At 38.1% G+C, this 72,089-nt stretch overlaps 1 protein-coding gene and 1 non-coding gene across 2 annotated transcripts; both read right to left on the reverse strand.

Annotated features, from left to right (window-relative positions):
- Positions 1 to 7,308: 7,308 nt before the first annotated feature.
- Positions 7,309 to 19,131, reverse strand: LOC141592367 (uncharacterized). Its single transcript, XM_074412996.1, has 18 exons — positions 18,459 to 19,131; positions 17,804 to 17,914; positions 17,599 to 17,655; positions 17,434 to 17,510; positions 17,215 to 17,314; positions 16,246 to 16,319; positions 14,126 to 14,226; positions 13,941 to 14,044; positions 13,801 to 13,854; positions 13,660 to 13,715; positions 13,526 to 13,564; positions 13,096 to 13,237; positions 12,509 to 12,693; positions 12,009 to 12,076; positions 11,834 to 11,906; positions 11,324 to 11,385; positions 9,709 to 10,960; positions 7,309 to 8,266 (listed from the first exon to the last, which is right to left on the reverse strand). The coding sequence occupies exons 1-18, from the start codon at positions 18,537 to 18,539 to the stop codon at positions 8,002 to 8,004; spliced, it is 2,901 nt and encodes a 966-aa protein (XP_074269097.1). The 5' UTR covers positions 18,540 to 19,131; the 3' UTR covers positions 7,309 to 8,001.
- Positions 19,132 to 66,832: 47,701 nt separating this feature from the next.
- On the reverse strand, positions 66,833 to 66,939 carry LOC141593490 (small nucleolar RNA R71). The gene has a single exon (XR_012521570.1). It is a non-coding gene; the product is annotated as a small nucleolar RNA R71 (small nucleolar RNA).
- Between the last annotated feature and the right edge of the window lie 5,150 nt (positions 66,940 to 72,089).

The raw sequence follows: 72,089 nt of genomic DNA on the forward strand, positions 1-72,089 counted from the left end.
GGGTAAGTTGGAACTGATTGACCTATTTTATCTCAACACTATGGTCACTCGTATGATCCTGTGATTATGGTGGACTATAGATAGGATTTACGGAAATCTATCGACCAAGAGTTCTAACGATAGAACTAGCTAAACAGTTGGCTTATCAATTTACGGAAATTGAGTCTTGGGATCACTTGTATTATTCTTGAGGGAGATCAATTATGCAAGTGCAATGAGTCTATACGATTAAAATGAATTTTAAATAGACTTAAATCACCTCGATGAGTTGCTTATTTCGTTTTGTTTTTCCTTTCTTTTTCAGTGTAGATCACGATCACTTAAACTCGCTAATAACAAAATGGTGGCGTCTTGACGACCCAATGCCAAGTGCCACATTGGACCGTGAGTCCTGGCTTCGGATCTTCATGAATCGGATGAATCGGTCTACTCGATCAAGAATGATGGATCAAACTTCATGGACCGGGAGGCGGCATTACGGAATGCTGCCGCTGGCCGACGGAAGCTCAAATATTTGTGAGCCCATCCCGTCAAACCCCGGCCCCACGGCCGAGCTAACGAGATCGCCAAGTATAACGATTTCGTCATGGAAGCGGGTGCGATTAAAAACGTACTCATATTTGCAATGGAATCAAATTTGCAGAAACGCTTCATAGCCCAAGGTGCAAACAAGATTTTCACCACGCTCACCAAGGAATTCTCGAAAGCACCGAGAATCGTGACCTATGAGCATACCACTCGCTTCTTTGATGCGAAACTCCGGAAGGGCCAACCGGTTAGCCCACACATTCTCAGCATGATTGAGAATGTCGAGAGACTGGAAGCGCTTGATTGTAAAATCAGCGAGAACATCGTGATTGACCGCATGCTTCATTCACTCCACGATGGTTTTGCGCTCTTTAGAGCGAATTACTATATGAATGATTTGAAGAAAAGTCCTCATGAACTACACTCCCTACTCGCATGCACCGAGAAAGATATGAAGTTTAGTGGGAGCTTGAAACAGGATGTTCTCGTTGTGTCAAACAAGGGCAAGGGTAAGGGCAAAGCTCGGCGGACCTAGCGAGAGGTAAACCGAAATTTAAGAAGTCGGGATCGGGTAAGAGTGGGCCAGTGAGTCGAGCATCTCATCAGGCGCGACAAATAGCAAGACCGAAAACATGGAATGCCATCACTGCCACAAGACTGGGCATTGGAGGCGTACATGTCCTGTTTACCATGAGGACATAAAAGCAGGTCGTGTTAAACCTGTTGGTATGTCTTCTTCCTCTTCTACTTTTATTCATATGATTGAGATTAACCACGCAAGTTACGGAACTTGGGTACTAGATACTGGTTGTGGTTCTCATCTGTGTAATCATGTGCGGGGGCTCCGAAACATCGAACCCCTCGTAAAGGGTGAGGTGGACTGCGTGTCGGGAATGGAGCACGAGTGGTCGCGTCTCTCGAGGGGAACATACGTGATCCGCTTCCTAGCGGATTTGAGTTATTTTTATATAACTGCTATTATGTACCCGGGGCCTTTCTAAAAACATTATTTCGGTTTACGCACTTGACAAACTTGGTTTTTCATTTGTAATAGAGAATAATACTTGCATTTTCTCATTACACGATATGATTTATGGCAAGGCGGTCTCCATGAATGGAATTTATGTTTTAGATCAGACCACCGAAATATTACACGTAATGAATAAGAAGTTAAAGGTTGGTGACAAAGATCAAACGTATCTATGGCACTCGCCGTATGGGACACATTAATGAGAAACGCGTAAAACAAATTTCATACGAATGGAGCTATCTCGGCCTTTGATTTTCAATCATTTGGCACGTGTGAATCATGTCTCATTGGTAAGATGACTCGAATTTCCTTCAAAGGTGTTGGAATGCGCACTGCCGACCTATTAGGACTCATACATACGGATGTGTGTGGACCTATGTCAATCACCGCACGAGAAGGCTATAGGTATTTCATCACTTTCACGGATGATTTAAGTAGATATGGCTATGTCTACTTAATGAAGCACAAAAGTGAATCCTTTGAGAAATTCAAGGAATACGGAGATCGAGTACGTAACCTCTCTTGGGTAGAAAGATTAAAACACTGCGATCGGGGCCGTGGTGGCGAGTATCTTTCTCACGAGTTTGATCAACACCTCAAAGACTCGTGGGATTGCCTTGCGCTTAACTCCACCGGAACACCTCGGTTGAATGGTGTGTCCGAACGGAGAAATCGAACACTACTTGATATGGTTCGATCCATGATGAGTCACACCGTGTTGCGACTCATTGTGGGGTTATGCTCTTCCATCCATTTGCTCTAATACTTAACCAAGTCCGTCTAAAGTCATTGACAAGACTCCATATGAACTATGGAAGGGAACGGTCCCTAACTTGTCCTTTATACGGGTTTGGGGCTGCGAGGCTTATGTCAGTGGAGACACGAGGGATAAGCTCGGCCCGCGATCGGTCAAGACATACTTTATAGGTTATCCTAAAGGAACACTTGGTCATTACTTCTACTCGCCAACCGAACAACGTGTATTTGTTGCGGCTAGTGCGACATTCTTAGAGAAGGAATTTCTCGAGAATGCGAAGAGTAATAGAACCTTCGAGCTATCGAAGATTCCAGAACCAAATACCGAGCAACCATTGGAGGAACCAGTTCCTTCAATCCCGTACTGGTTAATATTCTGAGGAACCTAGGAGGTCGGGAAGAGTCTCTATTCCTCCGGACGGATACATTGGTATGGTCGAGGAACATGACATAGATGACATTCTACTCTTAACAAGTAGTGAACCCGCAACCTATAAAGGTGCCATGACTAGTTCTGACTCAAAGCTATGGCTTGAGGCCATGCAATCCGAGATGGACTCCATGTATGAGAACAACGTATGGGATCTTGTTGACTTACCTGCTAAGGTTCGTCCCCTTCAATGCAAATGGCTTTACAAGATAAAGCATTCTTCGGAAGGTCAACAAGATATCTATAAAGCACGACTAGTTGCTAAAGGTTTCACCCAAGTGCCAGTGCCGCATTACGATGAAATTTTTGCACCCGTAGTCATGCTGCGTTCCATTCGGATTATCTTAGCGATTGCCGCTTTTCATGACTATGAAATTTGGCGGATGGATGTGAAAACCGCCTTCTTAAACGGTTTTGGAGGAAGAGTTGTACATGGTACAACCAGAAGGTTTCATCGATCCCAAACATCCTAAGAAAGTATGCAAGCTTAAGCGTTCCATTTATGGACTTAAGCAAGCTTCTAGGAGTTGGAATCATCGTTTCGACCAAGTGATAAAAGAAAATGGATTTACTCGATCGGTCGAGGAACCATGTCTATATATCAAGTCGAGTGGGAGCAAGATTGTCTTCCTAATATTGTATGTCGATGACATACTCCTGATTGGGAATGACATACCTCTCTTAACTTCGGTAAAAGTATGGTTGAAGAACCATTTCCAGATGAAAGATTTGGGTGAGGCACAAAGAATTTTGGGCATCCGTATCTATCGAGATAGATCACGTCGGATGTTATCTCTCAGTCAGGAGTCTTATATAGACAAGATACTAGAGAGATTCAGCATGACTAACTCCAAAAAGGGTTTCTTCCTATGGCTCCGGGGTGCATTTGAGCAAGTCTCGGGCACCGGAGACACCTAAAGAGAAAGAGCGCATGACACGGATTCCTTATGCCTCGGCTATAGGATCAATCATGTATGCCATGATATGCACACGTCCGGACGTGGCATATGCATTAGTATGACAAGTCGATTCCAACAAAGATCCAGGTGAATCACATTGGATGGTCGTCTAGAACATTCTTAAGTACCTACGGAGGACTAAAGATTGGGCATTGACTTATGGAGGCGAACAAAAGCTATGCGCAACCAGTTCTGGATGTCGACTTCCAAACGGATCGAGATGACTCGAAATCTCGATCTGGATTCGTTTTACTCTTAATGGCGGCTGCGATCACCGGAAGAGTTCCAAACAAAGTGTTACAAAGAGATTCTACGACCGAGTCCGAGTACTATGCCGCGTCACGAAGGCTGCAAAGGAAGCGATATGGATGCGTCAATTCTTACAAGGACTATTCGTAGTGCCTAGTTCGAATGACCCGATCACCATCTATTGCGACAATAGAGGTGCCATCTTCCAAGCTAAGGAGCCTAAGTCTAGCAACAAGTCTAGACATGTACAACGGAAAGCTCATCTAATCCGAGATTACGTGGAGCAAAAGGAGGTAGTGATAGAAAAGATTGCTACAGATGATAACATAGCAGATCCTCTCACTAAACCATTACGACAAGATAAACATGAAGGGCATGTTAATTCCATGGGAATTAAACGTGTTCCTGAGTTGTAGTACTCTTTTATGGATTAGATTCATTCTCTTTTGTACTCTATACGACATCATCGTGTTGATATTTATATATTTTGTTTTTCATGTGGATTTGTACGACAATTTTTGAACACCACAAAGTGAACTGAACAAACATTATATTTTTGGTCCTTAATTGCCCACGTGAGATGATAACTCTGGCAATTATTTTGTGACGTTGGCTGATGGTGGGTTCAACGAGCCATAAGTCAAACGGTTGACTGACCAATCACAAAGGCGAGTTATACGGATATCTCGTAGGACACAATTGTGACAACGACGTGGAGTCCTAAATGTTTTATAACATTCGGTGCTCGGTCGTGGATAGGACCTCCATGGTGATCCTAAGAGTCGATTCTTTTGACTATCGACTGTCTCTTGAGACTAAGGCCGATTTTGGGTGACTTTGGTTTCTTTCTCACGGTCATCCGTAACGAGGGGGCCAAGTAGATTTTTTCTCAGTCACTTCATGCTTTGTGCTTAGATCGGCGGAGTCGAGTTGAAGGAAATATTCACCTTTATCGGTACTCGATATTTCTCGGGGCCATTCGAGGAGTCAGAATCGAAATGCATGGCCATGCTCGAATACGAATTCGTTTTATCGGTTAAGTTACTCTCTAGTCGGGGAAACCACTCTTGATACAGATCGATTGTAAAATACGACCTTTGCGGATCCGGATCCGCAAATTGTTTTACATTGAGTGGGAGAAATTTTAAATGAATATGAGAATCGGTTATCGCACATACACTTGTACGGACAAGTGGGAGTTTGTTGGAGCCGTGTCCTCCGGTTAGTGCGGATAACGTTATTGCACATACACTTGTACGGACAAGTGGGAGCTTGTTGGGCTGGTGTCCTCTACGATTAGTGCGATAACATTTAAATCTCTAAAAGGATCAAAGGGTATACTTTTGTATTATTATCAGTTGGTCCACGTTTATCAATAACGGTTGGCTTGCTAGATAAGTTTGACGTTATTGTCATACTGATGGCGGTGATCAACTGGTCCCTAAAAGTCACACCTATAGGATACGTTTGAGAGATGTGACGGTATGAAAATACAATCATGTTGATGCCTAATATGACTAATCGGTTAGTCGAGTTATTGACTAATAATTAGTCAAACGCGATGTGAGATAATTATTTAATACGGATTAAATAATAATGGCTAAGACGAATTAAGCGGTTAATTCGTAAATTGAATATAAACGATTATATTTAATTAATGTATATTGAATTAATTATACAATATTGTCTTTGTCGGACAAGTATTAATATGTCGACTAATCCATGTTACTAATCGATATTTTAATAACCGATGACGATTTATAATAAAAATCCCGTCATATACATTTTAGCATTTTGAGTCGGACCACGAGCCAAAAATAAGGAGGAAGTGGAAAGCCCACTCCCTCCTCCATGTACACGGTTTGGCCGAACCAAACAAAAGGAGAGGCTCCCTCTCCTTTTGCCCTAATTCATTCATTTGAAAGAAAATTAGGGTTTTGGAGCTCTCTTCTCTGAAATCCTAGATCTCTCACCGAAAAACCTCACAAAAAGGCTCTCTCAATATTGCAAGACAATTAGAGAGCAATTCTAGCACAAGGGGCATAGTCTCAGACGATCTTGGGTGCAACGATTAGGAGGAAATCTACTTTGATTTCTGTTCTTAGGCCGAATTTCAAAGGACCCGAGGTTGATTCTTGTTCTTTATCGTTTCTCTATTGTTTTTCGTTTATAACCATAAATCGCATGTTAAACTTACGTTATAGTCCTAAAATTTAAGGGTTTTATACGGATATTACCCCACAGCTCCAACACCTTTGGGCCTATTATTTGTCCCCACTTAAGCCCAAAAGCACAAGGCCATGTTATTAAGTTGTAGGTGGAAGCCCTTATAAACATATCACAATCCTCATATTTTCCTAATGTGGGACAACTCAATCTCATAACCTGTTACAATCTGTGGTCCTAAAACTCTTTTTCCCTTAACCATGGTTTCATCCCACTGGGTTTTCCTGGTAAGGTTTTAATGAGGCAATAGTATATGTGCAATATGAGACATCTGATATTTTAGATAACGTACATCCAAGGGGGAGTGTTGTGGATGCACGTTATACATGTATTTATTTAGGCTGTTACAACTTACAACTCATAAAACATTGCATGTGTTTTATCTCCGCGTACGTAGTTATAAATAGATGTCACGTCTCATGTATATGATGTGCATCAAGATCAATACAACATTTCTTCCCTCTACTCTCTTTCTCTATGCCTATTACTACTATATTTTTTGGGAAGGCATAATGCCATAACAAAATTACTAATGCCACTCGTTTTTGTGAGACGGTGAATATTAACACTCTCTTAGATTTGCCTTGTATTGGTGTGACATTAACAAAAAGGGTTGGGGCATTATCAATCCACTATTTTTATCGTTATTTATAACAAGAAATATTTTTTTAAAAGATTGTAAATAAAGAATATAATAAAAAAAAGGTAAAAGGAAGAAATTATACTGTATCCACAACCATCCACTCCCCCAACCCCATTCACCTTCAACCACCACAACCTTCCCCTACCAACATTCACCACAGCCGGCAACCCCCTTTTGGTTTCCTCCAAAAGGGGGGTGGAAGGATTTAGAGCTCCAAGGCAAAATGTTTCCCCTCCATCATAGAAAAGATTTTGGAGCGAAAACTCTCAACCACCATTCCACATCCCCTTCCCTGAAGTTTCCTCCCTTTCTCTTCCCTCTTTCCCTCCATATTTGGTATCCAAACAAGGTGTATAAAAGGGATGGAGTACCTTCTCTACTTCGAAACAGTGAAACTAATTTAAATGATGCAAAAGATAAAAAACAATGACAGCAAATTTTTTTTTTTTTTTGGACGTTTAACTGTATTTATGATGAAAATGGAAAGTGGAAAAATGGATTACTATAAACAGTGAACAATAAATGACCATAAGTCCAATGTTAATGACAAAAAGAAATTAAAGACACTTAACCCAAAATCGCTAAGTGAACATGCTCATAACCCAAACCGAACTGGACGCTCCAATTGCCAGAGACGATACAGACACCTTATGAATTATGATTATTCAATACCCCAAATGGAACAATTTCTATTTTTTTTTGTTTCAACGCCTGAACTTATTATCCAGATGGGGTTGGGTTGAAAATATTTATCAACAATTGATACATTTAAGAATATTGTACACTCTTTTAGCTCAATCACTAAAAGAACATTAAAAATCATTGGCAATTCAGCAAAATTGCTTGCCATTGTAGAAAACATGTGGAACACGTACTCTGATAAATACTTTCAACCCAAGTCCCGAGCTAGTTTAGATAATAAATATAACTCCGAGCATTAAAACAAATAGAAATTTTCAAGTTTCGCTCACTTACGTGTAGAGTGTAGACAGTAAGTAGCTAGTCTGGGGCCAACTCTGTAAGACAATCCACTAATATTTCCTCTTTTTGTCCCGGCCAAATAACTGTTGCTACAGGCTCAACAAATGAAGGTGAAGATGACCAGGCAAAAGAGATGTCCGGAAAAGCTTTCCACCAAAAGCCTTCGGTAGGTACAGTGTGGTAGAACTGGAGTTAGCACTTAACATGCACAATGAAAGACGGAATTACCGAAACAACTCGGTTTTTTTCTAGCAGCCTTTCTTACACCTGCATCGAATCTAGAGGATCTTGAACCGAAGGGTGAAAGATCAATCCTGTCCATCAAGTTGATCCTGGGAGGCTCAATAACTACTCTTGGCATTGTTAAAGCCCACTGCATTCCCCATATCGCTAAAGGTCTCATGTATATTAGTGATCGAAAATGACCATCCATTGTCCATGCTTCTGGAGTTTGGAACCAATATCTGCCCAGTGAGAAAACATGTGAAGACAAACATTAGTAAATTACACATCCCCTGATCTCCCAAAGGGACTTGTGATTGGCGTAAACAAGAAGTTATACTGAAATTTCTCAAAGAAACAAAAGATCCAACAAAATTTAAACAGAGTTCACTAAGTCAGAAGTTGTCAAGGAAAAAAAGACATGTCTTCAAAGACCAATTCAGTTATGCAGGAGATAAAACAAGCATAATCAAAGTCAAAGCTCAAACTATAATCGTAACACAGTAGAAACTCTATTTTGTAGCATAAAACTGTGTTAGCGCCAACTCAAACAGTCTAGAGATCAGCGCCAACCCTCCCACTCAGGCTAGATCTAGCAAAACTAACCTTGGGAATGACCCAATCCACCTGTACAAACCAGACCCAAACCGCGGAACTTGAACAATACTACAGACCAAATTAACCCAATCTGACGCAAATATTGAACGTACCCAAACATAAGCCAACTGGAATGCAAAACATACACGGATAATGTGCACCCGAATTGCCTTAATCGATCCAAATGGCCTATTTGCCATGTCTACCTTCCAACAGCCTTCAATCAGTTACTGCGCAAAAAAGGGTTGGGACGGTTTGATTTTTGACGTTGCCACATGATGGCAGAAAATCGAATCTAACCCATTTTTGAGTTACTCTATTGGCTTCGCCGTCAGGTCGGCTATCAAAAGACACTCAGGGAGATGAGTGGTGAACCGTTTTACTAAATGGGTTAAACTAGGGGTTGTTGTGCCGTGGTATGTCTATGGGTGTTGGGCTAGGTGTTCAAGAGGGAAGGTGCTGGCGCTTCAGGAGAAGTGGGATGGGGAAAGGATTCATAAATTGTCTGTTAATTAATGGTCTTATAAAATAAGACCTCCTTGCTCTAGCATTTGTTCCTTTACATATATGGTTCATAGTCAGCACCAAAGTTTTACTCCACATTACACACAAGTGACAAAACTGACCACATAAAAGCCAGTGTACATCCGATCCCTCCTACTGCACAATTTGCAGAAGCCCTTGAGGGATTGGCGTAATGTTGTTGTAGACTCTAGGACACTTTAGATGAAAGTGATTTTTTGGGGGAGAAGGGGATCCACATAGGAATCTTTACTAAATCTATTGGTTAGCTAAATTAATAGATGACCATATACACAGCAATAAAATTGTGATGACAAATAACAGAAGGTTTGGCACTAGGAAGACAGAAGCGTGACAATGCAATCATATATATGACGGTTACATATAACCTGAGGTAAGTTGCTGAACAAGAATCAACCAGTGGTTCATGTTGCACAGATGGCAAACATGAACACTGTCAATTCTTCAGAACTTTTACATGCCATAGACATGTGTATGTTTACAAATGAATCTAAGAGAAAATTGAAGTAAAAGCTGAAAATCATCAGAACAAATTGCTTCTTACCCATATCCATCTTCAGACCAGCCTGCAATAAAAATTCCTTCTGCAGTAGTGAAGCCCTGCTCTCTCATTCCTGAAAGAATCTGAGTTGCAGCCACTGCATAGGTAACACCAGTCCAAATTTCTCGTGACTGCATACAAGTCTCATCTATTTTCCCACTGGGATGCATTCCATTAACCGCACCCATTCGACCTCCCTTAACTTTCAACACATTGTAATCAAATATTTTCTGCAGAGTGCTCTTGATTTTATGGTCATCAAATATATTAGGCAAGCCTGAGGATGCTGTGTACCATTGACCAGCTAGCTGGTCCGCTTGAATAGATTTACTATTACTACTTGATCCAGAGTCATAGTTGAAATAAGAACCATTCCACAACTTGGCTTCAAACGCAACTTTAGCCTTCAAAAATTTTCTCTTACATTTCTCACCAAACTCCCTATCACCAAGTTGAAAAGCCATAGCCGCACCAGCCTGGAGGGCAGCAAGCCACAAACAGCCACAATAAGCACTGACACCATGAACTGTCCAAGTATCATATGTTTGATCCGGGAACCCATCATTTTCTATGAGGCCATCATTGTCTCTGTCAAACTGCTCCATATACTCCATGGCAGCACGGACAGAAGGCCAGACATCGATTCCAAATGACATGTCGCCTGTAGCCACAAAATCTCGATATACTTGAAGCACAAACTTGGGGTTTAAATCTTTCCATTTACTAGTATCATGTATATTGTATGCATTCATCTCGTGCCATGGGTCATGCATTCCCAAGTCATGAGGAACAGCCCCTCGTACCTTACGGATTCCTGAGTTGCCTTCTGCTAGGAACTTTACTTTTCTACCATCCTCAGATAAGACAGCTTTTGCAAATTCACGCTGAATACTAAGTTCGATTTTGGGAAATAAATCAAGAAGTGCAAAGGATGCATAGAAGTGCACATCATATGTGCACCACATGATGTACTCTACTCCCTCTAGATAAAGAAACCTTCCCACATCATCACAATCATCCTGGGGTCTCGCCAACGAATGTTCATTCAAGGTCACTACTGGCTCTTCTGCTACAGCATGCCCTTTTCCACGATCCTCCACAGCAGCAACAACATCACCAGAATATGTTCCACTTGTATGGTCAATAACTAAACCATTGGGGTCCACTTTCGCCGAAGTTGCAGTGGTCTTCGCGTTCTCTTCAGTTTTTAGACGTGCTTTATCACTAACCGAGTTTTCAACAGGTAAAGAAGAGTCTGCAAGAAGAAGCATGGGCAAGCTTGGCAACATTACACTAATGCAAATGGTGAGGTAAGGGGGTCAAGTGAAAGCAGCCTTGTACATGTGTTAACACAAAGAGGCTGTTTCGGATGACCCATGATGAGAACTATCTGATGGCTGTATGCTACTACTCAATAAAAAGAAGTGCATCCAGTTTAGGGAGTCATTTTAATTATTTCCTCATGATCCAGACCCGAAGAACAATGTCTTTGGTTCCCGTGCAAATGGAAACAATACTCCAACAATTTAAAAAAAAAACAATAATACTCGGCCACTAGAATCATTCTGCTTCCCAGAGTGGCAAGATAAGCAAAAAGCCTATAAGTGTTAATTAGTACCTATCCAAACGGTCCCTCCTGCTACTAGGAAGTACAATTCATTGAATAGAGTAAATTTATACCTGCACGAAGAAGAGAACTTGGCTAAGAAAATGAACACGACAAAAATAATTGTACCGAAGACACATAAGTCTCCAATGGCAAACGTAAATTAGAAAACATTGACTCGAAAATCGACTTAGCAACACAGCAGCAAAAGTCGGGACTCTCAATGGTACACTACTACATATTTTTATATTACACTTAAAATTCAGGAAAAAAACGGTATAGCGAAGATAAGTTATATCCATAATATTACATCACAGTTAGAGAATTGATCTTGAAATTGGCCATTGTGCCATATATGCAGCAGAAACTGGTCCCAAAAGCTAATGTATGAAGCAACTTTCAAAACTCTTATAAATCAGTCATGATGCGGTATTGTGGCCCAAGTTTTGTACCATGATAGTATCACGTATGAGATAAAGAAGTAAGCAACTGAACTGACTCTCGGTGACAACTGTTGCTTACCATTCTGGTAGTTTCTCATCCTTCAAAACAGGATCTTGCCATTTTTCAATATCCTCCTCCCATCGCTTGTAGTCTGACAAGAATCAGGTGATAATCATATCTAAGATAATGAGTGAAACCAGAGAACGTAATAGTTGTTCTCTCAAGAATTACGGTTCATGGTTGTGATACATACTTGTAAGTGCATAGTGTACCAATTCCTCAGCTGACCTTTGCGAAGTACCAAAATACTTTGTATACCGCCTACAATAACAGTGATAAGAGAGAGTGTAAGCTATGTTGCTCGGACTCTTCATTTTACCTCACGTACCCGTGTCGGATACTCGACACTCGGACATGGGTGGGACACTTGGACACTTCATTTTAGACCAAAAACATGTATTTTTTTCATAAAATAGACGAATCCGACACTTGGACACGTACCCATGTCGGATACCTCTAACCGAGTCCAACCAACATAGAGTGTAAGGGAAGGACCTAAGAAAAGATGCCAAGTTTTTTCAATATGATGGTAATTATTGCACAGGAGACCTGCTTCGTATCATGAAGCATCATTAGTTTAAGAATAAGTGGCCCCACACAGAACTAATTTTGAACAAGAAACTGAAAAGCTATATATAGAAAGATAACTATGCAAGATTTTTACAGGAGAATGCTCAAGAAGCCTAAATGTACCTGTGATAAAAACTGCCTTTAGAGAATTTTACTCTAGGGGAAGACCATGCAACACTGAACGCAACAGTACACTTTCCATGAGGCTCCACCCATGTAGAAGCTGAAACTGCAGCACAAAGTGTTTCTCCGGGTAAGGATGGCATGCTACGTCCAGCATCGAAATTGTCACGGTCAAATTGCCCATCCTTCAGTGCAAGCAAAACAAGGAAACGAAAACAGTAAGAGGAACTCCATTATAATATACAGTTACACACCATGCTGACTTCGATGTATATGTCATAATGTTGATTACTCAATGGGTGGTTCTGCGGCAATGCTCATCTGAGGTGTTTTCCCCGGATAACTTTTGCAGTTGATTTGTTTGTTTTCTTTGATTACTAGAGCTTTTGTCATCTTCCTTTCAGAAACTCCGAATTTTATTATCGACTCATTCTTATCAATTTTTTCTTAATGCCGAAAAGTAAGATAGACAACTTGTAGGATATTACTAGGATGACCATCATGTTAATGCAAGGTTCATAAGAAGGTACACTGGCTAGACCAATTCAAATTTTAGTTAAATCAATATCATAAATTGTAAAAAGTACCTGTGACATTTTCGTCCACATATCCTTTGCAGTGATACGGCTTCCCTCTGCTAAACCAAAGCATGGCAGAACAGTCACACTTACATTCTGTGTTTCAATTGCAGCAATTGAAAAAGTCACTGGTGGGTTATCCTTCACGGTCCTGCATCATGTTAGAAGCTTCATTTCTCAGGACAGGTAAATTAGGTATATACATCACTGTTTTGTAACAAACGCTTCAATGAGATTCCTTGGAAAATTAGATGCATAGTTGACAGCTTCACAGCGTCATTTTAAAATAAACTTCATTCATTGAATAGTGTTGGCGTATTACTAGTCTTTGTATCAGCAGCATTGAATACATGATACTCATTCTCTTACAACCCTTTAAAGACTTTAAAAGCAACAGTCAATCAAAATAATATACAGTTAGTAGAGTTAAGTTACTTGCTTGTGGTGCAGGAGGACACCAGAAACTCCATCTTTGCCACTATGATAAAAAAAAAATAAAAATAAAAAAGACATTAGTTCACAGTTGAACAAAATCATTAATACAAATATCAGAGCAAATAGTCTTTCACTCACACAAATGGTTCATTCACGTGATCTCCAGAAAGATGGGTGACTCCTCCCATTGAATTCTGTCATAAACACGTACACAATCTATTGAGATTCCACGATTGTCAAAATAGTGTGTAAAATGCAGCACAAGTATGGCAAACTTACAGCCCAAGTGAAGAGAAGGCTGACTTTGGCCCTTTCCTTTCCAGTGTTTACCAACTGCAGAAAAAGCTCATAACCATTTTAAAAGACCTCGTAACGTTATATAATCGTGAGAAATGCAGAAACTTGTTCAATTGACCTACCGTATAAACAAAGACGGCGGTAGGAAGGCTGCTATCCCTATAGTTATGTGGTATAAACGGTGATATTTGACGACAAGAGATTTTTAGTTCCGGATCAGGTTCACCTACATTAAGTAAATATTTCAACTTTTTTGGAGACATAAATTGCCCGTGCTAAACAAGTAAAAGGGAAGCAATGCACTTACCATCATATATAGTCCATGCCCTTGGAAATAGAGCATGATAGGACGAATGCTGACCAGTCAAATTCCAACCCCAAGAAGAAATACCCTGATCACCAGATTTCCTGCAGAGGTTAACGACACGAATTTAGCTGAAATAGTGAGATAATAAGTCAAGTGCCTTGCTAGCTCATTTTTGTGCTTCGCGAAGTACGATGACCAGTCGCCAAAAAAATGTACAGAGTTTACTCAGTGCACAGCAGTTTCCTGTTTTAAGATACAATAAATTTCATATAATTACTACAGCAATGTAATCACTGAATGAGCATAGTGTCAGACACAAATAAGAGTATGCTCAGTTAGGTATGGTTTAGATTTTGTTGAGGTGTCTTGTGCAGAGTGCTTATTAGTCGGAAATTAGGTTACTAGTCGGCGAAAGTGGACCCCAACGGTTTAGTTATTCAAGGTAATCAATCATGAAACATCTCTCTAAAACATAGAGGGTCAACATTATCTCTCTAGAGAACAGAGACCTTAACCTCAAGTGGGCTGCCGACGCATACACAGGACACTTTCAAGGAGAAGGCGTGACTCATCATCCATCCTATTTCAATAAGGACAGTACACGTCCGGAGCTTCTTGGATATATGCAAAGGTGACTGTTTTGACTGAAACAACTAAGTTTGGTGCCTTCGGTTGGATAGGAACATCTGAGTTCCCCAACCGAATAGGAACATCTGAGTTCCCAGGGAATGTCTTATAGATAGCTGCAGGGCTTTTTTTAAAGGCGAAAAGCCAATCAATGCAGGGTTTTTAAGTGTTACTCCTAATACTGTGTTGAGTCATGAAGGATAAACAGTCCTCACAACCAAGATCTATTACAATACCATATATTTGAGCATTTTTTAAAGGGTTTTTTTGTCATAAACTACCTTTTATTTAGGGTCATTTGTAAACAACTACCTTTTTTTATTTTGGCTTTCCACTACCTTTTATTTATTTTCTTTGCAACAGACTACCAGAAATCCACTTCCACTTCCAGTGAAAAAAAGTCAACTTATCGGCGTTGACTTGCCATTTTCATGTTAAATCTAATTTTGTACTTCATAAACCTAATAGTTGACGATAAAGATTGATTAAACCCAACATTAATCACCTCAATTTGTCCATCTCTTACCTGAATCAAAATCCTAATTCATCAAAACAAAATCACCATCGACATTTATCTGAACACGGTAAATTATTCTTCCCCAATTATGATCTATTATGGGCAAAATCAACTCCTAGTGTTAACTATTCGAAAATCATCAATGATTCACTCTTAGGATCACTTGTTTATATCTCCATTAGTTTTATTATGCCCACCATCTTCACCACGAAGACATAAAGAGAGTACTTTCATATGACTGAGATGGACATTAGGTTCATGAATCATGAGTAGTCTTTAGGGTTGTCGAAATGTAAGGGCAGAGGTGAAGGTGACATCGGTGGCAGTAAAGGTGACGACGGAGATGAAGAGGGAGATTGAGATGGTTGATGCATTGGTATTGCTTGGAAGAAGACTTTTGATAGGGCACTGGATATGGAGATGAGCTTTTTCAGATTTTGTTGGGTGAACAAAGGGAACAATTTGGGTTCTATGGGTCAAAAAGGAAGAAAAGAGCAAGTCAATGCCGGAAAGTTGATTTTTTTTGGCCGGAAGTGGTTTTTTGGTAGTCTTTTGCAAAAAGAAGAAATAAAGGATAGTGGAAAGCCAAAAAAAAAAAAGTAGTTGTTCACAAATGACCCTAAATAAAAGGTAGTTTCTGACAAAAAAAACCTTTCTTAAATGAATAAATTTGGTATACTTCTTCAATAAACTTTCGAACATTTCTGGTAAAGGAAGTTATTTACGGAAGAATGGCAGAACATGAGAGACTATTCATTCTAGCTCTCATCTATCAATTAACAATGCATAAGACCATGCCTATCAATAGCCAAATGATAAAGGCAAAGAAAACTTAAAAAGAATACCCTCAAGTAATATCTAAAAGCTTAAGCTTTTAATCTGCCACAAAGAGGGGAGAGAGAAAATTTTTAGGTTAGTACAGCCGACAAGAATGTGCTTTGTCTAAATATATATGTTTCATGAGTTATAAACTTACCGTAACCCTTCATGTTGTCCAGGAGCCAAGACTGATGCGTACTTTTTATTTCCTCCATCGCGTGATATAAAAATCTGGAATAGCAAAACAAATTGTATTAATATTAATGCAAGCAATTTAGTTTAAACCAACACAACAGTCTTGCATTAAAAAAACTTGTGAAACTCCATACTAAAAAAAATTAAATAATGGTTGGGACACTTGATTTGGGAATTGGTCATCACAGTCTTTCACGGTCATTGTGGCATACATATGACTAACAAGTTACGCACACGAGTAACAGACAGCGAATGGTAATACAGCGAGGGCAAAAAGGCTGGTTATGGGAGGTCAACCAAGGTAGGGTCTAGAGAAAAGCTAAGGCGGTCAACAAGGGAAGAGCTAAGAGAGATCGGCCAAGGCTGGGAAGGAGCTACGGATCAATTGGGCCATAAGTGGTTGGAGATGGTAGGGGTTGACTGATGGTCTACCAAGGAGTGATGGGTGAGGTGATGTGGGTGATTATGTTGGTGTTTTTTATCTCACGAAAGGGGAAGGGTGAGGACTGATAAATGGAAATATGAGCAGGGGAGTATTAAGGAAAGTACACAATGACCCTAACTTTTTTAGACTGTCTCGCAAGAAAATGTATACATCCAAATGGAACGAGTAGTATTATGAATGTTAAATGCATTTACGTAACTCTTTGTTTCTCTCAAAAAAGTATGAGACACACTTGGTCATGGGTATGGACATTTCATCTAAGCCAGGTCTTGAAATTTCAAGAAATGCAGAAGCTCAGACATAGACTGTGTGGTATAAATGTACCCTGTTCGTCAGTTAACCTACAATTTTATTGCAGCCTAGTTTGCTCTATCAGCACTACTCGTTACATTTCTTTAACTATGAATACAGTTAAGTATATTCAGCAGATGTCATAAAATATAGAAGACCAAAAAAACAGATTCATGGTCTAGGGTAGAACATTACAGAAAACTGATCAGCCATGACAGGGGAAGCATCACATAAACCAGGAATAATTTGCCAGTGTTTGAACTCTCCCCTAAAACCTCTGGATATGCTGCCACTCCTGCAAGGAAATTAAGTAACAATACAGAGTCTTAACAATGCAATTAGGCAACAACACATGGTATTAACCAAAATCAAATGCAGGTAAAGACAATTCACATAAATGAGGCTGATAGATACCCCATTCCTCCCAATGGTACTCCTTGGGATGCTGATGGCTTTGTCTTTTCTTTGCTAAAAGGGTCAATTGGAGCTTTCTGTATCAATGGTTACGAAGAGTTGGTGATTAAATTCATTAAAGCATAAAGGACAAACAGCATCATCTACACATAAGGAGTAAAGTACCCTTCCGTATGATGCCTCTTCCCTAACATACGACCACAAACGGATGCCAAGCCGAACCTACATTGAACAATCATAAGGTAAAACAAATCCACTACAGCTTATAAAGAGAGAGAATTAGTGTAAAAAACAAATAACCAGTCCACAGTTTTCTGCCCCTACTAATGAAAATGAAACAGTATAAAAAAAATCAGAACCAATACATTACCAGCTTTATTGCCTCTATAAATGTAACACTAAATTCCTTAAGAAGGTTAGCATGGCTGTTTAACCTCCTCCTCCATGCGTGCCTTGGCGGAGCCGCACTGTCATAATCCAGCTACACACAAGAATATGTAAGCATGTACGCAAACAGACCAACCATCACTAAAATTCTACAATATTGATGAAGAAATGAAATGGAGTTCCAAACTTATCTCTTTGGACACAACCTAGCTAGCTAAACATACACTCCTTCCATTCCATCTATATCGTCCCCATACTTTTTTGAATATAATTGGACCAACTAATGGTCAAAACTAAGAGGGGACAATAATTTTGGGATAGAGTACCGCCTAGGCTAATTAGCATCGGTTAGGAGAGTTAAAACTTATACACAATTTCCAACATAACCAAATTGATAACATGCAAAACCCAAGTTCCAAATATCTTTGAACACGGAACACCCTGTCTAAATCTTTATCAGCTAAGCTAGCTAACATTTGCAAATTGCAAAGGGTTGTAATAACGTAAACTCAAGCTAAAAACTAAAATCAGCTAAACAATAGATACGCAATTGTCTGTTCTAACTAACACGGGTGACTACTCACGACTTTACCAACTAAACTAGCTAACATCGGAATAACAAAAGAAAAAAGACTTACCAACTGCAAAGCGATTTTACTAACGTACTCTTCTGGAGGCCATGAATTCTTCTTACAATGAAATATCGTTCCAGTCACCATTTTTCGTTCCTTTTTCACCACTCAAAACCCTAAATTAATAAATTTATCTACATTTAACAGCCAAAATACCGACCAATTACGTCACATTTACAGCTCAATTCAACTCGACTGATTTAATTATCATACTTTTTTTAGAAAACTTTAGGTATATATAATTGGAGAGTTCACCAACCACAAAGGAAAGTATAAAATTCAAATCCGAAGAATTGAGAATTGATCAATGGCGGTAAGTACAGTTGTGTTGTACGGATTGAAGAAGAATTATGATGATTTGATCATCGGATTAGCCCTATTTTGATTAGATTATTTTTTAATTTTAATCGGATGATGATGATGATGATGGGGATAGATGTGAAACAAAATGCCGCCAGGTGTGTTCTCGGAGTTTCCGTAGTCACCAAAAACAACTCAAACAAAAACATTAAAAGATTTATTAATTTGAGGACCTAAATTTTCGGAGGTTTATTAATTATTTTATTTATTAAAGGTAATACTTCTCCTAGACGTTATAATAAATAGAAGGGCTACTTTTTATGAGAGAAGTATAGTAAGATTTGGTAAACCGAGATTATTGGAACTAGTATTGGTGCCCGGCTTTGCCCGGGCTACCTCTACTTACCATTAATTTTTTTTTCATTAAATAAAATTACTTAAAGTTGCGTAACCCATAAATTTATCATTAATATATTTTTTATAACATATTCTAAAATTAGGATGAAATAAATTTTGAGACAAATTCACTACTCCCGCTATTAATATTTTACTCACTTGCCCGTAATCATTGTTATTTTTACTACTCGCGCCGTAATTACTGTTACTCTCACTACTGCCGCATTAATATTGATAATTTCACTATTCCCACCTAATTATTGTTACTTTCACTATTGTCGCATTAATATTGATTATTTCACTACTCCCGTTATTGTTTCTACCACTCTCACTAATCGCGTTGATAATATTGTTACTTTTACTATTCAAATGAGTGATTACTATCATATAACTATATCCAATGTTACTACAATTCTTTTCTTTACTGACGAAATTACTTTTACTACTTTGGCATGCAATTTTAAGAGGATTATATATTTATATAAATATATTACATATATGCATTAAATCAAATCGAAAGAATTATGCAATATTATATATTATGGAATCTAACTTGAATTATTTATAACATACCTATTATATTTTTGTATGTTAAATAATTAACATTTCTATACATCTAATAAACTATAAAGTTAATAAAATTGCATAGATTTTAAATTTAATATATAATTTTATGATGATAATAATTAATATCATATGTGTGCATGTTTATACTAATTAATTATTTTATTTTAAGAAAATTGACCATGTTCTAGTCTTCTATAAATATTTAGGAAAATTACCAGGCATCTTCTCTCTTTTAGTTTCCTTGAAATTGACCATCTTAATTAATTATTTTATTTTAAAAAAATTAACCAGCTTAATTAATTATTTTATTTTAAGGAAATTGACCATGTTTAGGAAAATTTCCAAGCTTCTATATAATTTAATTTTAACCCAAACTATATAATATTTGCATTAAGATCCTTTAATCGGGTCCATCACACGGTGCTATTGATTTAAAACTATATAGTATAATTAATTTGTATAACTTTCTTTAATTACATTAAAGTCCCTTGGTTTCTGGATTTAATATATAGTATTGATTGATTGATGTATCCAGACATAACCAATTGACTAATCTCTATGCTTAAGTATTATTCTCGCATCTTTGCATTAGAAACTTCTAATTTCCAACTAATAATCATATTTTGTGTGTATTTGCTTATCATTTTAGTATTATTAAAATTCAAATTACAAAGCTACCCTTGAAGTACTATGATTTTTCATCGAAAGCAACAGTGAGTTTTTTCATTTGTTTTGCCATTTGGAGGTACAATAGTAGCATAAGTTTAACTACAGGTTCTATTTACTACTATTTAAAATTAGACCTATACTCTTCTTTTATTTGGATTATTTAACAACAATAATCTCAACTATGAGTCGTTTTTCTACGATAATTCAATCATTACTTTACTCGCAATAAACCTTTCTATTAACTAGAGCCGACAAAAAATGACACGACCCGAAAACCCGAAACAAAATTAACAGGTTTTGATTGAAGCTCAATAACTCATTTATGTAAGTGGGTCGACACGAACAGGATACGGGATTTAATTGGGTTGGGTTTAGGTTGAATTCTCTAAACACAAACCCGGCACGAATGACCTAATTACTAAATTAATCCTAATTTGTCTTGATTCTCCATCACATAATTGTACTTACACTTTCAAAATATTGACATTACTAGTTTTGGAACCCGTGCACTGCACGGGTGGTAACAAAAACAACTATTAAAAAAGTAAATACTTACATATTTTTTGGATTTAGTAAATTACTAAATTTTAGAAAATTTTACTTTGTTTACCCATACACTTTGATAAGTTTATTTGTTTAATTTTTTGCAAAGTAATCTATTTTTTTTTCTCGACTTTTAAACTTATGATAGGTGAAATCTAAAAAGTGGATAAAAACCTATTGTAAATTTCATAACCTATTTATTTACGCAATATACATTTAATTTTACTCGAAGTTTTACGTTTTTTTTTCATATTATCCCTCCTATTTGTTCTTCTCTCCATTCTCTACTTTATCTCTCATTTCCTCTCCCACCCACCATCACTTGGACGTATAGAATGAGATGCGTTCGCCATCACTGACCGACTACCTCAAGACCCACCAGCAGACCCTCCACCGTAGTGGTGACAACACCCAACACCTCGCCCTCTCAGCTTCTATATCGGCAACCCCCTACCCTGTAATCCATATTCCTACGTCCTCTAACTACCCTACCCCATCTTGCCTTCACCATCCCCTACATCCTCCCACTGTACCTTCAATACAACCACCATCCCTCGTCGCCTACCTTTGATATGGTGAAGTGCTTAAGTACCTAAGTATATACAGATAATTGTGGCTAAGAATGCGTTTCAGAACCCAACAACGTCGGTGAGATATTATTGTCCTCGAATCTTATTAATAGTAGTAGTGAAACAAAATGCTAATTAAAGGGAATTGCTTCATCTAAAACTTCATTGAGAAATTAGTAGTTGATCGCGTGAAGTGATCATTATTATCCTAGTGATGGAGTACTTATATTGAGAGGGAAAAACCCCAGGAGAATTTATATATTATAGAATGATGGAGTAGTTTGAAATAGTGTGAAACTTTATTATTCCAGTTATTTCATGTAAAAGTCGCAATTGTTATCGCTTGTTTTTTCAATATAACCATGACACATTTTTCAGCCTTATTTTTTGAATTCTGACTTCTGACTTCTGAGCTATACCGTATAACGTTGTTATTATATTTGGTAAGTTCCCCCGTAACGTGTGTTTTTGTACAAATTAAATGATGATTATTTTCATTATTAATGTTTTTTATAATAATATGCATAGCAACATAAATCATAAGTGTAGTGGAAGGATGATACCGTCGTTTTAGTATCAAAAATAATATTTATAAAACCAAATTACTAAAAGGTAGTAATAAGGGTCGATCCGCAGGGAGGCAAGATATCTGTTTTAACGGTTCGTTTATTCGGTCACAAGTGGGGGTTTTATATAATTGGTTTTCTAAACTACGAGTTCGAGAGGGTAAGAGAAAAGCAAGGGAAGAGGGATAGCTAAGACAGTCGGTTCACCATGATTAATCAGTTTAGCAATCTAGGTCTAAGGTCAAGCAAATAGATTTAAGGGGTAACGAACGTCACCTTTCGGTCCTTAATTCGCCCTAAAACACAAATAGCTTAGCTCTCGCCCTCACTACCGCGTCTTAATGTATCGCTACGAGTCTCACCCTTTCCAACCTTTCAGTCCAGGTCAAGGTTTACTAAGATCTATAGACTAACTGCGTCGACTCAATTAGACTATAACACTTAATTGCAGCGAAAACAACAAAAATCATATGAGCATTATCATAATAAAATCGATTGCTAATCTAATATAATCACGGATCCCCTAATGTCCTAGCAAGGAATTAGCAATGCATAATTAATGAATAAAGCATAAGAGAAGGGTAAGAAAGTACCGATTATAGATTAAGGAATAAGAACGAAGTTTAGATCCGAAACAATAGAGAAAAGAGGCGGAAACGGAAGTGATCCGTCTCCTGTCTATCGTAACCAGAAATGGGACGTGGGAAAGTATCCCTCATATCCTATTCTCTTCCCCTATTTATAATAAGGAGAAGATATTTTATTTCCTAATATCTAAAACTAATAATGTCTAAGTACATAGTGTCTCGCTTGAGTTTATCTTCACGCGTCATTGGCAGCTAAGGGCTCTCGATCGAGCACTTTTATGTGGCAGACCTCTCGATCGAGGAGTAAAGGCTCTCGATCGAGCACTTCAATATAGCAGGCTATCGATCGAGAAACCAAAGTTCTCGATCGACCAAATGGGCATGGTATTCCTATCGATCGAACAGATGGTGCTCTCGATCGAGTACTTCTCAGCGCGTAATTCCTGCTTCGCGCACCGAACTTCAAATGGCTGCCATTTCTTCGTTACTTGTCGGAATAAAACGATTCTCGTGGCGTTAGAAAGCTAAGAGAATAAGCTTTCACCTACAATTAGAATCACCTTATTATCTGTTGTAGAACTCGAGATATGGCTCTTCAAAGTAGGCACTAGTAATTTGAAGCTCTTCCTTTGTTCGCCTAGCTTCCTTACTTCCATGCGCACCTCAAAATAGTAGTTTCGAGGCTCCAACTTGACTCATCTCCTAAATGCATGCTTAGGGACATGTTTTAGGCTTGATTATGATCTTCTCCTAACATACCTACAAATAACACAAGGCAAACCAAAGTAGACTATTCGGGGCATATTCGTAGCAAATAACTGCTAAAATGGCATAGAAATGCGTGCCAAAGTGTACTGAAAGGTCTATAAAATATGCACGCATCAAACTTCCCCAAACCAAACCTTTGCTTGTCCTCAAGCAAACTAATGCAACTAGCTAGGACTAAATGGATAGGAGTAGAACATAGACAAGCTGAAGACCGTCGGCTTAAACCATTTAATGCATAAGAATCAACTACTAATAGCTCAATATCAAGGCAAACGGATTTATGCATATTTCAAAAAGATGTTGAACTTTTGACCTTGCAAGACTTTTAAAAATGGACTCTCACGGGTCGCTCGATCACACAATTAAGCACAAGGTGAAATATAATATAAGATAGAAAGAATAAAGAACACTCACCTAACTGCGACCTATAAGAACATGCATGCAATCTAGCATGAATAAAGTCTCTACAACCGTACATATGCATTCCAACCAAACTGATGACCAAGACACATGCCGAGGACTTACATATGGGTAAGTGAGGTAATAGGTAAGAAGGGGCTAAAATGAATTTGGATATGTGGGGTTAATGGCCAGGCTAGCAACAACGGATCCAAATTATACAACTTCCCTACTTCAAACTCCATACAAATCAATATGAAACAGTGCAAATTGGATGCACACAACTCACTAATCACCATAAAATTATCAACTCCCCATAAGATATAGATTAAACATGGGAGTATAAATCACAACATACAGTCTTTCATTTTCCGCATATGATTTTTTTTTCTTTTTTTTTTCTCTTTCATATTTCTTTTCGGATTTTTCTTTTCTTTTTCATTTTTCTTCAATTCTTTTTCAATATTCCTCCTTCATTTCCTTCACCCATCCATCTCATGAAAAGATATAATAACCAACTGCAAATCAACACATTCCCAACATTGCTACCATTACTAGCTCGGCTAGGGTAGGAAAAATGTGGATTGTAGCTAAATAGGGACAAAATAGGCAATTTGGCTATGTGGAGCTTATGGGTAAAATGAAATAAAGGGGTTGCCTCTCCAAACATGTGTCACCAACCACAGAGACCGAATGCATACAGTACTAAGTAGACTAAACTCATGCTTATGCAATTTGATGTTACATGCCTTATAAGGAGTAACTACTCACTTCCTACATGAACTGGTCATGGATGACACCAGTTATAAAGCTCTAAACCTCAGAAAGATATTGTAGTTTGCCAAAATTTCAAGTCAAGTCTACTTGTTCAACGAATTTTGAAACGAAATTCGAGAAATTGCAAAGACTTTTGCTAAAAGATGTGAAACAATGCAAGGCTTAAGCAAAAAGACAGTTATCAGCAATAAAAAAATCCAATCAGACTCAACCTAAAATGCATAAATAAACACGAGTTTTTGATTTTTTCGAAGTTTTTGATTTTTTTGAAGTTTTCAAATTTTATGGATTTTTATCATAAAAAACAATGCATGCAGAAATGTAATAGATATGAATGCAAAACAAATGCAAATGCAGACTCAAGGATGCATATACCCTCCCCAAACCAAAACAAACAATGTCCTCATTGTCTTCACAGCTAACCAACAGCAGCAAAATGGGGGATGGGGTACGCAAACCTAATACATGTTCCTAAGGCAAATCTATATACAAAACAAGCTAATTACAAGAGATGGAAAATGAACCAGAAAGCTCACATTATAATAGCTTCCCCAAACCAGCATGTCAACTAGGGGAGCGAGTAGCCGCACGCACTATTCAAGAAGCGTAAGCGTGCGCGAGACAGAGACACGCAATGAGAAGAGGCGGCTACGGCAACAGCAGGGTCCGTAGTTCTATTTGGTATTTCTGGGCAAAGAGAAACAAATAGAGAATTAAGGGGGAGAGGGTGCACGAAATTAGGAAGTAACAAGAGCAGGAAATAGGTCGAAAGAATTAAGAAAAGTCGAAAAACTCCCCTTTATTGGCGACATCTCCTCGATCGAGTAATAGCTCTCCTCGATCGAGTTGTTTTCCTCCAGAAACCTCTCGATCGAGTAACAAAGTTACTCGATCGAGCCTTGGCTAAGCTCTGCTTCCTCGATCGACCAGACTGGCCCTTTGATCGAGGCCTCATCTTTCTAGTTTCCCCTCGATCGAGTAGTAAACTACTCGATCAAACCTTTCTTCAGCTACCTGCAAAACGAAACAAAGATACGTCCAAATACCAAATAATTGTTTTACGCAAAACATTGTCTAAAAATGTCTAAAAAGCAGTAAAGGTTTGAAGTATAAAACTTTATTACAAATTGCACGGGGTTGCAAACCCGGCTTAAAGACTAAGGGAGCAAGGGGCCCCTCTTTGGGGCTTTTGACTGAAAGCAGTTATTTCAGCCATTAAAAGCTTCAATATGGTCCTCCATAGCACAAAGAAATGCAAGACAACGGCTCCTCATAGCATCCATCACGACTCTATCAGCTCTTTGTCGTGCTTTCTTCCTAGGCGGGATAGAATCTTTCGATCCCTTTCCCGGATCCCAGCTCGTTAGACCTGCATAAGAAGAAATATAGCGATTTTCCTCCAAATTGCTCCCGAGTTGGGGCGGAGGTGTCAATTCAAAAGCAGTATATGAATTAACGGAAGGACTAAAATTAGTCATACTAAAGTCAACAAAAGGAATGATACTACCTTCTATTGAAGCGGTATGACCTTCGTTTACCTTCTTATCGCTTACTGGAACAGAATCGGATGATAAATCATTGTTGTCCCCAGCTACTGTAGTCGATCGAGAAAGCTCCTCTCTCGATCGAACCACTTCTTCACCAAAGCTACTCGATCGATCAGGTAATTCACTCGATCGAGTAGTTTCCAAGCATAGTTCTCTCGACCGAGCATTTGTAGCAACTCGATTGAGGAACTCCTCCCCACAAGCAGTCGATCGAGAGGTTTGAGGTGCTCGATCGACCATTTTTTCATCAAAATCAGTTGATCGAGCACTGTTGTCCACTCGATCGACCCATTTCTCCGATGGAACTTCCCTGTCGTACATTGCAATAATGAAATCATCCTCGAAGTCCGAGTTGTACGCATCAAAATCCGTCTCAATTGCTACTTGAGCGACCTGGTGCGTAAGACTTTCAATTGAGGCATTCCTCGATTGTTCCATTTGTTGCGATTGAAGAGTGAGTGACGCTAATAGCGATTTCAACTCATCAAACTCTTCATTGTTGACAGCGGGAGGGGTGTATTGTTGCGGTGGTGAAGAGGTATAGGAGGGCTTTTGAAAGCCACGTTGATAGTACGGATGTGGTGTATAACTGCAAGGTGGGAGCGAAGCAAAATGACTTTGTTTATACTGTCGATAAGTATAAACTTCGTCAAGATCCGCAAGGCAACAGACTGCATCGTGTCCCACGACACCACATCTCTCACAAAATTCCACCTGCTGCCCCGGAGAACGAAACATGGGTGGACTCTCCCGAAGCATCGTCAATAGAACCTGTAGGACCTATCAAAACAACACTAGCAAGGAGATAAGAACCGCCCTCGGGAATAAAATTCCCGAGACGGAAGGGAAATAAACGAAACAAGAAAAAAGATAGAACAATTGCCTCCCCAAGAAACGGCGCCAAAATTTGATACCGTCGTTTTAGTATCAAAAATAATATTTATAAAACCAAATTACTAAAAGGTAGTAATAAGGGTCGATCCGCAGGGAGGCAAGATATCTGTTTTAACGGTTCGTTTATTCGGTCACAAGTGGGGGTTTTATATAATTGGTTTTCTAAACTACGAGTTCGAGAGGGTAAGAGAAAAGCAAGGGAAGAGGGATAGCTAAGACAAATCGGTTCACCATGATTAATCGCTTTAGCAATCTAGGTCTAAGGTCAAGCAAATAGATTTAAGGGGTAACGAACGTCACCTTTCGGTCCTTAATTCGCCCTAAAACACAAATAGCTTAGCTCTCGCCCTCACTACCGCGTCCTAATGTATCGCTACGAGTCTCACCCTTTCCAACCTTTCGGTCCAGGTCAAGGTTTACTAAGATCTATAGACTAACTGCGTCGACTCAATTAGACTATAACACTTAATTGCAGCGAAAACAACAAAAATCATATGAGCATTATCATAATAAAATCGATTGTTAATCTAATATAATCACGGATCCCCTAATGTCCTAGCAAGGAATTAGCAATGCATAATTAATGAATAAAGCATAAGAGAAGGGGAAGAAAGTACCGATTAGAGATTAAGGAATAAGAACGAAGTTTAGATCCGAAACAATAGAGAAAAGAGGCGGAGACGGAAGTGATCCGTCTCCTGTCTATCGTAACCAGAAATGGGACGTGGGAAAGTATCCCTCATATCCTATTCTCTTCCCCTATTTATAATAAGGAGAAGATATTTTATTTCCTAATATCTAAAACTAATAATGTCTAAGTACATAGTGTCTCGCTTGAGCTTATCTTCACGCGTCATTGGCAGCTAAGGGCTCTCGATCGAGCACTTTTATGTGGCAGACCTCTCGATCGAGGAGTAAAGGCTCTCGATCGAGCACTTCAATATAGCAGGCTATCGATCGAGAAACCAAAGTTCTCGATCGACCAAATGGACATGGTATTCCTATCGATCGAACAGATGGTGCTCTCGATCGAGTACTTCTCAGCGCGTAATTCCTGCTTCGCGCACCGAACTTCAAATGGCTGCCATTTCTTCGTTACTTGTCGGAATAAAGCGATTCTCATGGAGTTAGAAAGCTAAGAGAATAAGCTTTCACCTCCAATTAGAATCACTTTATTATCTGTTGTAGAACTCGAGATATGGCTCTTAAAAGTAGGCACTAGTAATTTGAAGCTCTTTCTTTGTTCGCCTAGCTTCCTTACTTCCATGCGCACCTCAAAATAGTAGTTTCGAGGCTCCAACTTGACCCATCTCCTAAATGCATGCTTAGGGACATGTTTTAGGCTTGATTATGATCTTCTCCGGCTTATACCTACAAATAACACAAGGCAAACCAAAGTAGACTATTCGGGGCATATTCGTAGCAAATAACTGCTAAAATGGCATAGAAATGCGTGCCAAAGTGTACTGAAAGGTCTATAAAATATGCACGCATCAAAGGACGAAGTACAAAAATAGCGTAGGTCTCAAACATTTTTCTCTAATATATCCGCGAAAATGGAATCCATGTGTTGATATTATCAAGCTACTCACCTTGTTAATTTTGCGTTGTGAAACTGAGTAGTAGATGATACGTAAACTTTAAATATTGATTCCCGTATTTAGGAAAATCTCCATTTTTGAGAAAATGTATCCATAACCTTCCTTAATATTCCGTCCAAAGTATTTTTATCAAGCTTTTACGTGTATTGCTGGAATTATGCTCGTATGTGCCTTGTAAACAGGCGTTGTCCATACTATATACTTCGTAAATCGGACACCTTAATTTGCTTACCACCTTTCTTTGAACATTGACATATTCGACGGATTGTGCATCGATAGTGATAGAGGATGCTTTGTGACATTTTGGGTTGAAGGTAATAATTGAATACGTTTGGAGGTTAATGGACTGTTTTGACGTGAGAATGAGTTTTCTGAAGAAAAAGAGGAAAAAAAAGTGCAACAACTTTTATTGTGTTATGATAAACTTTGTCAAATATACATGTGGTTGATTAGGCCAAGATTTAAGGATTAACCCAACACAAAGTATTTCAATTCAAATATTATATTGAGTATGAGATCTTAAGGTTATCTTATGATTATATCATAATTATACCCCAAATAATTTTGACAAGATTTATCGCGAGAACATAGGATTTAGACTATAAACAAATATATACACTCAAATCTCATCCTAAATTAACGAATGTAACCTTAAATATCCTATATTGCAACTAAATGTATTGTGTCCAAACTACAAATGTTCACGGCTAATTATATTTTGAAAAAGTAGTCTATAAGTTAAGATTTGGATACAAAATCGCAGGATCATATGGGATATTATGTTTTGGCACTTGACAAAATTGTGATTGAAAATCAATTTTAAGTTTCCAAAATGTATTTGTATGCAATTGTATTTTTGAATTTTTTTTTTACTAATGTTCGAATATCAATATTACTCAAAATTGTTAATAGATCCCGTATTTTAAGGGGGATGTTTAGGAAATCGTTTTATTTTTAATATAATTGGATATTTACTTAATATTTTAATGCACATTTTAAATTATTGAGATTGTGATTGACGCAAATTTAGGGAAACAAAAATATTTCCTAAGATGTATTATGGTTATTCTAAAGCCAGCCTAAAAATATCTGACGTGATTGCTTCTACTTTTATTTTATTTTTTTAATTTACGTCTTTGAAATACAGCAAACTACACGTGGCGTATAAATAGAAGTTGACACGTGGCAATCAAAGGGGCTTGCGGTTTCTGCTTTAATATAATATATGATATGATATAGATCATACAACTCTGAATGCCCCGTTTACCATCGGTTAGTGAAAGTTCCAAATTTTATGAATTGAAGACGTGAGATAACCAACCAACTTAATATTTGCATAATTTGCAATTCATACATTTTTCAAAGAGTAATCGAACATCCACATATATTAAAAATTCCCTAATTAACCATACTACTACTCATTTATGCGTTTTCATGACCTTTATAATGTTAACCATGACAAAAATAACTCTTTAACTTTGTATCTATTGTTAAAGTAAGTGTACTCATTTTATAGTAAATCGTGTTTTCACCTGTTTTGTTGCCCGTGAGACTGTTTTGTATTATAAATTATTAAATAATCTCATAAGAAATTTATCGTGAGACCGTTTCTAAAGACATTTACCCGATACTTCCCTAATCCAATTTCTTAGTTGTTAGCTTATTCAATTTACACATAGAAAAAAAGGATAGAGAGACTATAATAACATGATAATCGAAGATAGGACATCAAAACATTGTTGAGCTCATAGTAAAAAAAAAAATAAAAAAAAAAATAATCAAGCATATTAGTATTGAAATCTCATGTATTGGGCTATTTAGGAAATGGGCCTATTTTCAAGGAATCCTAGAAACTATGTTTATTGTAGAAGTGAGTTGTTGGAGGGAAAAAAAACATGTGATGGTTGTTGTTTTATTATATTATATAGATAATTTCCAAATATTGACATGACATGAAAACACAGCATGAACCCGACATGAAATTAATGTGTTATGGTTGAGGCTCGATGACCCATTTATGTCAGTGGGTCGACACAAACACGAACCCGACACTACCCGATCTGTTTGTCAGGTCTACTATTGATCCATCTCCCATAACAAACTTTGGTTACCTAATACCTACTAAACAAGTCATATCCTCTTACTTCCCTCACAAACCCACCCATTCATCCCTTCTCCCTAACCATTCATTATATCACTAACACTACCACCATCCGCCCATAACAACCCCCACGGTTACACCCTCCCCTAGACCACCTACACTTACCCCCACGATCACCATAACTACCCCACTGCACGTCCTCCCCAACACCTTAACCCATAAACCACCACTACGCCCTAATACAACCTATTAACTGTCACCCCGAAAACCATTAGATCATGTTGCCACCACCCTCCTTGTTTCTCCTCTTTTATCTTTATCAACAACTACACCAAACATGAAATATCTTAGCGATTCAATTCGACGAATGACGGGAAATAAAATTGACATAAGGAGGTGGAGTTGAAGTTGCTTGGATGAGGTTCGCATCATAAGGAAAGTCGGGGTCGCCTTGATGGTCATCTACAAAGATGGTAGTTGTCGTGGGGCTCCGATGAGTAGCGTTAATGGTGTTACGGTGTGTGTGCGTGGTCGTTGTGGGACTGGGGGAGGCATGGGGGTTGTGTGGTGATAAGTGCATATTTTATACATTTTAACCCCTTATATTAGTTTGATTTTACATATCATTTAGCACTTATCAAAGTGTTTTTAAGCTAATATTGTGTTTCTAGTGCAATTGTGTGTTCAAGTGTGTTTTGTAGGAAAATGAGCTAAATGAGCTAAAGTACTATAAAATGTGCCAACACTAGAAGCAAGGCTAAGTATGAGAGCAAGATTGGACTAAGTGTTGGAAGTGCATGGATTTTGCAAGAAGAAAGTGTTGGATCAAAATGAAAATGCAAGCAAAGTCAATATGCAAGTCAAGCCCAAATTCAAGTCCAAATTATGGTGGAAAATATTGGATGCTAAGAAGCTTTGGATGCTAATATCACATTTAACCATGTGATTAAAGAGACATTAAGAATTTGCATGGGATTCCTTTTGGCAATTACTCAAGAATTGAAGGAAAATTAAGAGTGTGCTTAGGATGCCATTTTGGGATTCCTCTTCAAAGTTTACTCTCTTATTTCCTATATAAGGGGTGCTAATCACACACCTTTACACACACATTATTACACACTTTTACATATAATTCTCTCTAAATTTAGTAGTTAGTTTAGATTAACTCTTAGTTTAGTTTAGTTTAGATTTACTTCATGTTATTTACATTTCCTATTTATATTACAAGTTATAAAACAATTTACATTTACAAGTTAATTATATTACAAGTATTGTTCTTCCATTTCTAGTCAATTTCCAATTTCAAGGTAATTTCTTATTCATGTTTTCATTTATCATTAGTTTTATTTATATTTCCACCATGTTAGAGTAGTTTCTTTTGTCTAGGGAATGAAGGGAGTCATGCATAAAAAGTATTTGTAAAATGTTAAATTAGGTTGATATAATATTGTCTAAATTGTTTCTATCACATGTTTGCACCTTAATGTTTAATCTTTGTTTAAAGGCCTTATTCATTGATTAAGTTTGTTCATTCGTTCTAAAAGTCGAGAGGCACGGAATTGAATTAGACTAAGCATGTGTAGTAGGACGACCTAGTCATGGACGAGAGTTTTTCTAGGACCCGTTCTATGGTTGACACTAATGCCGTAAGGTGGGTGTCTCTAAGCCTAAACAATTAACATTTATCAACTCCTATGTTTAATTTAAGCATTTACATAATTTGCATGTGTGACCCGACTTCCCTAGACTCCTTTTATCATATAGTTTATTATTTTCTAATCAACAAACCAATCAATCAAACGTAACCGACCTCGATAGAATTCAACCCATAACAACTAATTAACAACTCCCGTCTCTCTGTGGTTCGACCCCTACGTACTACATTCATTTGTTTTGCTAGGGTATAAATATTATTTTTTGCATAGGTGTGCGATAGACTATCATGTGGTGGGAGAGCATGGTTATGTAGTACGGTGGTTTACGGGCAAATACGGTGGGGAAATCAGTAAATAGGGGTATCGGCCGGGTGGACTGGTCTTCTGCTCTATCTTTTAAGATTTTTTTTAGGGTTATTTGATAAGAATAATACAAACTATTAGCCAACTTCTCACAATAATCCAAGCTTCAATTTAACTGAAAATAATCCATGATATCGTCCTCATTTGCTCCTACTTCACTTAAAACATTTCTGACCTATAAAAGCAGGTAAAATATCTGGTAGTCTTTTTTTCTTTTTGTTTAAAACCATCTTCTTCCTTCTTCATTAATAATCCCATTACCAAAAACCAGTACACCACCATCTGGATCCCATTTTTTTGTATGCAAGTTTGCATCTTATTAATATAATTATAAACCCTCCAAAACTCATCCTCTCTCATCCACCCATATACTGCCACAACCTTCTAATTCCCCTTTACTGCCACCACCATCCTTCCCATAACATCTTCAATTCCCCTTCAATGAGAAACCTTCCCATCACCATTCACCACTATGTCATACGCCCAAACCTCCTATCCGATGCAACCACATTACGCGGGCACGGTAATAGTGAACCCATTTGTGAAGAGGCTAAACCCAAGTTGTGAGCTACATCTAGTTTGGTCGATTTGGGCTATAACCGTGGTGGCTAGTGAAGGCTAGAATGGTGCGAATCAAATGGATTTAAATCGATGTCGGTTGCGGCCAGTAGCAATGGTGTTGCAAGGAAGGCTCAGCTTGATCTAATTGAGGTAGGTGATGGTTGTAATACTCCGTATTTAATAATTATATAATAATAATATTTTAATACATATATTTATACACATACCCTCACCTTATATTACCCTCACCTTATAATCCCACCATTATCCACTCAAATCTTATCCCAACATAATCCACCAAAAATCAACAAAAGATAAGAGAGAGAGAGAGAGAGAGAGAGGGAGAGAGAAAAAGGAGATTCCGTCACCTCGCCTCAAGATCGTAAGGTAAACCGTCTTATACTAGCCTTTATGTTATTTATTTTATACCTTTAACCCGTCCCGGCCTTGACCCGTCTTTGACCACCTTGAGGCTGTCGTTGACCACCCGTATAGGGCGTTGACCGAGTGGGTTTTAGTTGAGTTTTGAGATCTAGGGAACCACGAGTTAGGGCTTCCGTTTTAGGGGCTTTATGGGTCGGTTTTGGTTTGGTCGTGGGTAGGCTTCGGTTGAGGGTGGTGAGAGGAGTAGAGTGGTGGTTGTGGGTGGTTGTGAGGGCGGTGGGAAAGGCGGTTTCTAGGGACAAAGGAGGGATGTCGGGGTGTTGTTGTTGGATGTTGTTGTTGTCGACGTTGTTGCTGCTGTCTGCCGTAGTTGGTGTTGGGTATGGGGGTGGTCGTCTATGGCGACCATCGTGTCTATGTGGGGCGACGGTGGTGAGGTTGGTGGTGGCCGGAGTGGTGTTAGTTTGCGTGTGGCTGTAGTATTGGTAGTTGTTGCGGGTTGTGGTTGTCGTTGGTTGTTGTCATTGTTGTTGCGGTTGTAGTGGCTGCCGGCCGTGGCCCACCATAGCTGGTGGTGGTGGCCACGGTGGCGGCAGTGGGTGGTGGTGGTGGTTGAGTTTGAAACGGTTGGGTTGTGTATAAGACGGGTTTATTTAGTTTACGTATTCGTATAATGAAATAGTATATTTATACGTATTGGCATAAATATATTAGTATATTATACGTATTGGTATACATATTGGATTAGTATATTTATACATATTTGTATGATTAGATGAGTATATTTATACGTATTTGTATTATTATCATATTTTAAAAAATGTGTTTTGTGAGACGGTTTTACGAGACGGGCCTATCTTGTGTGACGGTTTGCTTAAGCGGATTTGCTGTGAGGTAGGTTTATCCTACTTAGTTTCATTGTCGTATTTATTTACAAAATGAGTCTTTTATCATTCATTTGAATTGAGTGAGTCGGTAATTGGTATGTTATATGGTATATCGTATTTGTTGTCTTGTCTTGTATGTCGGAGGACATGGTGGTTTGACTGGTTACTTGTTTTGAAGACGTAAGACGGTTGGGAGACCGTCTTGTGCTTAAGTCGCCTCTTGGAGCTCCCCACTCCAAGAGGGATGTGCACATTAATGGCTTGAGTTACGGAGGGACTCGTGTGGTTGAGACACGACGTCTGGCAGGGGATCCGTTTGGCTTCCGGACCCGGTATGTCTGGGCGTGTCCCGGTACCTGTTTGTGGTTATCGGTATGTCTGGGTGTGTCCCGATACCAGTGTGGTGATCGGTATGTCTGGGCGTGTCCCGGTACCAGTGTGGTTGTTGGTATGTCTGGGCGTGTCCCGGTACCGTGGTGGTGGTTGTTGATGGTGGTTCTTTCATATCACAGTCATGTTGCATGTTCACACTCGAGTCGTGTCATACTTTATTTATTTAATGAAACTGACGTTTGTGTGTATGTGTCTTTGTCACCTATCTCTTTTGGGTTTGCCTGTGTCGATCCATATGATATCCTTTGGTCATATGGGGAGCAGGTTATGTTCAGGTTGTTTGGATAGTACGCGGGAGACGGGACGAGCTTGATGATATCACGAGACGACTCTAGTTGGCTAGAAAAGTATAGATGTCACGAGTTGTATTTTATTCATTCATTTGTTTACGTTTATGTAATTTACTAAACATTACATTAATAAAATATTCTTTGATTAGAGTTTTGAAACCCTACCTCGGGAAACCGAGATGGTAACGCTCCAATTATCTTGGCCGGATAATCGGGGTGTTACAATGGTAGATTGGCAAGGAGCAGCGGCCTGAACCATGGTGGACGAGTGTGGTAGAGGGAAGGCTAATGAATGGGTGGTGCTCGATTGTTGGAGTTCGATGGCTGTAGCTGAGTGTGAATGTTGGGGTTGCGGACTGTCAGAGGTTAATTCAATTCTGATACGTAGACGGTTGTGATGATGGGTTCAATTGGTGAGTGAAAGGTGGAGCTTAGTGATAGTGTTAATGTTAGGGAGTAGTGGTTGTCGCTTGGTGTTGAGAAATAGTGGGGTGGTGGACTGGTGGTCGCCGGTGGCGAGGGCTTGGTGTTGAGATATGGTTGCGGAGTGTGTGGGTTGGTAAATGGTGAATATGTAACACCCCCACATACCAAAGTGCCTTACCAAGGACCACCTTAGCTTATAAGGGTGCTACCATCTCGGTTACCCGAGGTAGTATGCATCATAGAAACCATAATGAAACAACTTTATTAAAACAACTGTAAAGAAACGGTTACAAGTCCAAAACTCCAAACAGTACAACTAAAAACCAGTCATAAAGCTAACTCAGCAACAACTAATCGAGACAACGGTGATGACTCCGCCCGTCCATGCCCCGTGAGCTATCATAACATCCATCACCTGCTAGTCTGTGAGATTTATCTGTATGCATCCCTTTAATTTTAAGGACTATAACGAATTATAACATGATGAATTACTAGTCATAAAATAAAATGCATAAACAAGATCGTAAAGGATTAAGAAATAACCTTCGGTCCTAGCAAATTCGGCCTAAGAACAATATCGCAATGATATTCGCCTATTAGTTGCACCCAAGACGATATGAGAAATGCCCTTAACTTGTTGCTAGAATCGATCCCCAAATTTCAGTAAATTAAATTAGGGTTTATCGTTTTTGTGTTTTTGATGAGAGGCAAGCAAAATGAAAAAAATGAATTAGGTTAGAATCATCTCCCTTTTCTCCCCTATAAACCGTGTATATGGAAGATTAGGGTAGATTTCTTCTTCTTCTAATTTTCGGCCCATTACCGAATTTAGGAGAATTAATTTCTCTTATTTTCGGTTATTCCAAAAATGTACAAATGTGTTAAATATAAATTGTCATCTAGTGAGGATCGAACCCATAAACTCTTGGTTTGAGTACCCTTACTATTACCACTATGACACATTCATCTTGTTGATATTAAATATAACCGATTACATTTAATTACGAAATAACAGATTAATTCGTCCAAGCTAACATTACATACATTTAATTAAATATAACTTATTATATTCAATTTACGAATTAACAGTTAATTCGTCTCAACTAATATTATTTAATCTTCATTAAATAATTGTCTCATCAACACATTGACTAACTGTTTAGTCATATAAGGCATCAATGTGATTAAATTTCTATAACCTCATCTCTCAAACACATCTTATAGGTGTGACCTTTAGGGACCAGTTGATCACCGCCATCTGTATGATAATAACGTCAAACTTTCTAGCAAGCCAACCGTTATTAGGTAATCGTTAATTAACTGATTAAAATACTAAGTATACCCTTGTGAACCTGTAAGAGATTTACAAATGTTATCACACTAATTTGTGGAGGACACAAGCTCCAACAAACTCCCACTTATCCTCACAGGTGTATGTGCGATAACCGATTCTCATATCCTAAAATTTCTCCCACTCAATGTAAAACAATTTGCAAAATCCGTATTCACAAAGGTCGTATTTTACAAGCGATCTGCATTAAGAGTGGTTTCCCCGACTAGAGAGTAACTTAACTGATAAACGAATCAACATTCGAGCATGGCCATGCATTTCAGTTACAACTCCTCGAGTGGCCCTGAGAAATAACTATACCTGATAAGGGTTGGATATTTTCCTCAACTCGAATCCTGCAGATGTAAGCACAAAGATGAAATGACCCGAAAAAATCTACTTAGCCACCAGTTACGGCAGACCGTGAGAAAGAAACCAAAGTCACCCAAAAACTGCCTTAATCTCAAGAGACAGTCGATAGTCAAAAGAATCGACTCTAGGAACACAATGGATGTCCTATCCACGACCTGGCACCGAATGTTTTTAAACATTTAGGACTCCATTACGTTGTCACAAAAATTTGTCCTACGAGGTATCGTTATAATGTCGCATTTGTGATCGATCAGTCAACAATTTGACTTATGGCTCGTTGAACCCACCATCAATCGACTGCACAATATAATAGCCAGAGTTATCAGCTCTTTAAGGCGATTACGGACCAAACAAAATATAATGTAATTCAGTTCACTTTGTGGCGTTCAAAGTTGTCAGTACAATCCACATGAAAAACAAAATATTATAATAAAACGATGAAGTTATAAATAGTATATGAAAAAGATAATGTATCAAATTCATAATCAACTACTACAACTCAGGAACACGTTTAATTCCCATGGAAATAACGTTCCCTTCATGCTTATCAAAGTTCAACGGTTTAGTGAGAGGGTCCGCGATGTTATCATCCGTCGCAATCTTGTCAATCACTATCTCTTCTTGCTCCACGTAATCACGGATCAGGTGAGCTTTCCGATGTACATGTCTAGATTTGTTGCTAGACTTAGGCTCCTTAGCCTGGAAGATGGCACCTTTATTGTCACAATAGATGGTGATCGAGTCATTTGAACTAGGAACTATCGTAAGTCCTTGTAAGAATTGACGCATCCATATCGCTTCCTTAGCTGCTTCCGAAGCGGCATAGTACTCGGATTCAGTAGTAGAATCTGCTACAACACTCTGTTTGGAACTCTTCCAGCTGACCGCAACACCATTAAGAGTGAAGACGAACCCGGACTGAGATTTTGAATCATCTCGATCCGTTTGGAAGCTAGCATCTGCGTAACCGATTGCGCATAGCTTAGTATCGCCTCCATAAGTCAATACCCTATCCTTAGTCCTCCGTAGGTACTTGAGGATATTTTTAACACTATCCAGTGTGTTTCACCTGGATTCTTTTGGTACCGACTCGTCATACTCAATGCATATGCCACGTCTGGATGTGTGCATATCATGGCATACATGATTGATCCTATTGCAGATGCATAAGGAACACGACTCACGCGCTCAATCCCTTCAGGCGTCGTGGGTGACTGAGACTTGCTCAACTGCATCCCAGACGTCATTGGAAGGTTCCCCTTCTTGGAGTTGGTCATGCTGAACTTCTCAAGAATCTTATCCAAATAAGACTCCTGACTAAGTGATAACGTCCATCGTGATCTATCTCGGTAGATACGGATTCCCAAAATGCGTTGTACCTCACCCAGATCTTTCATCTGGAAATGGTTCTTCAACTATTCTTTAACCGAAGATAGGAGAGGAATGTCATTCCCAATCAAGAGTATGTCATCGACATACAATATCAAGAATACAATCTTGCTCCCACTCGACTTGATATATAAGCATGGTTCTTCGACCGATCGAGTGAAACCATACTCTTTTATCACCTGGTCGAAACGATGATTCCAACTCCGAGAAGCTTGCTTAAGTCCATAAATGGAACGCTTAAGCTTGCATACTTTCTTAGGATGTTCAGGATCTATGAAACCTTCGGGTTGCACCATGTACAACTCTTCCTCCAAATAACCGTTTAAGAAGGCGGTTTTCACATCCATTTACCAAATTTCATAATCATGAAAAGCGGCAATCGCTAAGATTATCCGAATGGAACGTAGCATGACTACAGGTGCAAAAATCTCATCATAATGCAATCCGTGCACTTGAGTGAAACCTTTTGCCACTAGTCGTGCCTTATAGGTATCTGGTTGCGCGTCTACAGAACGCTTTATTTTGTAAAGTCATTTGCACTGTAGAGGTTTTACCTTATTAGGTAAATGAACAAGATCCCATACGTCATTCTCATACATAGAGTCCATCTCGGATTGCATGGCTTCGAGCCATAGCTTTGAGTCGGAACATGCCATAGCACCTTTATAGGTAGCGGGTTCATTACTCTCTAGGAGTAAAACGTCATTCTCCTCGACCATACCAATGTATCTGTCCGGAGGATGAGAGACTCTACCCGACCTCCTAGGTTCCTCAGGAATATTAACCGTGTCATCAGTTGGAGGAACCACTTCCTCCATCCGTTCCTCGGTTATTGGTTTTGGAATCTCTGACAGCTCGAAGGTTCTATTACTCGTCTTGTTCTCGAGAAATTCTTTCTCTAAGAACGTCGCACTAGCCGCAACAAAAACTCGATGTTCGGTAGGCGAATAGAAGTAATGACCAAATGTTCCTTTTGGATAACCTATAAAGTATGTCTTGACCGATCGCGGGCCGAGCTTATCCTCGTGTCTCCACTTGACATAAGCCTTGCAGCGCCAAACCCGAATAAAGGACAAGTTAGGGACCGTTCCCTTCCACATTTCATATGGAGTCTTGTCGACAGCTTTAGTCGGACTTCGGTTAAGTATAAGAGCAGCTGACAAAAGAGCAAAACCCCATAATGAATCAGGCACTACCGTGTGACTCATCATGGATCGAACCATATCAAGTAAGGTTCGATTTCTCCGTTCGGACACACCATTTAATTGAGGTGTTCCAGGTGGAGTTAACTGTAGAACGATTCCACAGTCTTTAAGGTGTTGATCAAACTCATTTGAAAGATATTCGCCACCCCAATCTGAACGGAGTGCTTTAACCTTTCTACCCAGTTGGTTTTCAACCCTGTTCTGGTATTCCTTGAATTTCTCAAAGGACTCACTTTTATGCTTCATTAAGTAGACATATCCATATCTACTCAAATCGTCCGTGAAAGTGATAAAATATCTATAGCCATCTCTAGCGGTAATTGACATAGGTCCACAAACATCAGTATGTATGAGTCCTAATAGGTCACTAGCGCGCATTCCAACACCTTTGAAGGAAATTCAATTCATTTTGCCAATGAGACGTGATTCACACGTGCCATATGTAGAAAATTCGAATGCGGGAACAGTCCCATTATCGACGAGTTTCTTTACGCGTTTCTCATTTATGTGTCCCATTCGACAATGCCATAGATAGGTTTGATCTTTGTCACCAACCTTTAATTTCTTATTATTCACGTGTAATACTTCCGTGGTTTGATCTAAGATGTAAATTCCATTCATGGAAACCGCTTTGCCATAAATCATTTCATTGAAAGAGAAAATACAGCTATTATCCTTTATTAAAAATGAAAATCCGTCTTTATCAAGTACGGAAACTGAAATAATATTCTTAGACAAACTGGGTACATAGTAACAGTTATTTAAAAATAACTCAAAACCACTAGGGAGTTGGATTACATATGTTCCCTTCGAGACAGCAGCAACTCTGGCTCCATTCCCGACTCGCAGGTCCAAATCACCCTTTCCGAGAGGTGTGATGTTTCTTAGGCCCTGCAAATGATTACACAGATGAGAACCACAACCAGTAACAAGTACCCAAGTTCCGAAACTTGCATGGTTAATCTCAATCATATGAATATAAGATGACATACCAACAGGAACGACGCGGCCTGCTTTGATGTCCTCACGGTAGACGGGACAGTTCCTCCTCCAATGTCCAGTCTTGTGACAATGGTGGCACTCAATGTCACCGCCCTTGCTCTTTGCCTTGCCCTGTGAGCCACTAGTCTCACCGGGCCCACTCTTACCGTTTCCTGGCTTCTTGAATTTTGGCTTACCTACAGTTAGGTCGCCTGGAGCTTTGCCCTTACCTTTACCCTTGTTGGAAATCGTGAGAACATCCTGCTTCATGCTCCCACTCAATTTCATATCCTTCTCGGTCTGTACGAGAAGGGAGTGTAGCTCATGAGGACTCTTTTTCAAGTCATTCATGTAGTAGTTCGCCCTGAAAAGGGCAAAACCATCGTGAAGAGAATGAAGCATTCGGTCAATGACAATGCTCTCACTGATTTTGCAATCAAGTGCCTCCAACTTCTCGACATTCTCAATCATGTTAAGAATGTGTGGGCTAACCGGTTGGCCCTTTTGGAGTTTCGCATCAAATAAGCGACAGGTATGCTCATAAGTAACGATCCTCGGTACTTTTGAGAACTCGTTAGTGAGCGTGGTGAAAATCTTGTTCGCACCTTGGGCAATGAAGCGTCTCTGCAAATTAGTTTCCATTGTAAAGATGAGTACGTTCTTTATCGCACCCGCTTCCATAACGAAATCACTATAAGCAAGTGACTCGTTAACTCCCGTATTGGGGCCTGGTTTCTGGTATTGGCTCGATTAAGTACTTGAGCTTACCGTCGACAATGGCGGACATTCCGTAGTCTTTGCCTCCTCGTCCGCAAAGTTGGACCCATCATTCTTCAGTCGCGTGTACTGATTCATGTTGTCCATAAAAACTTTCAGCCAAGACTCGCGTCCAAGTGTGGCACTAGGCATTGAGATTTCGTTATTTCCAGCCATTTGTTGTAACAGTAATATAAACGTGTTCTACACTGCGAAAAGAAGAATAAATAATAAGCATGTGCATCGATTTTAATTGAAGTCTAATGAACTAGTGTCATAACATGAAGACTCAAAACATTTATATAATTGACCTTCCTCAAGAATTATATAAATGTTCCCAAGACTCAATTATCTGTAAATTGATAAGCCAACCTTTTGGCTAATTCTACTGTTAGAATTCTTGGTCGATAAATTTCTGTAAATTCTATCTTTAGTCCGTCATAATCACGAGAAACTCTTCGGACTATAATGTTGAGATAAACTAAGTCAACACAAACTACTTACCCAACGTAGAAGGGGTCATATTATGCCTACGACGAAGAAGGGATTCATAGTTGTTTGCCCTTATAAAGACTAATCTCCATTTCCGTTTTAGAGCAAGATCCCATCAACTTTATTTTAATTCATTTTAAGTGAACTAATATCTAGCATGTGTGAATGAATAAACTAAGGCGATGGCTTAAAAACATGTGACATCTGTATGTCTATGAAAACTAACATACAACCTATATGTGTCAATTTTCATGCATTTTAGTAGTAGGTGGTTTGGTTTTAGGCGGAAAATGATGCATAAACTATCATGTGAATGAAAAGCAATAGGAATGAAAAATGTAAAAACAATAATAAAGTCCTAGTGTGGCCTATCCTATCAAAATGAACATTAAATACAAGTTTGGAATCCATCCTTGGATCCGAGAAGCTTGTCTCGATGTTCCATCTTGATCCATGTAGCGGGATTGAGCTCCAATCTACATCTTTAGTCTTCTTCGAAAATTACAATAATTAAATTTACATAATAAACCTATTTATTACATTCTAATTTCAAAACCCAAAAACTAAAGAAAAATAAAGGAGATTCGAGATCTCATAATTACATAAAAATTATGTTTCCTTCATTACGAAAACATAATTTGACTAAGGCCACACTAAGTATTACAAATTACAAATTACAACCGATTGCAAAAAAAATACGTAAATAAATTCATTCAACGATTCATTCAACAAAAATAAAATGCATCAACTAAAAATAAATTAAACATACATGACACAATTCCTTAATTATGTTGATTAATCTATCCAAACCACCTATTTAAATTAACAAATTAAGTGACAATTCCTCAATTAATCACATTAATTTCAAACTTAATTCATATTAAACTTGTAATATGAATTTAATCCGTCAAAATTTTAAACTTCTTTAAAATAATTAGGTATCTTTTAATTATGAACCGCTTCACAATAATTAAGTTGCCAAAACAAAACAAAAACTCTCCCTTTTTTTTAAAGTCTCGGCAAAACTCTATAGAGAAACTCCAATTTTTTTTTTTTTTTATATCAGCACAGCCGAAAACAAATTTTTTTTTTTTTTTTCGGTAATTGTACAAACACGAATCAGCCCAAAAACTTTTCTCTTTAATCACGGTTTTTCTGTAAAAACCGTAACAAACAAATTTTTTTTTTTTTTTTATAAACTGCCCTGTGAACAGTAACAGTAACAGCAAAAAAATCCCCACGACTAAAAATAAAACAAAACCCTAATGCCTCCTTTATGTCTCTTTTGCGGCAAAAATGCCCTAAAACATAAATTCGGTGAAGAAAATCGTTTATAGTTGCTATTAGAACATGATTAGCATATGAATTAATAAAACATGATTAATCTTATATGCAAAAAAACTATATAGCAAAAACAATTTTTATATCATGAACATGACGATTCCATTTAAATTTTAACTTAATCTTCATTAAATCAAAAACTACCAATTTATCATATGTTTATACTAACTGATTAAACAACAATATGAAAAATCGGAATGGAAATAATCATCAACAATAAAGGAGAAAAAAACGAGAAAAACAGACGGTAAAAAAAAAAATTACCTCACGGCAGAATTTTTTTTTTCAGCCGAAACCAAATTTTTTTTCTCTTTTCGAAATTTCTTTCAACTTATGCTAAAACATTTTATGAAAATCATCAAAATAAAATTCGTGGCCTTGGCTCTGATACCACTTGTGGGATTTATCTGTATGCATCCCTTTAATTTTAAGGACTATAACGAATTATAACATGATGAATTACTAGTCATAAAATAAAATGCATAAACAAGATCGTAAAGGATTAAGAAATAACCTTCGGTCCTAGCAAATTCGGCCTAAGAACAATATCGCAATGATATTCGCCTATTAGTTGCACCCAAGACGATATGAGAAATGCCCTTAACTTGTTGCTAGAATCGATCCCCAAATTTCAGTAAATTAAATTAGGGTTTATCGTTTTTGTGTTTTTGATGAGAGGCAAGCAAAATGGAAAAAATGAATTAGGTTAGAATCATCTCCCTTTTCTCCCCTATAAACCGTGTATATGGAAGATTAGGGTAGATTTCTTCTTCTTCTAATTTTCGGCCCATTACCGAATTTAGGAGAATTAATTTCTCTTATTTTCGGTTATTCCAAAAATGTAAAAATGTGTTAAATATAAATTGTCATCTAGTGAGGATCGAACCCATAACCTCTTGGTTTGAGTACCCTTACTATTACCACTATGACACATTCATCTTGTTGATATTAAATATAACCGATTACATTTAATTACGAATTAACAGATTAATTCGTCCAAGCTAACATTACATACATTTAATTAAATATAACTTATTATATTCAATTTACGAATTGATTAATTAATTGTCTCAACTAATATTATTTAATCTTCATTAAATAATTGTCTCATCAACACATTGACTAACTGTTTAGTCATATAAGGCATCAATGTGATTATATTTCTATAACCACATCTCTCAAACACATCCTATAGGTGTGACCTTTAGGGACCAGTTGATCACCGCCATCTGTATGATAATAACGTCAAACTTTCTAGCAAGCCAACCGTTATTAGGTAATCGTTAATCAACTGATTAAAATACTAAGTATACCCTTATGAACCTGTAAGAGATTTACAAATGTTATCACACTAATTTGTGGAGGACACAAGCTCCAACATAGTCAACTGCTCACCATCCCCGACACCACAGTTTTGAAAATATAAAACGGGGTCAGTCAACTGTATAGCCAAATTAATATACGCAGCGGAAACAAACATAACAACACAATTAGTCGATCACCAACTCCAACAACCACCAATCACTGACTACACACTAAAGTGTGTAGCCCTGCCAGGTTACCTATCGCAACAGGTAACCCACACCGCCATTGGGGGACCGCAGCCTTACCCACCAAATCCCCGCTCATCGCAACGAGCGATCCCAGCTCCTTAATGTGCACATCCCTCTTGTGACGGGAGTCAAAAGAGGCGAACATGGGTGCGGAACTATCTCCCAACATAGTTCCACGACAGTCAGCCAACCATCATCACAAACCAACCAACCTCCATCAACTCCAATTAACAATCATATGTCAAAAGTCAATCACAAACAATCAATTTAATTATGTAGCCAACTGAGTAGGGAAACCGTACCTTATCAGATCCAAGCAAAAACTTAACAAATCAAGCTAGAATGCCTCCTCTACAAAGTCCTCGCCTATTATAACAACAATCAATCAATATACAACACATAATATGATTACTACCCCAAAATCCCCAAATTACCCAATTAGGGTTTGCGTAACTATAACCAACATGAAAACTAATAAAGACATAAAACTTACTGATTCAATCTACGCGGGAAGAGATGCAAAACCCCCAAATCAGATGACTCTAGCCTTGAGAATGATTAGAATAATAGGAGAAGCAATGCTACGTTGATTAGAGTTTGTGAAAAGATGATTAAGAGTGATTATAAAATGATTTAGTCTCATAACACGACTTATATATGCTTCTCGAATTATCTTAATCAAACCGCGGAAATGACCGTAACTGAACCGGTACTCGGTCGAGTAATGGACATATTCGACCGAGTACGCCCTACTCGACCGAGTATCACCTGCTCGGCCGAGTTCTCCCAAAACAGAACTCTAACTCAAAACTTAAACATACACACTCGGTCGAGTATCCCCCACTCGACCGAGTTCCCTAAGCACAGAAAACCATGGTATTACAGAATAATCTATGCATAAGGAGAAATGTTGAATTATTGGTCTTATATTTTCTGAGTAAAAAGGGAATTACCTGTTAATTAGGTAGCCGGTCAGGGGAACTATTTTGAGAATCTCCCTTACTACTAAGAGAATAAAAATTCTCTTAGTTTTTCCGCCTAAGAGCATCTCTTCTAAGTTGGGCCTTTTTTTCGGATACAATCAGCACAAGATTGGAAATAAAATTGTAAATAGTGGACCTTAGAAGTAGCCCACTATATTAGATGTGTGGACTTGAATCACTAATTTATACTATATTTATATTATATGTTATATATTACCTATTTTACAAGAAGACAATCACTAATTTGATTATGCAATATTTTCCACAATTATGCAATCTTTTCCATAATTATACTTTATTATCAGTTTACTTTTTTAAATTAGACATTACACTTTAAAATTATGCAAATCTGCAAGTTATACAATCTTTTCCATGATTATCCTTCATCACTTAAGTTGAATTCTCATTTACAACACTATTCCAAAATGAAAATGTGCAATGAAAACATCTCTTTATTATTTATCTATAAATATTATTAAAAGGGTAAACTTTAAAAGTCACGTAGACAATGCCACATCGCATTACTAAATGCCACCTTGCATTACCAAAATTCCACGTCACTAATCCTCCATGAAGTATGACGTGTTCAATTAAGAGGGTAATTCATGTTCGTATAATGAACCATTTAAAACGATACTCAAATTAAAAAATATTTACATAAAAAATAAATTAGCATAACAAACATTAAATTTTGGCATTTTAGATTTCTAGATAAATTAAAAAACAATTAAAAATCAAAATTCATACTAAATTTTAAATTTATATGTTTATTCTTAGAATATTTTAAGTAACAAATAAATATCACATAATTCTAATTTCACGTCGTTTATGAAGTAATAAAGAATTTGTAAATATTAAGGGCAAATACTAACATACTTAACGTTAACCATTGACATTTTAAATTTTAAAACTACAATTGGTTAAACGAAAAATAAAAATTTACATCACTCTAATTTTAAATTATTTATATGTGCAACTCCTTCTTAAATATTTATGCAATAAACTTGCTCAATTTCATTAAATTGAATACATATGTAAAGCTATAAATATGATTTATAAATAAAAGCGAAGACAAAATATCTACCATTTTTTAGTTCGTAAGATAACTCCCTAAATAATTCTCATGCAATGTGGATTTTGTACAAAAATAAAATAAAAAAACTAAAGTGAACCTCTTATATTTCATATCTCATTACTCTATATTTATGTCAATATTAAATTTGCTAATAATGAAAATGAATGCTCAAAGTTCATAAAACATTTATACATATTTATGAATATATTAAATTTGTTTTTTTTTGGTGGAATGTGAGGGTGTATATATATATCAAAAATCAAAATTTCAGGATACAAAAGACATTACAATACCCGTAACTTTGATGCACCAGTCTAACACATTATCATCTGGGAAAGAGATTCTAGTATGCTGGTTTATACAATGCACAATCTTCTTACTGTAAACACAACCAAAGAAAAGGTGGGTCAGACTTTCAGTTGCCTGTCCACACAAGTAGCAGCAATCATCAATATCCATCCCATAGCTGACCAGTTTATCCTTGGTTCTAAACGCTCCATGAGCAAGTAGCCATCCCATAAATTGATGCTTTGGCACTGCCCAAGCATTCCATATCACTCTGTACCAGCTTACCTTAGCTCTGCTGCCCTTGAGCCAATCATAGCATCTGGTTGTAGAATATCCTGCCCCCTGAATATCCCATCTCCTATTGATATATGCAGCTGCCAAGTCTTGTTTCACACTGCATATCCTCCTCCAAACCCAGCTAGTATTGGCACTAGGTCTATACTGAATCTAATCCTTCCCTTTTAAATGATAATGTTGCACCTACTTAACCCAGATAGAATCCTTATCCTCAGCTATCCAGTTCACCAGTCTGCCTATCATTGCTTTATTCATCAATTCCTGATCTTTAATACCAAGTCCTCCCTCTTCTTTAGGCCTGCATATAGTGTCCCAAGCCACTAATGGAACCCTCCTGTAGTCAGCACTATTATACCACAAGAAATTCCTACATGTGGCCTCAACCTTTGCTAGGATGCCCTTTGGTATTACAAACATAGATGCCCAATAAGAGTGTAAAGAGGACAGTACATACTTCACTAGGACAAGTCTCCCTGCATAAGAGAATTTCCTAGCTCCATAGCTATGGATCCTACTACAAATCTTCTCCACTAGGCATTCATAGTCCCGCTTCTTCAATCTAGTAGTTTGTATTGGCATGCCCAAATATTTAAATGGCAGCACACCTTCTACAAACCCTGACACACTCAGAATATCCTTCTTAAGCTGCTCTGGCACCCCTCTGAAATAGGCATTAGATTTTGAGGCACTAATCTTTAACCCAGTTGCTTTAGAGAAAGTAGAGTATGACTGAAGTATGAGCATCATAGACTTAGCATCCCCATTGCTGAAAAGCAAAACATCATCAGCAAACATCAAATTTGCCAGTTGCAAGTGCTTACACATAGGGTGATACCTGAACTCATACTTGGCTGTAGCATATTTAATAGTTCTAGTCAAGTATTCCATGCAAAGTGTAAATATTAGAGGAGAAAGAGGATCTCCCTGCCTGAGCCCCCTTTTGCCATGGAAATAGCCAAACATTTCCCCATTAATGGATAAGGAGAAGGAAGCAGTAGTAATACATTGCATTACCATCTCTTTAAATTCCTCAGGAAACTTAAGCTCACCCAAAAGCTGCTCTACAAAAGTCCATTTCACAGCATCATATGCCTTTTGCAGGTCAATTTTGAACAAACACCTAGGAGATGCATTAGGTCTTTCATAAAGCCTAATGAGGTCTTGGCAAATTAAAATATTTTCCTGTATGCTCCTATTCTAAATGAAGGCCCCCTGATTTTGATCAATTAGAGAAGGCAGCACCTCAGCTAGTCTAGCACACAACAGCTTAGAGATAACTTTATACACAACATAGGTAAATATACTTACATCTTTATGATTTAATACCCCATTTCTTACATTATTTAAGGGAAAGCTGGAATTAATAACGATAAGGTTAATATTACATAAATCAAATTTCACCATTTTATTTTTTATTAATCACTCAGTGGATTATTTTTTTTAGAGATAGTTCATTGGAGAAAAAAGACTATTTGAAGAAGAGAAATACTAAAATTGCTTAAACAAATATTCCCTCCATTCCACTCAATACTATGTTATAAACTAACTATAAAATTGACTACATTTATGTGAATGACTAATTGTTTTTAGGTTCATAAATAAAATTTAGTATTTCGGAAACTTTCAAATGTATGTTTTATTTGGGTATGTGTTTCTTTTTTATTCATCATTTTTCCTTTGAAAAATAGTTCTCATAGAATGAAATTGGAGTTGCGAGGATCTCATCTTATTAACAAGTTGGACAAAAAAATTCTATTAACATAGATAATGGCTAAATGTAAATTATTATCTAATATTTATGCGTACATGTCATATTATCTAATGCATATGTCTTATAACACATAAGGGATTGCAATGAGATTTGTAGTAGGCTATTATTTAACTCATTTTATCATTTATGCAAAAATATAAAATTTAGAATTTTTGACAAATTGGTATAGATGATATAGTAAGACTAGCATTTATTAAAATTCATAACTATGCTACTATATGATTTATGACAATTAAAATATTGAGAAGATAAAAAACATTATAATTTTATATGTTTTAAGCTCCTTACATTGTGAGATTTATTATTTTTAAAAAACGAAGGAAAAAAAAGAGAAATAATTCAACATTATGCATTAATTTGCCCTTTCATCTTTACTTATTAACTTTATTTGCCGGATGACAATGCAACGTTCAAACTTTTACATAGAAAATTTAGTACAAAATCTATACAATCTAATCAAAAGCAATCTTAAGCATTTAATTTTTTTTACATGGTGTCGTGAATTACTGGACTCATTGAAAGATAACTTCTTTTAAAACCACATGTTTTTAGTATATTAATCAAAATAACAACTAAAATATAATACATAGTTTGAAAATAAACCAAAATTGTCAAAGAAATAAGGCATTAACCAACTAACTTTTATGTATTCCAACACTATATTTTTTTAATGGACCAATTAATTGCTCAGACAAATATAATCAATACGATAAAAATAACAAAACTAAAACAGATAAACCCATGAATCTCACGGGTCACAAACCTAGTTTATTTATTATTAACTAAAAGAATAAGTCTCTTAAAAAAATTACGCCTAAATGTTGTGCCTACTCAAATGGGCTTACATACAAAAATATTCTTAGCTATAAGTTGGTCCTAAGTTTTCGAAGTTATTTTATGAGTATACATGTTACCTAACATATTATGAATCTGAATATATTCTCAAATATGGAGTACTAAAACATTCATAGTTGGGTCAATATTTTGTTTTTATTAAACATTTTACTCATATATGTATCTATACAAATTTTACTCGCATCCCCTATATACTAAAATTAACCTAGTATCAAAAGATGAGTTTATCCTAGGATAAATCTTAGTTGAGGTTATTTTGAGAAGATGAGTAATAGTTTGGATTATTCTCATCAATTAACCTTTTTTTCAGTTAAAAACTTGCCACATCAGTTTTTACCTGAGATAACAAGTTACAAAAAACTCAAGTCTATTATGAGATGGTGATATTAATAGCGGGGGTTTATTTTGAAATTAAATGAACGTTGTATTATTATAAGAAGACCACCTATAGTCGAGATCATTTTGTTTGCGCCTTGTTATTTTTTCTCTCAAAAATAGTGATTGAATAAAATGACTTCAGAATTTGGTATATTTCCTAAAAAGTACAAAAGAAAGTTACCAGAGGAAGAAGAGAGTTTCCAACCTTAACAAAAGAAGAAGGAAAATGTTAATCCTTTATTTGCATTAGGATCCGGTGCATCTCTTTTGGTTTAGCAAAATTTTGCCAAGTTAAAGTGGAAAGATCCAGTGATATGTACTGGATTTTGCAAAGGTTGGTGTTTTCGGATCAAAGGATGAATTTTTTGGCATAATAAACCTATGTCAGTAAAACCTCTTAGCCTGAAAAGATAATTCAGCATCCAAAGGTTCTGATTTTAAGAACCTTTAAACGCTTAGGGGAAGGAGGGGGGGGGGGGGGGGAGGGGGTATTTGTTAGCACTCAATTTAGTAAGGGTACAAAATTATTACAGGCAGTTGAGTCTATTACCTAATGAATAAATATTGGGTCTAGTCCAACATTTGATGGATAAGAGGAGAACAGAAGCCCAGAAGATGAGGGTTGGCCTAGAAGGACCAAGAAGCGCCCAAGAAGAGCGTAAGGAGTTGCCAATTCAATGGTTATCAAACCGCTCCCCACTAAGGAAGTAGTTGTAAGAAACCGGTTGAGAGTGAATATATAAGGAAGCATTCATCAGGGCAAACAACACACATACACAACTTAAACAACTACAACATAGTCTATCTTTAGATCTTAGATCTTTTTTTTATTAGGTAAATAAACTAGGTTGATCTAGATCAACCTATAACATCCATACGGATGAGAAACGGTAATAGAAAATCAAGCATTTTCAAATCACCGAGAAGAAAGATTGTTAAAAAAGGGCACAAAGAACAATAAGACTTTCCACTAGAAAGACTGAGAAATTGAAACCCAAAACAAAAATACAAATAAAACACAAGCCAACTAGATCGGGACTAAGCAGTAATGGAGACAGAAAACCCAAAATCATAAGGACAATGTCCCTGAGAAAACAATCATAGGGGATGCAAAAGGAACCTCAAAGTGAAAAGAGGAACACAAAATAAAATTTGTTTAGTACCCAAACAAAAAAAATACTCCGAAGACACTTCAAATAAGCTTCATTTTCTAATATTGATGCGTGTATTTTATATAAGATTTTTACCCTATATTTACACGCCTTTCTGTGCTTTTTATGTGGCAACTAGCTACAAATGCCCCCGAATAGTCTACTTTGGTCTATCTTGTATTAACTGCAGGAATGAGCCAGAAGGAGCATAATCGAGCCTAAACTTGTCCTGTTTGTATGCATTTTGGAGAAAGAGGAATCGAAGCCCGGATATTGTTACCAAAGGATGCGTGAAGTGGCCTCGGAAGATGTTTTGAGCTGATATGGAGCTGATGTGACACTCCCATATACTCAGGAGCCTTAACAAGACCTTCTCTAGCATATAAGGGCGTCACCATCTCGGTTGCCCGAGGACAGTAGTAATCAAATGTCGATAAAAGAACAATTAAGTTATATTACAAGTGATTAACAAAACTACTGGTATAAAAGATACAACTCAAAACCACTATGTGAACTACTCCTGTCGTTACTCGTGAAAGACTCATCCCGCCAAGCACCCAGCTAACATCCAGATCACAACCTGCTAAGATCGACTGCTCACCATAAGGGATCACGACAAACACAACAGAAACAAACAACAAGACAAAACCACACAAGGTCAGTAACTGAAGAAAAACACCAACAACCACAGATACAACACAGGCACAACAAAACACACACACATCACATTTCCTCCAACCAATCACCGTCACCGACTGTCCACTGGACCAGCCCTACCAGTGGGGGACCGCAGACGTTCCCACCTAAGCCCTGCTCATCAACCGAGCGAAAAACCCATGTCCATTAATGTGCACATCCCCTTCCGTGGCGGGTTCCACGGAGGGCAAACAACGGGCGTGAAGCCACTCCCGCAAGTGACTCCACTCAGCCGAGAACGCACCTCGAGAACCAGAGACAAACAATCACAATCAGCTGCACATCAACAACGATAAATGAAGCAACACAACACCAACCAACTATCACAATCAGTCAATCACATCAACACTACAACAGCCAAACCACATCAAAAGACACTCTAGACAACCAACAGTACTGAGTAGGCGAACCTACCTTTAGCGCACCGCATCGATTCCGCGTCCGATCGCACGATACCAATCAACCAAGCAACACACCTATACAAACAGTACAACCATCTATCACTATCGCTACAACCCTAACTGAAAACAACAACGACAATGATGATGACGATGACATACCTAAGCATAGCAATCCGGCGTCAAGACCGCTACCGACTCAAACAACCCATCCCCATGGCATAAGCATCTTCAAGGACTCCTATGGAAGGAACTATGGTGAAAGGGAGAAGAAGAGACGACATCTAGGTTTAGGAAATGAAGGGCGGAAATGATTTGCGGTTTCACGAAACACGATTTATAATTCCCCGCTGCAAACTCGTTACTCGATCGAGTAACGGACTTACTCGATCGAGTGAGCCCTACTCGATCGAGCTCCCAAGCTACTCGATCGAGTAGCCTTTGCTAGATCGAGTAACACCCAAACTAAAGTTCACACCGTCACCAGTCATCGCTCGTAAGGTTTCCGACGGTCAAGATATGTGTCTAAGGTCGATCAACGTCGGTCAACGGGTCCCCAAACGAACTGGTATTACAGTCTTCCCCCCTTAAGAAGAACTTCATCCCCGAGGTTCAGCTCATCCTCTCCCGCGACACATGAGAACCAAAACCGAGGCCAACACCACCGTTTACCCGACACAGGTCACACAACTGTCTAGAAACACCATCCCCCTACGTATGTTCATCAGACATCATCATCATCCACCATAGCACACAATACACAACACGACTCTCAACTAATCACCAACTTCCTTTTGAATTACTGAACACATACCAATCACACGAACGACCAACTCGACTACCACCTGCACTTACTACCTACCATTATTCGAACGTACACCAACACCACTATCAGACTATACTTTCATTCATCACCCGTCAGCTATTACCAATTACAATACAAACAAAACACTGGTCCTACCATGGATTCACAACAGTACACGATTCATTCCACCCTATCACTTTAACCACACAACAATTCTCCCAAAAATACCATGTGTTGCTAATAACATCTAATTCTCAAGCCAATATAACGAATAATTACTGTAAATAAAGTATACAATATGCTATTTTATTCAACAATTTTAAACTCTTACTCAATTGCACAATAACCACTATAAAACTATTCAAACAATCATTCACATACCTTAAAATATTATAAAAATACTGTAAAATTATTATAATTACGTCATTTTTCCTTTGCGACATTACTCTTCCCCTCTTAAAAGGAACTTCATCCCCAAAGTTCACCATCAAACAACTTCCCCGTCCCTCAACCCGATACATATTATACCACACGGACATTACTCACAACCACAAGGCAACCTTGACTCATACTTTTGACATTACACAAACTAACTTGATTAGATTGAAAATTACTGAAATCGTGTCTCACACCATAAGATATACCATTATCAACTAGCACACAAGTCATCTATTAATTGTTATATGATCACAATAATCATGCAACAACATTATAATCATTGTACACTACTTCTCTAAGGTAGCTTGATATAGAATACAAAATTATATAAATACCACCGAAAGTTGTATAAATTAACCAATATGCATGTTCGACTCATGACAGCCATGACGCTTCCTTGACATTACGTAAACATGATGTGTGTATATATATATATATATATATATATATATATATATATATATATATATATATATATATATATAGATTTGGGATCCGGTGAGAACCACCTACATAGTGAGAACCGTGAGAACTCCACCTTACGGATTTTTTTTCTAAAAAATAACGACATATTTGGATTCGACATAGAATTTTATGCCTAGATAACATATTTCTTGGTCCAAAAAGTATAAATTATTGACCGGAATCGAGACGAGAAACATTTTATTAATTTTCATACACCTACTAGTCATTTTTCATGTATTTAACAATTTTCACGCACCTAGAACTCGTTTTCGTGCACCTAGAGCCTGATATTTTCATGCACCTAGTAATCATTTTCATGCACGTAACAATTTTCATGCACCTAGTATTCGTTTCAGTGCATCTATAGCCATTTTAGTATACCTAATTGTATTTTTGTACATTAAGTTTATATTTTGTTAATAAAATCAAAAAATTTTGTTTAGCTATACTAAAAATGTGTTGGAATAAACTAAACTAAGGGTAAATGATCCATCAAAACTTTCGGAACATGATTTGAGGATGATTTAGTAAGGGTTCTCACGGTTCTCATTATATTAGTGGTTCTCACCCGATCCTGACCCTATATATATATATATATATATATATATGCAACCTTTGAACCTCACATAACCTGAAACAATATGCTTTATCACCTTATTTTATATGTACAGCGTTGAAAAATTGTATATATCGCACGACCATATGCAATAATATAACCACCGTTGAGGCTAAGCAATGATATAAGGCACCCACAACCAGAAATAATAAGACAACACTTAAAGATATGATGATTCAACCAAGTTTCAAAATGAAAAGTAGCTGTAATAGTGCTACTCGATCGAGTTGGTTAGGCACTCGATCGAGTTGAGCTTACTCGATCGAGTTCATCAGCTACTTGATCGAGTAGGCTGAGATCAGAACACCCCCCAAGTGTCACATCTGCAGTTACTCGATCGAGTGAGGGGCACTCGATCGAGTAGCCACAGGTCGAAAATTCCCTTAGCAAGCCATGTCAAACCAAACAATCATATAAACATGAGTCAGGACGTCTCCCCGACTCCAAAGTCCTGCATGAACAATGTAAAAGTACTCAAAATACGGCCTTATGGCCAACATACATACCAAAGTCTAATAAAGTACCACCAACAAAAACAAATAATATCCACTACAAATCCATGAAACGATAGAAAATAAAAGGAGTATCATCACTTCACATCCTGCTCATCCATGACCTCGTCACCGCCACCACCACCAGATGTGCCTGCTCCTGCTGCATCATGACCTACGACACCACCAGCACCAGCATCCGCGCCCATACGCCATCGGGCCAAACAACCGTAGGGATATGACTGAGGCTCTCCCCAAGTAGACCTCTCCACGCCGAAAGAGTGAAAAATTCAACTGTCGTCCCCAACGCCCCTCCACCATACGGGCTGCGCTACCTTGGTCCCGATACCCTGTACATACGCCATATCATGGAGGTTCCGGAGTGTCAAGGTCATTGACACCCTCTCCGTGAGGTCGCTCACTCTCATCTCAGGGCCAAGGTAGGAAGGGTAATCGGGAAACTGGTACTGTGGCGGTAACGGCTGCTCTGGCTGAGTCTCAGCCGCCCTCTCCCTCACTCGCCGTGGTCCCCTCCACTACAAAAAAAACGCGGAAAACTGACGGTACATGTGACGGAATTTGAAGTCCGTCAGATATTTTAAAAAACTGACGGACCTGTGACGGAAAATCCGTCAAAAGTCACTTAGTGACGGAAACTCCGTCACATGACGTCAGATAATACTAGCGCGTAAAAAATCCAAAGGCGCCATTTCTATCTGACGGAAACGCCGTCAGGAATTATGCTACTATTGACGGATTATCCGTCAGATGGAAGCAATACTGACGGTAATTCCGTCAAAGAATTTCCCTTAATTATTGCCCAGTATAACAATAATTGAGAGAAAACTCCTGACGGAAATACCGTCAGGACTCCGCTTTTTTGGAGACATCTGACGAAATTTCCGTCAGATAAGTCAAACAGAAATATGACCTATCTGACGGAAATTCCGTCAGATGTCTCCAAAAAAACGGAATCCTGACGGTATTTCCGTCAGTACTCTTTTAAATACCGCGACACCCATCCTCGTTCTCATCGTCATTATTTTCCCCCAAATCAATTTTTACTCCTCTATTCTCCCCAAATCCGCCGACCACTACCACACCACCACCACTCTCTCGTGCCGCCGACCACCACCACCCCAGGTTTGTCATTTATATCTTGTTTTTCCTTTTCCTTTTCCTTTTCCTTTTTCCTTTTCTTGTCTTTATTTATATTATTTGTATAGGTTAACGCCCCGCCGCCGCCACCGCCGCCGCCTCCGTCCACCACTGCCGGTCACCCTTCCTTTTTACTTATTAGTAAAATTAATTAGGTATTTTTAATCTCTTTTTCATTAATTTTTTTGTTTAATTAGTTTAATTATCTTAATTAGTATTAGTTAGTGTTGATGCATGTTGAATTAGGATAGAAGCCATTTTGTTGTAGTTTTTTGTGAATTGTTAAATTTTGTGTAGTAGTTAGTAGTAGTTAGTAGTAGCTTAATTAACTTAATTAGTAATAGTTAGTAGTAGTTTTGTGAATTGTTAAATTTTGTGTAATGTTAATGTTTTTAAAATGATAATTTGAATTAATGTTAATTAGATTAGATATTTAAAATGAAAAATTAGTCATGTTACTTAGTTTTTGTTAATTGACATTATTAAGAAAGTAGTCATTGTTGTATGTTTTATTTTAATATTATTGAAATTAATGTTCATATTGACTTAGTATTCGCTTCAAAAATTACTCATTAGGAGTAATTTTTGAATAGTCTCCGTTTTGGGATCGTCTTTAATGCGTTTCAAGTCACTTAGGTAGTAAACATGTATTTGTGATTTGTTAATGAGGAAAGAGCTCGGTGACAATTCCTTTAATGTTCTCTGAATGCATATGTGGAGTAATTATTTATTCTACATTGTGTATTTGGAGAACTAAGGGGAATTGTCACGCTAATTTTTTCCTCATTAATAAATTACAAGTGTGTGTTTGCTAGTGACTTGAAACGTACATTGATGGGTTTAGGTTGGAGTGATAAGGACCCAATTCAAAAAAAAAAGACTACTTGTTGACAATAGTTATTTCTTGGTGATAATGTTTATTGAGTATTATTTTTGGTTGTTATTGTGTTTTTATGACATATATACAAACAAATTGAATTGTAGATATATATAAACATGAAAAGATTAGAACGACAATGGATGTATGAAAGATTAGACGAAAAAAAGAAACCGAAGCGTGAATTTGCAAAGGGGGTGAAAGAGTTTATTAACTTCGTGGGACAAAGTAGTATGTATAAGAATTTTGGTGAAATAAGATGTCCGTGTAAGAAATGCAATAACAGAGCTTTTAAAGGGAAAAAAGTAGTTGAAGATCATCTTTGGTCGAATGGTTTTGCCGATAATTACTATGTATGGACGTATCACGGTGAGGAAATGCCTACCGAAGGAAGTTCAAGTAGTATCGTAGTTAGTGAAAATCCTTACCGTGAGCTCGTGGAAAATGCATTACGTGATAATGTTGAACAAATATTGGAGGAGCAACTGAATCCCGACGACATTAGCGATGAAGAAGTTCCGTTATGAAACCCCAAACCCCCAAGCTTCTTCCTTCTATAAAATGCTAGAAAAAGTCGAACAACCAGTGTATGAGGGAAGGAATATGAGTTTGTTGCAAGCGGCAGCTAGGTTGGTATCACTCAAATGTGAGAATAACATATCTCTTAGATGCGCGAATGGGTTTGTGTCGTTCGTAGGTGACATTATTCCAAAGAATAATGACATGGCGCGCAATTTTAATGAGATTAAGAATGTGCTTAAGGGACTCCAACTACCCCACCAGAAGATTGATGCACGTCCTACTGGATGCATGCTTTTTTGGGAGGAAAATGCTAATCTTGAGGAATGTACAAAGTGTCATGCATCTCGGTATAAAAGTACAAAAAATTCAAGTGGGAGGCGAATTCCTTGTACACCGTTAACTTATTTCCCGATTGCGCCAAGGTTACAACGATTATATGCAACCAAGCAGATAGCAGGTGAGATGAGTTGGCATCATAGAAACTCTCGATTAAGAGAAAGGGGGACAATGGCACACCCAAGTGATGGAGAAGCGTGGAAACATTTTGATAGAGAGCATCCAGAATTTGCAAGTGAGCCTCGTAATGTTCGGCTTGGTTTGTGTACAGATGGATTTAATCCTTATGGGCAATTTGGGAGGAATTACTCATGTTGGCCTGTGATTATCACTCCATACAACTTACCTCCTTGGTTATGTATGAAGCGACAATTTATGTTCTTATCTCTGATCGTTCCAGGTCCTAAGAACCCTAAGACAAATTTGGATGTGTACCTGCAACCGTTGATTAAAGAGTTGAAAGAACTTTGGGAAACCGGCGTGTACACTTACGATGTTTCTAAGAAACAAAATTTCCAATTAAAGGCTGCATTAATGTGGACGATCAATGATTTCCCGGCATATGGCATGCTTTCCGGTTGGTCCACAAGTGGGTAACGTGCTTGTCCTTATTGTCAAGAAAAAGAACATATATCTTTTTGGCTTAAAAATAGCAAAAAGGTTTGTTGGTTCGATTGTCACCGTGAGTTCTTAAGACTTGATCATCCTTTCCGCAGCAATTGTAAGCATTTTCTAAAGAACAGAAAAACTGAGAATCGCATAGCCGCGTCGAAATTAACATGTGATGAAGTGTGGGATTCCGTTAAGGATTTGCCAAAAATAGTTGATGCTTCTGATCAAGAATTGAAAAGATTGAAAGACAAGAATGAAGGTTGGTGGAAACAAAGCATACTTTGGGAACTTCCTTACTGGAAAACGTTGTTAATTCGACACAACCTGGACGTTATGCACATTGAGAAAAACTTCTTCGAACAACTTATCAACACGATGATGGATGTACCAGGTAAAACTAAATTTGGCCCTAAGGAAAAACTAGACTTTAATGAACTTTGTTATAAACGGCCAATATCATCTAGGTTTGTTTTAGAAATTGCGGAGAAAAAGGCTTTATGTGAATGGGTTGCTAAATTGAAATTCCCGGATGGTTATGCTTCAGATCTGAGTCGGTGTGTTGACCATAAAAATAAGGTGTTGCATTCCATGAAAAGTCATGACTGTCATGTCTTTATGGAACGGCTACTCCCTGTTGCCTTGAGAGAGTTGCTCCCAACTAATTCTTGGAATGCAATAACTGAGATCAGCCAATTTTTTAGAGACCTGTGTACTTCTACGATTAGAGTTGATTCTATGGAACGTCTAGAGAATAACATTCCGGATATAATATGCAAGTTAGAGAAGATATTTCCCCCATCTTTCTTCAATTCCATGGAGCATTTGCCAATTCACTTACCTTATGAAGCGAAGGTTGGAGGACCTGTTCAATATCGATGGATGTATCCATTTGAGAGATTTCTTAATCATATAAAAAGAAAGATTGGCAACAAAGCTCGGGTGGAGGGTTCAATATGCAATTCTTTTTTGTTAGAGGAAATTGCAAATTTCTGTTCCCTATATTTTGAAAGTCACATTGACACAAAAGCGAAAGATTTAGATGTTGGTGTGAATTTCGATGACGACATAGATTCAATGAAATTACCCGAGTTATTCAATGCCGACATGGGTACTACAACCGGGAAATGTATTCAGAGGCACTTGAGTCAGAAAGAGTATGAAGATTCTCATTTTTATGTGCTACGGAATTGTGGGAAATTGTTAGAGCCTTATGAAAAGTAAGTTATTATTTCGTCATTACTCAATACATTTTTAATTATCAAATAAGATCAAAATTATAGGTAATATATAATTAAAACATTTTCCCCCTATATATAGGGAATTTGAGACACATATCAAACTCACATTTCCTGATGTCATGTCCTCTGATGATGTTTGGAGCAAACATGACAAAAGTTATCCGAAATGGTTCCGAAATGAAGTAAGTAATACGTTTCATACTATCATATACCAATTCATTTATTTTGTTTGTCCATATCATTAGTTATGGAGATTATTAATATATATAACACATTAATTAACATATTGTTTTATTGATAGTCTTATAGATTAAAGGACCCTTTAATAGTAGCTCTAGCATTAGGTCCTAGTAGCAAGGTGAAGACATGGAGACGATATTCTATCAATGGCTATAAATTTCGAGCTTATAAGGAGGGAGTTGATCTTTCGAAAGCTACCTCAAGTAATGGGGTTTGTGTGAATTCTACAGAAGGTTTGGACTACTATGGAACCCTAAATGAAGTAATTGAACTTGGTTATTATACCGAGAAAAGGGTTTATAGGGTGATATTGTTTAAATGTGATTGGTTTGATAATTCTCAACTAGGACTTAATATCCATAAGGCATACGGACTTGTAGATGTAAATGAGAAAAAGAAGTTTCGTGGAAATAACCCATTCGTGGCAGCTTTTCAAGTCGATCAAGTTTGTTATGCTTCTTATCCAACCACTAAGAAAGGTAATCAGCAATGGTCCGCGGTTTTTAAAATCAAGGCAAGATCACATGTTGATGCTCCTGTTGACGAACTTGTCTTCCAAGAGGATGTGGTTGTCAATGATCACGCATCTTCACCAATTTTGGTGGAAAAGTCAGAAACTGAAGATGAATATGAAGTGGTTGTGTAAATGGGTGAAAGGGAATATGACGGGGATGTCGGAGAAGAAGAGGATAATGAATTTGAAGTTAAAGAAAATAGAATAGAGGAAAATGGGGAAGAAGATGAAGAAGTCGGAATGCTTTTTTCAGATGATGATGAACCTCTTTTGATTCATAGTGATAGTGATAGTGATGAGTGATGGGAGTTGTTGTAATTCTACTATATTAATGTATGAATTTTAATGAAATCATTTTTATGTATGAATTTTAATCATTGAATCAAATTGAAGCATTTTAATCATGACACTTCATTTTTGTTTTCATTTTTGTTGGACTACCAATTTGCGGTGTTAATTATTTATTTATTATATTGTTCATGACACTCCAATTTGTACTAACGATTTTTATTCAACTGACAATTTCTGTTGTTTATGATTAGTATATGGCAGGTTTCATTCGAAAGATAATAAGGAGCGGTAGTGGGGGAAGTTGCCGTAACCAGGAGAACGATGTGATTGATAATGATGATGACGATGTTCAGACATTTAATCCGGAAACGGATAATATGCAGATAATTCTATCACAAAACAAACCAGATGGTAAATGTGTAAGTGTTCTAAAACTTATTTTTAGCTTTATGAAATATATATCATTCAAATCATTTTATTTAAATTTTCAATATATGTTTGTTTTAATTTTCAGGTGGAATGACAAGTGCATAAAAAAATATGTCACTGGTCGTTCACAAATAACATTACGTATGAAGAGTACTTCACCAAATGGAGTGAGGCGAGCCAAGCGCAGCGTTTGAAGATGTGGAATTGGTTTAGGGTAATTTAAAAGTTACCTATTATTTACTTTACGTTAATAATTTTTATTTTATTTTTATTAATTAAAGTCATCTTCTATTACTAATTAAATACTTGTTTTTGAAATAGAAACATGTGAAGTCCGTCGATAAAGAGTATAACCCTTATCCCGATTGGCAAAAGGAGGTCACGAGGAAGATTACCAAGCTTATTAATGGACTCAAGTATCTAAAGAACAAACCCGAGTGGGTACCGCTCTCTTGGTGGGTGAATCTGAAGGAAAGAGAAGAAAAAGACCCTGAATTTGCCAAAAGTTCTAAGACAAATAAGGCAAATAGATTGTCGGGTGCTAAGGACGGGAAAGCACTAGGCACTCATACTCTAGGCCGTAAGAGTTGCTCCGATGCTTTCAAGGAATTGGTAAGTATTATACTCCCTCCAAATTTATTATTTTTCACAAATTGGTTACAAGTATTATTGATTGCCGAATATAATCAATTTACGTTTTTATGCTACTTTTAGGGTGAGTCGGCCACACCATACAAGTTGTTTACAAAGACCAAGAAAAACAAGAAGGGGGAGTGGGTTAATCCTCGAGCCGCTAAGACCGACGTAAGTTAATATTTATTTTATATCTCTAATTCATAATGTTAATAGTTATTATATTTTCCTCATTTTTAAATATAACATCATTTTTTTCTTATTTGTTTTTCTTTTAGGCCATTTATCAAGAAGAGATGAGTCAACCAACGCCCCCCGGAGAGGCTCCAGACGAGTACCGTTCGTTCTACAAAGCGGTCGATGGTTTTGACAATCGTGGAAGATTTTTCGGGAACGGTGATGTAGCGGCCGAACAATGGTTTGAACGTCCGTGTAACAAAGGTACTCGTCGATCATTCTCTTACACTCCTACCCAAAGATACTCAATTTGCCACCCAACTAAACAATGAGCGAACCGCACGACAAAGTCTTGAGGAAACAGTCCGTCTCCAAGCTCAGGAAATGGCAGAAATAAAACAAGCAATGGCTCAGATGCGCGCATCTCAAGTGACTCAACCCCCTCCCTCGTGCTCCGGTTTCCCCGGCCCTTTCCGTAGAGAAGACAATGAGGATGGCGGGCATGGCTTTGGTAATGACTTTATTGAGCCTCTAGGTAATTATTAGTACCGTCGTCTATGTTCTTATGTTGGTAGTTTAGTTAAGGCTACCTTAGGACACTTATGACGTAGGATTTTAGTAGTTTAGTTGGTATGTATAAGACATTATTTTATGAGACATGTAAAAATTTGACCTTTAGCTTTTATGTAATAACTTCGGTCTTCCAATCGTGTTTGGTTTTCTTTCATTGCTTTCGTTGTCTACTCTTGATTCCCGCTCATGCGGTCGACATGATAATGGATTCCCGCTTGGCGGTCGACCGTCGTATTTGGTTTTTGCAGGTTTGGTGCGTAAAAACAATGCAAAATCCGCATTGTGGCTAGGCAGCAAGCTGCTGTTTTCAGCTACTGCTTAAATATGTTCTGACGGAAATACCGTCACATAAGTCAACATTTTGTTGACTAATACTGACGAAATAACCGTCAGAAGTAGGCTAATCCTGACGGAAATTCCGTCACAAAAGTCAACAAGTTGTTTGACTTTTGTGACGGAATTTCCGTCAGTATTACCCCACTTCTGACGGTTATTCCGTCAGTACTAGTCAACATTTCGTTGACTTACCTAGTCACCCTAAAAGTGAGGTTATGACGGAATAACCGTCAGTTATTGTCATTCCTGACGGAAATACCGCCAGAAGCTGTTTTCTGTGACCATTTGTAGTGACGCTTTAATCCTGACGGAATAACCGTCAGGAGTGGCCATTCCTGACGGAAAACAGGCCTTAGTGACGGTTTTTTTCCGTCAGTTTTCCGCGTTTATTTTGTAGTGCTCCCCACTCTAGGCTGGGCATCCCCAGGTCTTACCTGGTCCCCCTTCCTCGGCTCGGGCATCACCTCCAGGATATCTGGGTCAATGAGGTACACCTGCCTCTCAGGAACCTCCTCGTCCTCCTCATCAGAATCGGCAGCTACCACTGCCGCCGGTAAAGGCTCAGTCACTGGAAGGTTGATGTGACCATTATTTGAGCATATTTAGTCCCCGAATTAGCCTCGTTCCTATGCTTTTTAGTGCATGTTTGGGTCATTTACTATATTTAGTCCTTTGTTTTGCATATTCTTTGAGGTTTTGTTTCCTTGGTAGGAGAGGAGTGCAAACCTTGCATTTTCATGGCAAAATAGAGCTAAATTGATCAAATCTAATGACCAAGCATCAAAGAGAAGACAAGACTAGAAGGCCTTTGTACATATTATAGTAGATGGGCAATGATGAAGAAATCCCTGCATCCCCGACAAAATCCCGGAGGATTGTTGGGAGAAGAGAAGAAGAAAAGAATAAAAGATAGCTGGGACGAGATCCGCTCGTCCAACCAGGCAGGACGCCCGTCCAAGACTGCAAGAATCCGAGCGTCTTTACCATAGGGACGCCCGTCCAGAACCCTCCCAGGACGCTCGTCCAACCTTGAAAGCCGCCCGTCCAGCCACCTGAAAACCCGCTCGTCCCGACCCTTGGACGCCCGGATTGTGATACAGACCCACACGTCTTCTTCTTTCTCCATGAAAGATGCGCATATTTGTGAAAGACCGGCAAAAAGGAGACCCGCATCTTTTTCTGAGAGGAGCGATTCCTCAAGGACTTAATCGTCATTTAAGCCCTTAGTAAACCCTAATTTGTGTACCTAATCCCCACTATAAATACCCCATTAGTCTAATTAGATTAATCATGTTCTTCTTATCAATCTTTAGTGTAGTTTATATCATTCTAATCTCTTCTTAATCTTGTAATCAACTTCTAATCAATTATTAATACAAATCTCATTTCCTTAATCTTTCTTTTGTTTATCTTTTATTTTGGGTAATTGAAGATTATTTGGGTTATTATTGGGAGATTGACAACCTTCCAATCATTCATCAAGTACTTCTATTATTCTTTGCTTTATTTTGGAATCATCATTAGGTATAACTCTCTATATCCCTTTTTAATTATTGTTAATCATCTTCATTTATTCATCATGTTTTGCTTTGTTAATATGATTGACAACCTTGTTAACATGTTAAACTTGATAATGAGTGAATAGTTTCCTTAACTAGGGTTAATGGGTAATTAGGGGAAACCAACATGGGGGATGATTCATGCTTAATTTAATATGTTTTCATAATTTATTTGCTTGCTTGTTGTGATCTCAACTTATGCACATGTTATGTTTGATGAAATGCGAGCCTATGAATCCTTGCATTTTTTACCCATCACTTACCTTTTCAATGAGACTTGTAAGACATAAACCAACTCGAGTCTCATTAGACCATGCATATAGTTGAGTAGGGAGGATTAAGTCGACTTGTAGGTGTTGTACAATCTAATCGATTCGGCTCCGGGACCCAAACCTTCCTAGGATTGTAAGATATAAACCAACTCAATCCTATCACAACAATAATTGCTTGCTTATAATTTGAGAATATATTTGTATGATCAATTTCCATGAATCCCCTATGACCCAATGACACCCTAGTGCTTTTAATCATTTATTTACATCTCATTTTAATCATCTTGGTTGCTTACTTTTATTGCTATTTAGTTTAGTGATCTTCTTATCTCAACCCAAATTGTGACACCCCTAGACACCGCTACTTGCGATCGAAAATCCTACATCAATACCCGTCCCTTGGGATTCGACCTTTACTTGCCTCTTTACTAATAGTAGAGTTTTTTGTGAAGTTATAAATTTTTTTTTGGTCTAGGTGCTCCTAACGAGAAGTAACCGAAAATTAAGCTCCAAGTGAGTCCGACCAAAAATGGCGCCGTTGCCGGGGACGGTGTTAACTTGATTTGACTTTCTTAGATTGTTATAAGTTGTGTCTTTCTTTGCCTTGGGGAAGTAAAACTCCTCAAGGTTTGTTCTAATTATTTTCGAGTTGTTTGATATTTTGCATGTCTAGAAGATCACAAGGTAACTTGTTACCCATTGATCACGAAATTAAAAGGACTTTGACAACCAATAGAAGACTTGCTAGAAATACTTCGAGAGGTATTGGTGAGGTTGTAGATATTCAAACAAATACTATTGAGTTCATCAACCCTTTTGCAAGAGAAGGTGAGGAGAACCCAACACCAAATCAATCACAAAATCAACCTACAATGCCTAAATTTTCATCACATTCCGTACCAACCGAGGAGAACCTACCCAATGGTACTCCCACACCACAACACTTAACCGGGAATTTCATTGCAAAATCCGCATTTATCCAATTAGTCGAAAGAAGCCAATTTGGGGGGATGCCTAGTGAAGACCCTCATTCCCATATGGAAACTTTTTGTGACTATTGTGATGCGATTTCACAAACCGGTGTAACTCAAGACCAAATTCAATGGGACTTATTCCCTTTTTCTCTAATTGGCACCGCAAAACAATGGTTGAAAAGCCTTGATAAGGCTACTCTTGGAATTGACTCTTGGAAGAAGTTGGCTCTAGCTTTCTACAAAAAATTCTACCCTCCAGAAAAGACTAACATGCTAAGAGCTCAAATTACGGGTTTTAAGCAAAGGGGTGAAGAATCTTTGTATGAAGCTTGGGAGCGATTCAAAGGAATTTGTCGCTCATGTCCTCATCATGGACTTAGCGAGTGGTTCTTGGTACAAGAATTTTGGAATGGTCTTTATGAAGACTCAAGAAACATTCTCAACATGGGATCAAATGGTATGTTCACCGAAGTTGACGACAATCAAACTTGGAACAAAATTGAGGAAATGGCGATCCATAATTCACAATATAGTAGACCTCGCAATGCTACTAGAGGAGGAAAGCATGAAGTGGACTCTATTACTCAATTGGGTGCTCAACTTAGTGCTCATATTGATACCATCAACTTGAAGTTTAAGATGGTTGTGGCTAAACTTGAAGAAGCCTCAAAATCACCAAAGCATCATGTTAATGCCATGGTAACATCTTCATCAATCCCAAGTGGGATATGTGAGAATTTTGGAACTTTGGGACATGACCAAAGTGAATGTAGGGGAACAAATGAACAAGTGAATGCTTTTCAAGCATACAAGAGTGGTACCCATTATTCCAACTATTACAATGAAAACACCAAATTCCACCCAAATCTCTCATACAAAAGCCAAAATGTTCAAAACCCTCAACAAACATACACCCCACCTCCCATGAGAAACCAAAATCAAAGACCCTTTTTCAACCAAAACCAAGGTTACCAAAATCAAACTCCATACAATCAACAAAATGACCAAGGTTTTGATTTTCAAAAAGCGGTCCTCCAAATGCAAAAGAATCAACAAGAGTTTTTCACTCAAATGCAAAAATATAGCCAAGCAAAAGACATCACCATCAACAATATCCTAGCCCACACAAAAATGTTGGAAACTCAATTGACCCAACTAGCATCTTCAAACTCTCAAAGACAAAAGGGGCAATTACCACCTCAAAGTAATCCCCCAAGACATGAAACGGTTAGTGCCATTCACTTGAGGAGTGGTACGAGATATGAAGGACCGAAGAAGCAAGTTGAGGATGAAGTTGTGGAAGCTAGTGACAAAGAAGAAGTTGTGCAAAACTCTAAGGAAGGAGAACCAACAAAAGAAGAAGTTTCAAAGAAAAGTGAAGAAAAGGCCAAGGAGAAGGAGCCCATTGTGATTAGACTTCCATTCCCAAGTCGTCAAGCTAAGCCTAAGTTTGATGAACAACTTGGAAAATTTATGGAAATTGTGAAGAATTTGGTAGTCTCGATTCCTTTCACGGAATTAATCAATCATGTGCCGGCCTATGCAAAGTACATGAAGGACATCCTTACGAAAAAGAAGTCGATCCGGAAGCTTGAAACTATCGCCTTCACTAAGGTGAGTAGTGCAATCCTTCAAGGGAGATCACCTCCGAAACTTAAAGATCCGGGAAGCTTCTCAATACCGTGTACCATTGGCGACACCACGATCAATAAGGCTTTGTGTGATCTAGGACCAAGCGTGAGTGTTATGCCGTATTCGGTTAGTAAAAGGCTAGGGATGGGAGAACTTAAATGTACCAACATCACACTCCAAATGGCCGATAGATCGACGAAGACACCTTTAGGGATATGGGAAGATGTTCCCGTGAGAATCGGCAAATTCTTCATCCCGGTGGACTTTGTCATTGTTGACATGGAAGAAGACTCCAATATTCCGATCATCGTCGGTAGACCTTTCTTGCACACCACGGGTGCGGTGATCGATGTGAAGCACGGAGAGCTTACTCTAGAAGTGGGAGATGAGACCATAACTTTCAATCTTGATAAGACCATTCCCCGTTTGCATGAACCATGCTTTATGGTTGATCATTATAGCCGGAAGGATGATAGGAAGAAGTCGGAATTCCAATGGAAAAAGAAAGTTGATGATGCTCTATTCAATGAGCAAGGAAATAGCACCAATGAGAGCTTGAAAAGCTCACCCAAATCCAACAATGAAGAGGATGGCCTCATTGGCCAAGACAAGAAAGAAGGAGAGTTGTCTCTATCAACTCAAGAAATTTTTAGTGATCAAGTAGACGAAGTTTGCGGTCTTTGGGATCATGAGTTCGAAGGGATATTCAATCCCTACATTGGTAATGCTATAAACCAAGACCATCATGGAGAACAACAAGTGCAAAGATCTATTGAGGATCTTTATCATGATAATGAAAAAGCTTTCGACTAATTCTTCAAGGTGTTGAGTAACATCAACAACACCTTGAACATGCCCCCTTGACATCTCACATTGGATGAGAGTTTGGTGGAGTCCTCCCTAAACCACCATTTGTAAATATTCTAACTCCCTAACTTGCATTTTAATTTTTACATTGCATTTTTGTCATTTTTGGATTTATATTTTTGTGCCTTGATCAAGATATTCATCATTTGAGAGAAGTGAGGGAGGGACTCATTATTTTATTGATGTGTAGTGCTTTATCTTAGTGTGGGGATAGCAATTGCCTAGGCTATTCATGCCTTTGTAGTGCCCCCACAATGAAGAACACGAGAATTAAAGAATGAAAATGATATGGGTTATGCAATACCCACGGATGGACCTGAATCCGTGTGGTCAAGGAAGAATCCGAGCGGCCAAAAGGAGAATCCGCTCGTCTTCAAGGAATCCGAGCATCTAAGATACAATCCGCTCGTCTGGTAGAGCTGCAGAATTCAAAAAACTAGTCTGACACAGAATCTGAGCGTCTCAATTGACAATCCGCTCGTCTGATCCTGGCCGCTCGTCTTACAGAAAAGACGCTCGTCTTTCTGCTGTTGAAACTTAAAGTTTCTCCCTGTAACAGAATCCGAGCGTCCGTCCAGGAAGACGCTCGTCTCAAATTGAAAAATCCGCTCGTCCTTGCAGAAAGACGCTCGTCCTGTGGCGTCCTTTCCTGAGATAAAACACAAAGAATCCGAGCGTCCCGACCCTTGGTCCGCTCGTCCCCTGCTGCTGTTTTCAAACATAACGGGTCTTTAAAACCCTCTTCCCTCATTCATTCTCATTTATTCTACATTCAAACACTACCCACTACCCAAAAACCCTCATCCTCTACATCAACAAAATCAAATTTCCTCAACCAAATTCAACAAAATCAAATTCAAACTTCCTCACAACAAAAAATAATCACTCCTTTTGCAACAACAATTGATTCAAACACCAAAATCTTCAACCTTTGAGTCGATTTTTAAGATACAAAGCAACATTATTTCATCTTAAATCGATTTGGGCATAACTAAAAATTGAAGATTTCAATCTTTCTTTGGTGTAATCAAGAATGACAAGAACTAAAGGAGGTAACAAGGCACCCCCAAAGAAGACACTTTCAAAAAGGCAACAAGCTCTTCAAGCAAAACAATTGTCAAAAGGCATTGGTAGTCCAAGAGGTAAGGTTGGAGGTTCAACAAGGTCCCCCTATGGAAGCTACAACATCAACAACTCCGGTCATTGAGCAATTATCCAATTATCCGGAGATAACTTTCACTTCCGACTCTCATAGGGAGAAATTCATTCTCTTTGCTAAGAAAACCATCATGCCTACTAAGTTTCTTTGTGAAGATGCATTGTCAAAATTGGGTGTTCTTGAACGAACCAAAACCTTCTTTGAGTCTATGGGATTGGGTAAATTGTTTACCATGAAGGAATTGACATACCCCTCCCTCACCTTGGAATTTTTGAGTTCCTTGAAAGTCACAAGGGTGGAGACTAGAACCCACATCGAGTTTCGTCTTGCAAATGTTGATAGACGCATCACTTTTGGCGAATTGAGTAAGATTTTAGGCCTTAGCGATACCCCGAAATATACAAAGATCCCCGACAAGTATGACTCCGCTCCTCTTTGGGAGGCAATTTCCGGAAAGAAATTTATGCGCTTTCATGATTGTCGTGCTCTATTTGTCCACCATCCGGGCATTAGAGTGTGGCATAAGGTCATTGGGAATACTTTGATAGCAAGAAATGGCACTAATCATTTTACCAAGCTCGATTGTGTTCTTCTTGAGTCGGCCTTGAACATAGGAAGGGAATGTACTAAGCCATATAATGCTCTAAGACTTTTGGTTGAACGATGGCTTAATGTCGATTGTGGTAAAGAGGGCACCGCTTTTATCGTAAATGGAGGACTAGTTACCCATTTGGCCAAACACTTTAACCCAAATTTCAACAAGGACAACACTTATATGGCGGTTAAAAGAGGCCATCTCATTGATATGGACACCATGATTCATAAGTTTAAGTAGGTCAAGCATGATTCTCTTGACACCAAATATGGGTGGTTAACCAATGAAGCAAGATCCTTCACCTTGCCTTTAAAGATTTACCGATTGAATGCTCACCGACCAAATTACCTTCTTCCACTCTCCGAGGAGACCGAGTATATTATTCAACAACAAAGAGGCGAGATTGACGAGCCCTCCTCCTCCTCCATTATCACCCCACCTTACCCATTTGAGTATCACGAATTCAAACCCAAGGATGTCGAGGTAGGAAATGATTACATGACTCTAATCATGAGGGAAATGCACAAGCAAGCTTACAATGATAGAGTGGATGCTTACAAGGCCCAATATCCACCCCTCCTACATCTAGCTAGGCAAGGACTTCTTGATCCATCATGTCCTTTGCCTAGTTGAGCGGATAGGGAATTTTTCTTTCCTAGCACCTCTAGTGGTTGAAGACCGGGTGGAGAGGAGAATGTTGATGATTAGAATATTGATGAAGAAGGTGAAGAAGAAGAGGTTCAAGAAGAAGAAGCTCAAGAAGAGGAAGAGGAAAGTGAGGAAGAACAAGGAAGTAAAAGTGGGAGTGGAGACGATTCCACATCTATGGAAGTTGATAATACCTCAAGAGAGGATGATGATGATGATGATGATACGATGGGTGAAGATTAGCAAACTTTGGAGGCTCCTACACTCTTACACCTCCATCATGGTTTGTCTACTTCCCTTATTTTTATTTTATCTTGATCATTTATTTTGTGGAGTCCTAGCAACATGGAGGACTAACACCTTGGCTTCATTAAGGAGTTCATTTTTATTGTTCCCAACTTGTAAAATCCAAAATGACAATCTTTAGTTTCATGCATTGCATTCCATGTGCATGAACTACCGCGAAATTCAAGACGTTAGAAATAATGTCTATTTTGGTTTGGGGAAGTCCATGCATATGCATTGGGAGCTAATTTAAATTATGCTCTCCGCCATAACAAAAACACATGCATCATGTAGTGTAGCTTAGTATAGTTTGCATTTAGTTTAGAAATCATGCATATCCA

Source organism: Silene latifolia, chromosome 7 (genome assembly GCF_048544455.1).
Source record: "Silene latifolia isolate original U9 population chromosome 7, ASM4854445v1, whole genome shotgun sequence".
Lineage (NCBI taxonomy): Eukaryota > Viridiplantae > Streptophyta > Magnoliopsida > Caryophyllales > Caryophyllaceae > Silene > Silene latifolia.

What these genes read in the sequence shown, in the direction of transcription:
- LOC141592367 (XM_074412996.1), bottom strand. Translation starts at nt 18,539, where the DNA reads ATGGTGACTGGAACGATATTTCATTGTAAGAAGAATTCATGGCCTCCA. An exon ending in TCATGGCTGATCAGTTTTCT is followed by an intron (nt 16,320 to 17,214) that starts GTAATGTTCTAC and finishes TTGCTATTCCAG; the next exon opens with ATTTTTATATCACGCGATGG. An exon ending in GGCATGGACTATATATGATG is followed by an intron (nt 14,045 to 14,125) that starts GTAAGTGCATTG and finishes TACTTAATGTAG; the next exon opens with GTGAACCTGATCCGGAACTA.